The sequence below is a fragment of the Solanum pennellii genome, chromosome 2, assembly GCF_001406875.1.
Source record: "Solanum pennellii chromosome 2, SPENNV200".
In the NCBI taxonomy this organism is placed as follows: Eukaryota; Viridiplantae; Streptophyta; class Magnoliopsida; order Solanales; family Solanaceae; genus Solanum; species Solanum pennellii.
This window is the reverse complement of record NC_028638.1, coordinates 44,829,773-44,901,861: the sequence shown is the minus strand read 5'-3', so window position 1 is coordinate 44,901,861 and position 72,089 is coordinate 44,829,773. Positions and strand designations below refer to the sequence as shown.

The following is a 72,089-nucleotide window of genomic DNA, read 5'->3' as shown; positions in this document are numbered from 1 at the left end:
TTTTGTTGGAATTGATTTAATAGCAAAATACATGAAACTTGAAGCTAAGCCACTTGCACATAGAAATAATGTGGCAATTAGGATCCAGATCTTAAGTTAGACTAGATAACTTGCAGATCTTGGATGTGCCAGCTTGAAATGATTGTTTTGTACAGTCATTTTGTTCTATTGTTAACTCCCATGTGAATCTACTTTATCAATATGCATAGAAACTATGATATATATAGCAATGAGGTAAAAGACCAAATGTTTCTTGGCACAAATGGTCTCTGTTGATTTATATCATTGTTAGGTGAAAGGTCATTTACGACCTCAAAAGTTACAAGTTATTGTTCCTGTGTTATTAATAGTATATTTTTGAATTAACACACTTATTATAAAATTAATATTTGACATACTAATTTTTATCATTTTATCCCTATTAATTATGAAATTGATGAATTAAAAAGTAAATATTTTCAAAAAGTTATACATTTTCAAAGTAATTAATTAAGAATATATTGAGTTAAAAAAATTGTATAATTTGTCAAAATATGGACAATTAATTAGAGAGAGGGGAAGTAATATATAGATGATTTAATTTGTCATAATTTGATGCTATATAAATACGGAGTAACTTTAATGAATTACATGGTGTGGATGATATTTAAATACATTTAAGAATAAGAAACAAATAAAGAACAATATCAATATTTTCTTTTATCTCATTTTATTAATGAGGACCACTCTCCTAATCGAAGACATTAATAACTAATTTTCATAGGAAAAGTAAAGTCCTATGATTCAACATCCAGAGAATTAAAAAAATTAAAACATTTCCACCAAGAAGGGAACTTAACATATATAGGAATCATTAACCTTCGAAAACTCACAGTAAGAAAAAGAGCATAATTAGCAAAATAGTACTCCTATGTCGGATTACTAATTAGTTTTTAAAATTTGTAAGCAAATTTCTTTTACGTTTGAACTATTGTTTGTTCTAATTAAACACCTCGATATATGATAAAACGTTTTTATTAGACAATTTTGAATAAACTTTGAAAAAATATTGTGTGAGTTCTTAACAATGTAAAATATTTCATTATCTTCAATTATATGCTTTAACCTCAATTAAAAAACAAGAGGATTCTTACAATTCATTTTAAGAAAATTTTATACAATTAAAAGAAATGACATATTTTACATAATCAACTTAACTGTTCAATAAACTCTTAAAAATAAACACTAAAGTTGAATTTAAACCTATACTAATTAAAATTCTTTATCATAAATTGAGACCTTGAATAGAAACATGTTATAATTCGAGCACGATAGACTACTCACCAAACACATAAGGGTACATTGATATATATCGTAATAAGGAGCGAAGCTACATTGACAGAAGGGGGTTCACCTTTGGTGAAAAAATAAATTATTTATACATGGTTAAAATAAGTTTATATGTATATATAGTAGATGTCTAACCTCTTCGGCTATCTAAATCTACATATTTTAAACCCTCTTATTAAAAATTATAGATCCGCCTCTGTTCGTAACACACCTCGATTTACGAATAATGTTACCTACGTTGACTTTTATTGAAAATTCTAGATCCGCCTCTCATCGTAACACACCTCGATTTACAAATAATGCTACCCACGTCGACTTTTCTCTTTTTCCCTCTCCATTATTGCATACATCACGTCCATATCATGCATTCCTTTTAATAATATTCTTCTCTAATAAATCTCGTCTCCTTTTTCTCTCTTTTATTTTTTTTTCAATTAAAAAAATAAATATGCCCACCATATCTGAAATCTCATCTTCATCTTCTCCAAATTCATGGCAATTAGATGAAGACGAACCTATAATTTCTTCTTCATTGAAAATTCAATTAGTTTCCAAGTCAGTATCAGAGAGACTGCTCTCTAAATTCTCCGATTTAACTGAATTTGGTTTTGATTACTCTAAAAGTGGATTGTGGTCTCCTCCAATAGAAAGATGCCACGTGTTCTCCGGCTCACCCACCGGGGAAATCCTTTCACACAGACAAATGGCTGATAAATTGAATAAAGTATTGAAGAGACATCAGAGAAGAAGACGTTGCTTCAATGTATGACTCTTTTTCCCTCTTTTATTAAATTCACGTATTTTAAATAGTTTAGATGTATTTTTGATCGTTTTTTTTTAATTTTTATTTTTTAATATGCAGCCATGTTTATGTTCTCCAAAGAGATTCTGATCTCAAGCTACACTGAGAGACTAAGAAAATATGCAGGAAAGATATTTTGTTTATAATTATTAGTATTATTTATTATTATCTAATTCAAAATGTACATGTTTTTTTTTTATGTAATTACTATTAATTTAATTATATAGAGGAAAGGATAATTGCTTGATTTATTTTTTGTATTTTCTTGGAAATGGGAATTACAACTCTCCATGAAAGCTTTAATAAAGAACAAAAAGATAAAAGCTGGAAATTAGGACCATTTTTAACGTATATTCCCGTTGTTTGCTTTTACTTTTTTAATATTAAATTAGCATATGAAGACAAATATATATTTTGTTTTTTGTTTTTTAATATTTCATTACTTATTCTTCAAATTATTTTTCAAAAATTTAAAATAATATATCATTTACTAAAATATTTGCATCAGTCATTAGGATGTATCATGACAATAAAAATAACTTTTAGCAATAAAAATATATACACAGATATTAGAAGTGTCATTAGATTTGATACAGTTAAATGTATTAGAAAAATATACAACAAAAAAAAGTTAATTACCGTTAAAATTATATATTTAACGATAAATAAGTTATTATTATTAACTAATTGTTGTTAAAGATAGTGTAACTAAAAAGAAGAAAGGATTCTTGCCATTACTAGTAAATTAAACAACTTGTTAAATCCACATGCAATATAGAGTACTACTATACAAAAATAATTAATAGAGCTAGCATAATATAATGTTGTGGTCTTGAAATTAAATGTCTTCACCAAGGGAGAGACAAACAAGTGCTGCTGTACTTGATATAACGCCAACATCGCAATTCATGTCTAATGTCTTGTTAGCAAATTTCCAAAATTTTGCAGATAAAAGCTCTATTTCATTTGTTGAAAGACATATAAAAGTTAAAAATAAGACAATCTTTATTTTGCCAATGGTTGTCATGTCTTGAAGAAATTAATTAAAGTTGTAGTAGTAATGCTATGCAATCATTCGATTTTCCAATTTACTTGTTTTAATTTTCAACTCAACCTTTGTTTTTTTCCTACTCATATAGTGTAGTGTCTTAATTTCACAACTCATGCATGTGACAACTCAATCTACTTTTGAATCTTTTTTTCTACTCAAAATTGTGATGTATTTTACCCCTTTATCAAAATTAAATGTGAAGAATGTTTATCACATAATTAACCGTCTTATTTCAAAATTATTGTAGTGTCAAGCCTCAAGTAAATTAATGAGTTTGAAACCTCAATGACATGAAATAAAAACTAAATTGACCAAACTTATGACATGAACTAAATGGAAAGCTACATTGACTGTAATAATTGTTAGACGTGATTCATTCAGTTGATCCTATTGTCTTAATAGTGCACTGAATAAGTGTGTTAAATGATAGATTTTGAAAACCTAGTATTCAACTTCTATCTATCTAGTCTCTTTTTTTTTTCACTTCATTTATATTTGAGCTCCCTATTAAACCTTTTTATCTATAATACTATTACTTTTGTTGGTATTTGAAACTTGTTTTTCAAGCTTATCAATCCAACTATTCAGACCAAAATTCAAAATTTTCAATAGGAGAATTCTGCACGCTCATTTTCAACTTAATTTCAAATACTTTTTTTTCTAAGGCTCAACTAATCGACACTACAATAAAAATTATTCTTAGTGACAATAAATATAGACATTAGTAAAGAGTGCCAAAATTTTTATCGGTATTACTGAATTGTCATTAGAATCAAGGTCACTAAATACTTTAGAAATATATATGAAAAAGACGGTTAATAGCGTAAAAAATACATATTTAACGGCAATTAAACTATTACTATTAATTAATTGTCATTAATGATTATTTTTAATGTGGTGCGATTTCCAACCACCTATTTCGTGATTTCACGTCAATTTATTTTGAGAGTTGTGACAATATTGAGAAACTCTTTCTGCACTAAGTTGTACTTTTCACTTTTCTTAGGAAAGAATATAAAAAGAAAAAAAGGAGATCCCTGTTTGTAAGGTAAACTGATAAAAGTGAAAAAAGTCGCTAAAAAAAAAGACATATTTTTCTAACCTAGATTACGTAGCTCATAAAAGAGTTGTCTTTTTCTCACTCACAGCTTTGAATATTGAATTTATCACTGCCTCTGTGCATCCTCTAATTTTGCCTTCTACTTCACACAACTGCCCTCATATCTAAAGACTAAAGGTAGTACTTACTAATTTTTTTGTTTTTTCAAATCATTTTCACCAACAAAACATATGTATCTACTTTTGGTAAGACAGGTAATTCTTGTTTCACTTTTTGTTGCACCCTCAATATAAATTTGTATGGCTTTTATCTGTAGGTTTGGTTCAATTTTGAACTTTATATTCTTTCGTTTATTAAATATCACTATGTAGATACGTTAAATCGTTATAAAAATAGAACACCTTTAGATATTGACTTAGGAATTTCGATTTATTGGTTATTGATCGTTTTAAATGTTATTGATTAACACAAAAAAAAATCATTAAAGATCACTTAGAAACAAGCTGGAAATAAACAAAATGAACCATGCTCATGAGTTTGACAAATCTTTGCTAAAAAACAAACACGGGCATATTGTAGAATGATCGAGATTTTGAGACACCTAGAAATGAAAGTATAAAACTAAATACTAAGTTAATAATTTTATATACCGGAAGTGTATAAATATAATTTATTTATTTTCTATCAGATCATCTATTCAAGAAAACATGTGAAATAGTAGTGTCTCATTTATTATAGTTCCTGCATATATAGTTCAATTGAAGATACTTACTCAACTCACAAATTAAAATATGATTTTGATTTCGAAAAAGAAAAATGTGTCACCAAACAGCTCCCACCATTAAACTTATAGAAAATGCCACTGCAATATTCATCAATTTTACTCCACAAGCTTTTTTTTAGTGAGATAAGTTCAATAGATACGTCGCTATCATAATTTCTGTCCAAACCAATCTTAAGGATCTTATAGTCATTTGTAGTTGAGTCATATCCCATTCCACACATACGAAATTTCTCGTTGGACGAAATTCGGGATTGGGAAGTAGTATTGATTCTCTTGTGAAGGGCTTCGATGATAGAAAAAATACAACATTTTTTTTATTATAATTACTAAGCCCCATAATACACAAGCCATCTAAACAGCAATAGATTTTGACATGCCGTGGTATAAAGTCTGACGGGCAATCAAGTTTTTGTACAGACTCAACTATTTGAGTTGACGATAAAGAAGAGCAATAGTAGGAGAGTACACCATCCTAAGGGTACGGTTGGCAACTACGAAATCTTTAAAAATTTTGATCATTTTTGGCATGATTTAGATGTTTCCAAATAAAATAAGGCATGAAGATTAATTTCTTCCATGATTTTGAAACACATTTGAATCGAAGAAGAGACTGTACATGTAATCTGCTAAGTATGTGTGAATATCCATTTCCTAAATAAGACAGGCAAGTGAAGGTGTTAATAGTTTCAAGAAATGCAAGATCAAATATGAAAAAAGAAAGGTACATAGAGAACAAAAGGTTTTCAAGTACAACATGTACACCATACCTTGATTTGATCGAGGAGACCAAAGATTTCTTTAAGTGTTGTTTCAAATAAGGAATACTAGTTGAACGTAGAGTTTTGCATTGCTTTACTAGTAAGTACTACTACAATTATTATTTGTAACTTAGTTAAAGGACACAAAGAATCTCTAGTAGTAAAAATAAAATTTGATTATAAAAAGCAAAAGTTTGGAATTCAATATATATAACTAAGTTTGTTTTATTCGTAGAAGGACAAATTCAAATCAAACTTTTTTTTGACATATTTGAGATTTTCTCGTGATTTGAAATCATAAGATAATTTTGCACATCCAAATGATGATTTCATCTCATATTTTCAAATTACAAGACAAAATCGCATGTCTAAAGCACCTATTTAATAGTCTATGTTTATCAAAGACACGGCTTTTATATGATATTGCAAAAGAAATTTGTAACGAACTCAAGTTATCACATAAATAATCACCGAGAATACAAAATACAATTGAGAAATGAAAACAACAAGCAAGTAGCAACTACCGATCATTAAAATGAAACTAAGAATGTAAGCAGAGGGGAAGAAAATTAGAAATTACAGAGCTAGATAAAAGGGGATGAGAAACTTAGACTAAGAACGGAGATGAGAAGATTCGACTTTCTCCCTAACAATTTGCATAATCTCTAAATCACATATCATGACCCTTTTTTATGGAACAGTTCTCATGCCAACTTATCAGCCCATATCCCAAATTAACCTAGCAATGTTGCTTGTTCTCGGCCCAACAACTCTTATCAGCCCAATGACTACTTGTGACACCTTGATATCCACATTGAGCTGGACTTGATTCATAACAAAGTTATTGCAAGAAGGAGATTATTTTGAAAAACGGAAAATTGTGAATGTTAATATCATTAAAGATCATTACATTTTACAGAAAAACCTTATTTGGAAAGAACATGTATGTTCATCTCCTATAGAACATATTTTATTTATATTCTTTGTATTGCATAACATAATTTAAGATCAAGTTAATTCCATGGTACATAATACCATTTCACAAGTCTTTTTGTATTAATAACAAAAACAAATTCAAAGTTTTCAATTAACACCCCTTTCCAATCGTCAGGGGTATTTTTTTTTTTTTTGCTACTGATTGAAATTTACCACTTCTCTTAAAAGTTTCAATCAAATTTAGCTACTTGTTGAAATTTTGTTATTGTTTGACGTTAGCCTCCTTTTCCTCTCTTTGGGAAGGATAAGTCTTTAACCTTGTGTTGTATTGTCTTCTGATATATATAACATCTTCGATAATTTGGGATAAATTTATATATTTTTAAAAAACTAATAGAGATCATGCGGATTTTAACATATGTAAAATAAAAATTCAAGACATAATTAACAATTTCATTATAATTTTAGTGGAAAACCTCACAACCCAAACTTCAGCCCTTGTTCTTGCTTTTCCCTCCCACAATGAAAAATGAATGTGTTAGTATTTAGTTTGTAGGTGAGTTATGTGCAGGGGTGTTAAAAAATTAGATCGAAAAAATATTATTAATTTTTAGCGGTTATATTGATCAATAATTTCTGCATCCCTTTTTTGAATACGTGAAAACTGAAAATTAAATATATGTATGAAATAATGTTGACCTACACGAAGCTCCGAATTCAATCAGGCTTTTCTGAACATGTGAAAATAGAAAATTAAACATATGTATGAAATAATATTGACCTATTTTTATTTTGTGACAGTGAAAATAGAATATTTAAAATGGATGCATGAGTAATATAACCACAAAATTTATAAAAGACATCTTTAGTTTTTTCAATAATTATTTTATATACATATATATTTATTCTCATAATTTCATAAAAATATATAGTAACTAAATATGATTTGATAAATAACTTCTTTATTTCAATTTTTCTTGTATTGTTTCATAAGACATGAATAAATATTTATAAATTATTGTATGTTACGTAATACAACAAATGTTAATATTTTAGATAAATTCTTATTGATTATAGTGTTTAAATTATTTTTCAATTGAATTAATTGTTACACAAACTATTAAAATTATTCTAGAAGTTTTTAAAAATAGAACTAGACTTTGAGTATACCAATTCATTTTTCATTTTTTGCTTGTATAATATTTCACAGTACATTTAATTACAAAAAATAGATTTAAATCTATCATCATTATAGGGATTGCTATGTTTTAGAAGACATTCAAAGTATAATGTATTTTTAATATTTAATTATTAAAGATAATCTAATTAGTTTTGAGTTTGAAATGTCTAAAAAAGACCTCGCAAAGAATTAAACACAGTCTTATAAAGTCAATATTAAAGCATGATTGATTTTAATTGAGATGATTACACGAATTAAAAAGTAGAAACGAACTACAAATTTTGATTGCCTACAATTTTTATCTATAGCTAAATCAATCATATTTTTTTAATTTTTTCTTTTGATAAATATATGCATAATATTTAATAAAAGATTAACCGTAATTATCTTGAAGTCTTATTTAGTGGGTTTAGGCTTAAGCCGCTCTTGTGATACATAGGTTGTTAATGTCTTTGATTGTGTCCTTTATGTGTGTACCGTTTTATATAAGTCAAACTTGCTCATGAGCAAATGTTGGGTGTTTTTTTTTTCTTTTTTTCAAATACATCGGTGATGGAGGGGTTAATTGCTACAAAAAGTTTACGCTTACAAAAGAAAGAGAATTGAGAGTGATATTTGTCTCCAAGCCCCGTTGAGTTACATGGATGATTAGATTTCCTCTTTGTTAAGTCGGAAGTAGGGTTTTGGACAAAGAGTAACTCTCAAGTAGAATTCGTTGCTACACTGTTCCGAAGGACTAGCAAAATCGAAATAGCAAAATTCTTAGGTCATCTCAACGGGTTCAGAAATCACACATTTCTTGGGATCATCATAGCGTACTTCCACGTATCCATTCAAAGGAAGGTCTTTTCGTAATGGATCACACACACACGCACACGCGCACGGACACACACGCACGTACCCACACGCGCGCACACACACAAAAATAATAATAATAAATAAATAAATAAAAGAAAGGAAAATAATAAAAGGAAAAATTCTTCCTAAAAATATTCTCACACACAAAATAAAAGAAAGGAAAACAATAAAACGAAAAGTTCTTCCTAAAAATATTCTTAAATCTCTTTAGAATTTCTTCGTAAAACTAAAAATATACAATTCACCTCTCTCCCGCTCTCTGCCCTTTCCTGCTCGCCTCTCTCCTCCCTCTCCCAATTTCGTTTGCCATTTATACAAATGTATATTGTATAATATATAGTTATATACATATACAAATCGCCTCTCTCTCACTCTTTGTCCTTTCTCGCGCCTCTCTCCTCCCTCTCCCTGTCTATCTTGCCATATATACAAATACATATGTATAATATACAATTATTTAACCAATATACATATACAATTCACCTTTCTCCCACTCTTTTCCCCGTCTCTCTTGCCTCTCCCTCTCTCTCCCAGTCTCGCTCGACTCTCTCCTCCATATAACATTTAACTACAAATTGTAACTATCAAACTATAGCTAGGGATGGTAATTAATTTTTTTTAAGTGGCTATATGTAAAAGTTTCCCTAATATTTAAGTGAAAAACATATTATTATTATTATTATTGAATTTTCTTTCTTGTACAATTAAAAAATAATATTAAAACCAAACTTTCAATTTATTTTATTAAATAAAACAACACAATTATTGTATTTTATGAGTTACGATGAAATTTTAATTGTGAAAATGACGCAATAAAGCAAGCTTATACTATTTAATTACTCATTATAGCTATAGTTTGCTATAACTACCACTCGTGATTAACATTATACATTAACTATAATTACCACTCGCGACTAACATTATACATTAATTACGTGGGCTGACTTCGATTTTGTATAATTAGTCACGTTTGTATATGTATAATTCGTCAGAATATATAAATACATATGTATAATATATAATTATTTAACCTATATACATATACAATTCACCTCGCTCTCACTCTCTCCCTTCTCTTGCTCGCCTCTCTCCTCCCTCTCCCAATCTCGCTTGCGCTATATACAAATGTATATGTATAATATACAATTGTATAAAATACGATTCACTTTTCTCCCACTCTCTGCCCTCTCTCTCGCCTCTCTCCTCCCTCTCTCGATCTTGCTCGCCTCTCTCCTCCCTCTCTCGATCTTGCTCGCCTCTCTCCTCCCTCTCTCGATCTTGCTCGCCTCTCTCCTCCCTCTCTCGATCTTGCTCGCCTCTCTCCTCCCTCTCTCGATCTTGCTCGCCTCTCTCCTCCCTCTCTCGATCTTGCTCGCCTCTCTCCTCCCTCTCTCGATCTTGCTCGCCTCTCTCCTCCCTCTCTCGATCTTGCTCGCCTCTCTCCTCCCTCTCTCGATCTTGCTCGCCTCTCTCCTCCCTCTCCCAGTCCCACTCGCCTCTCTTCTCCCTCTCCCCATCTCTCTTGCCATATATAGTAATACATATGTATAATATATAATTATTTAACCAATATACATATAAAATTCACCTTTCATCCACTTTCCCCCCCCCCCTCTCCTCTCTCCCAGTCTCGTTCGCCTCTCTCCTCCATATAACATGTAGCTACAAATTGTAATTATCAAACTATAGCTATGGAGAGTAATTAATTATTTTTAAGCGGCTACATGTGAAACTTTTCGATTTTAATTAGGGGATCAAAATTTCAATATTTTAACATTTAATAGGACTTATTGTCAATACTTTTAATATTTAGTAAAAATTTCAACTTTTTAATTTATTATGTATCTTATTTAAGTTTTTATTATTTATTTTAATTTAAAGAAGATAATTGTTAAATAACAGAAAGGGAGAAATTTAAGGGAGATAAATTTTTTAAAAAGGAACAATTGCTTAAAAGCCTCATTAGTTACAAAAATTCAAAACTAAATACAAATTCAAAAAGAAATAAAAAACAGAAGTCAACCCACTTGTTCATCAAATTTATAGTATCGATTTTTAACTCTTCATTGAAAATACTCAATTTCTGTTGAAATGAATTTGATTAAATCACTTTTTTATTTTATATCCAACCACGATTTTAATGGATCAGATTTTAGTGCCAAAACCGACTTTGGTGAAGAAGAAGAAGAAGAAGAAAAAAGATAGAATCGGAGAAGAAGGTTGCAAAGAAAGAGCAAAATGAGAAAAATGTAAATTGTATTCATATTAATTTTTGTTTGTCAATTGTTTTTCTTTTACTCAACATTTATATTTTTATTAAGAACATTGTATTTTTCTTTAGTTTGTAGTCATTCCAATAGGTATGCCAAATTGATTTGTATTTCTTAAACATAGATGTATCCTATTTCTTTCACAGTATATTTATATTTTTTTTCAGAATCTTGTATCTTTCTTTAATTGTATTCATATATAATGATTAGATTATATTGTGATACAATGAGTAATATTTTTGTAATACGAATAAAAGAAAAAGATATTTGGCGGTTATGTAATACAATTTTGATCAATGTGATAAATTTTTTTATTTTCATTATGAAAGTAAAATATCAATTTTAATTTGATTGGTAAAGTGATCACATAAAATACAAAAGTTGTTGATATATACAATTATGATGAAAACATGTAATAAAAAAGAAATACAAACCTGTTGTCATTGAAATTGAGACTGAAATACGAAATGAGCACAATAAATATTCACATCAATTGAAATACAAAATTAACTTTGTTGGTATGTCATTATGATGAACACAAAAAAAAAAAAAAACTTTTCTGAATACAATGTGGGAGTTAAATACAAAATAATCTTAGTAAAATACGCAACACAATATGATATTCAATTTTAATTTGAATGGTAAAGTGAACACATAAAATATAAAAGTTGTTGGTATACAATTATGATGAAAACATAATAAAAAAGAAATATAGACTTGTTGTCATTTAAAATTGAGATCGAAATATAAAATGAGCACAATAAATACCATTAATGATGAATACAAAATTAAAAAAAGTAGAACTTATTTTGTATATAAAGTGATATTGAAGTACAAATCAAGCAAATTAAAATATAAAATTGTCGTCATTTGTGTTCTAAGTAGAAAATTGTGATATTGAAAAATAGAAAATTATTGATTAAGTTTGATACCTATAGTAATTCTCTTAGATTCTACCATTGGAGAGTGATTTAGAGTTTATCAAAGTCTAACAGTGATTTCAACTATAGACAACAATTTTAAACGATTTAAACAAAAATAACATCATATAATAAATTTTAAAAGACGGATAAAGATGCATACCTTAATAAAAGGGATTGTGTGAATATCTTTATAAAATTGTTTTTCATTTTTTGGAAAAACAAAAAAGAAAGAAGAGAGATGCGGGTTTTGAAATGATGAGGAATGGGAAGATGAAAATATGTTGCAAAAAAAGAAAAGAAGAAGAAGAAGAAAATATGAGAGATAAAATATTCCTTTTATTTTAAACATGTGATATAAGATTAATTGGAAAATGTGTAATTAAGGTGAGCTAAAATAGGAAGTAAATTAGGATACAAAATCTTTTCTAAAATAATGATATTTTGATATTTTTACTAAAATTTTAAGTATGGAGGTTTTTACTAATTAAATTAGGTTTTTTGATTACTTTGCTAATTTTTACTTTTAATTATATGAATCTAAATGGTAAAATATCTAGGGAAAGGGTTAAAAATGCCTTAAAGTATGTGAAAGGAATAAAAATGTCCTTCGTTTATAGTTTGGCTGAAAAAATATCCTTATCGTCAATACTTTGGCCCAAACATGTCCTAGAAGTTAATACTTTGGTCCAGAAATGCCCCTATAGTTACAAAATGGCTCAAAAATGCCCTTTTCGAATAAATATATTATTTTTTTTCTTTTTAAACACATCTTCTTTCTAATTAAACAATTATTAAGAAACACTATTCTTATTTTCTTTCTTCTAAATCACTTTAACAAATAAAAATGTAGAAAATATTTTTTCCCTTCTTAATCTAATTTAATCAATTAAAATAGAATAATTTCATGTACCCTTTGAATAGATAATATGTCATAAATATAACATCATAGTATGCTATCATTAATTTATATTTATATAACAATAAAAAATATTGATGGAAAAATAGAAAAAATTATTTTCATTTTTTATTTTTTTTCTGAATTAAAGTAAGATGAATATTTGCTTATTTTTTTTAAACAGAATTAATTGGAAAAAATGTGTCACAAAGAAAGTAATAATATATTTATTTGGAAAATGAGCTTTTCTGATCCATTTAATAACAATAAGAGTATTTTTGGATCAAAATATTGATGGCAAGAGTATTTTTGGATCAAACTACAAACATGAGCATTTTTGTTTCTTTCACATAATTTAAGGGCATTTTTGAACCAAAATATTGACGATAAGGATAGTTTTGAGCCAAATTATAAGCGGGGGCATTTTTGTTCCTTTCAGATAATCTCTTTTCAAGAAAAAATGTGAAATAGTAGTCCATTTTTATAGTTCAACAATATTGCGCATTAGGATTTACTCAACTCAGAATACATGAAATAATAACATGATTTTAAAATTGTGTTTCATAGAAAAGAAACACACATCTCAAACATAAATAAATACTATATAAATAATTTTAGAGAGATCAAACTTTCCGTTTAAACAAATTGCGCTTAGTTATACAAATGTTGAGACCATAATCCAACTGGTCCATTTGATGTCATGAATACAACCCTACTTTTACTGTCTATGCAGCGGAGAAAAACTTTACCAAGTTTTGGTATGGCTGAAAAAAAGTCTATAATCTTGTATAGCAACTAATTCGGTTCAAGACATTTTGACAATAGTTTTTCATTATTCATAACTTGAAATTTCCCCATTCAACAATAAAACATCAAATATAATTTTCAACTGCATTTATTGAGGCAATGATATCTCTTCATATACCACATATGAAATATTAAATGAAATCACATTATACTTTTGTGAACGCGTATTTTGTATTATGAATTTAAAAATTCACAAAACAGCCAATGTTTGTTCCACATCATCATAATTGATCAATGCCATAAGAGTAAATTAATTGGAGGAAAAAACTGAAGATTTTAAGGGAAGCAATTGGGTTATTGATGGTTAAACTGAATAATTTGGAAAAAATGAAAATCCAATTTACCCCTACTATCGATGATAATGAAGATGTGAAAGGGACAATTAAGGACACTTCGACGACAACTATGATAATGAAAATCCAATAATAAAGAATACCCAGAGGATTCATACACCCAAGAATAAAAAATATGTACAAGTAGAGTTTGAACAGGTAGTGGTTGATGAAGACTTAGTCGATGATGGAAGTCGATATAGATAATTAGCTTCTACCATTTGGAATATGGTTCATGTTTGTTGTCTGTTAGTCTTAAGAACTAATACTAATATGAGGTTTTTTTATTGAAATAATTTTATAACATATTGAAAAATATCTTTTTTCATGAGCCAACAATTATGAGAAAAAGTCATTATATTAATTTGGTTGTACAACATCCAAAAGAAATATAAACAATTAGTTATTGTCTTCGATCATCAAAGAGGGTGTGCTATCAAGAATCGTATAATTAAATATTATATGTCTGATTATTTAATAGTTTTATTCATATACCTATTCTTATAATTTCTTAAAATGTATAGAAGCTAATTATAATTTGATAAACATTATAACATTTCTTGTTTGATAATACATGAATAGATATTTATAAATCATTGTATGGTACATAATATAACAAATGTTTAGAGATTAATATGTTCTTATGTATTTGATTGTAGTTTTGAAAATCTTTTTCAATTGAATTAATAGTTACACAAACTATCAAAATTATTCTAGAATTTTTTAAAAATAAAATTAGACTTTTTGAGTATACCAAATCAATTATCATTTTTTGCTTGAATAATATTTCATAATACATTTAATAGAAAAAAAAAGATATAAATCATCATTATTATAGGAATTGCAATGCCTTAATTAGAAGGCATTCAAAGTTAAAATATTTTTTTTATATTTAATTATTAAAAATAATCTAATTAGTTTGAACTTAAAATGTCTAAAAAAACCTCTCAAAGAATTGAACATAGTTCTTACAAAATCAATAAAGCATGACTGATTCAAATTAAGATAAACTACACGAATAAAGAAGTAGAAAGGAACTACATATCTGCTTGCCTACAATTTTAATTTATAATCAAATCAATCATATTTTTTTAATTTTTTTTTAAAAAAATGTGCATAAGGAATAATAAAACACGTGTTTTATTAATATACTAAACACGTGTTATAGTTAAACATGATCAAAGAGCATTTTCGTTTGAGTCTTAATCCAGAAGGTTAGGTGGTGATGGAGGCAATTCTCTAATTTAGCGCTGATTATTATCTATGATTTATGTAGTCTAATTTTATTTTATTTTGGCCAAATACATAAATAGATATTTAAGAGGTGTTTTAGTTATGCTATTTTTCTATTGAACTTTATTCTTTAAACATCGTTGGTTGGTGTTGAATTAGATTTTATAAGGGGTATTGATAGAGAATACATACGTTGTTTCAAAATTCATTAGTCCAATTGATAGTGAAAATTTTCAAGAATAATTGTGTTTTACTTCAAGTCATTTGAACACATTAGAATACAAATGACACTAACACACAATTTATCTTCATTCCTTTGATCAGAATCATTAGAATATAAACACAATTGAAGGCATTAACAATAGAAAAATCGATCAAAATCAGCGTACAACGTTTAAAAGAAACAAATCATAAGTGTCTCAATGATTCAATAGAAAAATGACATAATTAAGATACATGAAAGGAAAAATCCAATAAATTTAGATCTATTTATGATTCGGCCTTTCCATTTCTAATGATACATCGAGCTGCTGGACCAGAATTAGGATGAAGCCTTAATTACGGTGTGGATGGACTTTATTTTTAATTTATGAATCAAGTCATAATTTAAAATTCTTAACAATAACTTTTGGCTTATATTTAACGTTTTAGCCTGAAATTAAGTACTTTTAAGCACTTTCTTCACTTACCCAAATTCTCTGAAAATAATACTTAAAAAGCTATTTTAGCTCAAAAATTACTTTTAAAATAAGTCAATCCAGAGTTCTCTTTTCTACTTTTGATGTAAAGATAATCTTATAGGGGATTTGATAATTCACATTGAAAAATTCTAATCTTTACGTTTATAACTCGTGGTATTTTCATATTTATATGAAAAATTACAACATAAAATATCTACCTTGTATATTAAAACAAAACTTCAACTTTTAAACAGAACTTATAGTATCAGCGCTTTGACACAAAGTAGATAATACGTGGTAAGTAAGATGCCAATATATTCATTTCATATTCATGGTAGTTGGTAGACATTCTATTATTTATTTCAATATGAGACTGAACTTATGAAAGCTAAAAATTACCTCTTTTCTGCCTTTTGGACCATGAAGATCAGATTACCTTAGTTTCTTACTTTTAGGGGGAGTTGGGAATGAACCACACAACACACCTCAATCTGAGTCTTAATTTCTAGGTTCAGGTCACAAAACCCCAAAGCACGACCTTCTTCTGTTAATAATGTCGTTGCAGCCTGCTAACATATGCATATCAATATCAACTAGTGAGCAATAAATCGTTACGTTGAAATGTGCTTAGATAAGTAACATACCATGCTAGGTCTTTATACAGAGATGGGTGTCTTCTCTAGGCTTTCTTTCCCAGTGATGCCATCTTTCAGAGTCTTGAAGAATTCATCGTAATCCTTCTCTGGAGGAGGGTTTTCTGGATCCACCGTGTACGGCTCACTAAATGGAATGACACTTTTAACCTGACCAGAAGAAGTAGTGAGATGTTAGTAACTTAGTACACACTCATTCCTATATATATATATATGTCTATTTTCCTTCTACGGGAAAACCTTTGTGAGGACTTCAAACACATCGCAGGAAACTGTCGTTACTTTCACGGAAGCTATTTCAGTGTTTGTGTATCAATTTGCAGCCACAGATGCAGCATTAATTTTTCGTTACAGTGTTGACACCAACAGAAGAAGAAGATAGAATAAACTATGCAAGAATCTAATGAAATTCTCGTAGCAGTTCATTCTCTCTAAATTGGAGTTAATAGTATAACATGAAGTGATATGTACACAGTTCTGAAGATTGCTACTATTTGTCAGTGCTTCCAGACCCTTTAAAAAAAATTTCTGCCTCTTATCCAAATAGATTTAGATGCATGAGTCTGAAAAGCTGAAAATCCAAAATATCTATCTAAATTAATGGCGATCCAGACAAACATACCTTAAAAATAGAATATGCATATACCTCTTTCCATCTAGCCAATGGATCGAACATTAGAGGCAATACAAACACAAGATGCAATAAGTGTGGTTTAAAGCTACTCAGGATCAATAGAGTAGTCATACAACATGTTTCTCGTCAGACAAATATAACTTTGCAGAGTACGGGAACATCAGAAAAAAACACATATTTGTCATATTGTAAGGAAAAAGCACCACCTCAAATGTCTTGTCACATGCATAGGGGCTTTTCAGAGCTGCCACACATATTCGAGCAACTTCTTCACGGGATATCTTCCCCTGTACATACCAGATACAAATGTTCGCATGAGAAAAATAGAAAGAAATCTCAACACCGTCAACATTATGCGAAAAGTGATCTTCAGCTAGACTTTATGGAGGACATAAAAAGAATTATACAGACTCCACAAGACTTAATAAATAAGAAAACAACTCTCTAATTCTGAGCACATACCACGAAATTATACAAGGCTTTATAAATCAGAAGATAAATTTCTAATTCCTGAGAAAATACCGTGATATTGTCGCCTTGATCGAAAATGAGATCAGCTCCTGCAGGCTCCTCAGTTAAGGCACAAGGCCTGACTATTGTATACGGTATCCCAGATTCTCGAATCTCATCCTCCCCCTGGCACAAAACTTTACCAGTGTGAGAATAGGGATCTCAAATAGTAAAACACTCAAGATAGAAAGAGCTCAACGTCCTTTTTCCAGTCGATACTAATTGCAGAATGCTCATTGTAAACCGAGATGTAAGCTGTTATCAAATGGGATGTGTAGGTAGCAACACATGCCAAGAAGAAGACTTCTATCTCCTACAATTTTCAGAGAGAGATAATTGCAAAGGGCCCTATCTCCTACTTAATTATAACTATTATCTACTTTGTATATGGTCAAAAAATTTATGACAACTTCCAACAGGGTTAACACTTGACAAAACCACCAGCTTAACAGACATGCAACTTTGGTTAATTTCGGAAATGTTGCAAGCTAACCATTTATGTTCAATGGTGACAAAATCTCTCTTAATGAGTCCCTGTCGCTGCAATGGGAACATCATCGATCCATCTCAATGACCATTTATCATTTTTAAATAATAAGACATTTTACTTAAAAGATCACAATCCCATTTTACTATACTCCACTGCAAGGTCTAGATTTGGGGCTCCACCCAGACCATTATAAGCATTTCTTTTGGTGGATAAGTATCCTAACCATTAATCATTTAACAAGGCATTTATCCTCGTTGTGAAAGATGTAGGAAAACTCAAGGTACAAACCTTTAACTTGAATGTCAGGATGAAGCCCAATTCCTTGTTCAATCGCACAGCTGGAGGCTGTTTGCTTAAATCAATTCCTGGTCTTTCTGGTCTAGTTACACCAGCAGAACTCACATGTACAAACCTGCAGGACAGTAGAATTAGTACAAAACCGAAAAATCAAGGAAGAATGCTGCACCAGTTCAAGTTTATATACAAACCAAAAAAAAAGAAATAAGGAAGAAAAATTCACTGCTTCAAGTTTAAACTAACAATATAAAAGTGGGATCTAGATTCAAACCTGGGAGTTATGGGATCTTTAAGATAAGCTCGAATGCATGATACAGGAAGTTCAAAAGGACCTTCTTTGAATGTTGGATTCAGTTTACCATCAGATTCGAATTTGCTGAACATAAGCTGCAAATTTACAGGAAAAAGAAAAAGTAAAAATGCAGAAAGCTGGGAAAGAGTGTGCAAAGATGAACAAAGGTAAGCTGCTGACATAAAATACCTGTAATGATGTGATTTGACTGGGGTCAAAAGGTGGTGCATCTAGTACGGTTCGTGCACGGAATATAGGCCTCAAAGAAGAAAAGGGCAAACGGACCTGGAAATGATGCACTTAGGATAAAATTTAGATTTGAGGAAAATAAGCAAATTGCTGAAATTCACAAGAAACTAACCGATTGCCAACCCTCGACGGTATCGAAGATTGCTGTATAACCCACAGTATCCCAATCACTGCTAGTGCGAACAATAAGCTTATAACGACGGCCATCACCTTTAAGGCGCAACTCTAGGCCATCATAAGCAGAAAGGTCTTCGGGTTCAGAAAAGTTCTGCAACACAGGGACAAGAGAGTCAAAAAGTACAATTAGCTCTTGGCTAAGATGCTACTCGAGCTTCACTCATGAAAATTATATCTCACATGCAACTGCAATTTTGTGTAAAATTAACAGCCATACACCCATAGTGAACACTTACTGGTTAAGTCACTTATTAGGAAATATGATCTTATTCTTGGATAACACCATCATGCTAATTGGGGCAAAAATAGGAATGGTGTAAGGAGGGTGGAATCATCTTCCATGTAAGATAAAGAAGTAAACGATAGCAGGAGGCTGGATTCCGTCCATGTTGGATATTTCTAGCTCCTCTAATATGGGTAGTTAGGAGTGATAAAAAGTCAATGATGAATACTCCAAATCTCCAACTAAGGAGGTAAGTCAATAAATGTCTCTCAAGTCTAAATGTTAAAATTTTAGTCAAATAGTAGCTCCCTGCAGAATATAATAGCTAAAATGTCTTTTTTTGGTCAAATGGCTGAAATAACAGGATAGTAACAGACCAAACACAGAAATTAAATACAAGTACAGGTATGGTACTGGACCTTTATAGCTTACTGGTTATGAGCGGGATTCGAGTAATGATTAAAAACTCAAAAAAGAATTATAAACAAAAAGAGAGAGACAATAATTTCTTGGGCTAACGATACATAAACACATCAATCTGATATAAGTGAAAAGTTAAGCCTCAGGCATGTCAACAACTTCAAAACCAAACATGATTTAGAAAGAAAGAAAAACAAACAGAAAACCAACTTAATGATTTTTCATTTTTTTTACCTTTGTCCTAATACTGGCAAACCCCCCATTATTAGCCGTGGTAACAACACCTGAACACACACGAAACAAAAGTTAAAATTGATGCTTTAAGAATTAGAGATCACCACGAATCGACGGACTTCTAACAATGTATCACCCGGAACATTTTATCTATCAAGAAAGGTAACCTTTGAAAAGTCCTGTTGGTCCACCATTCTCCCCACCAGTTAGATCTATCTGGAATGTACTTTGACTCACTCCACCCATCACAACATCATCCAAAGCACCCCAAGGAAGTTCTTTAAATGAATTACCTGCATGGAAGTACCGAACAAAGTCAATCTATATACGAAACTAAACAACCTCATTTTCCAATTTGTTATAATGTTGGTATCTGATTTTAAGAGCCAAATTTAACACTTCAACAATGGATTCTTCATTCTGCAATAGCATACCTTCATATCCAAATAGTAGTTTTCCTGTGCGAATGCCAAGATTTTCTTTAACAGCATTTATTAAATTCTTCATTCCAACGTACTCCACCATTTCAGGTGAGTCACCTTTAATCTGTTCTGCCAGGTAAACAAGGATGCTTAGTGAACTGGTGCCTCAACACCAAAGTTGGCTTATATAATTGGAAGGGAAACAGTACAATATGACTCCAAGGATAGGCAATCAGTTGGCCACCTCGGGTTCAAAGAACTTGATTCCCTGCAGATTCGCATAAAGAGTATAAGCATAAGCAAGAAGTAATATTATGTTAAAGCTAAAAGATGAAACCAATGAACTCATACATGGACTACAAAGAAAAACAAGTGATTGTAGTTTTAGTCAAAGAAGGACCGAGAGTTGAATTTATGGCCTAGCAACAGAGTGATGTAAAGAATACACAACAGAAGTTTATCAAAAGTTACAGCTTATTTACCTGACTGTATTTTTCCCTGTCAGGGGTATCCCCTTCCTTCGGGCCAACAATGACAGAAACAGCATTAATTACGCTTGTTATCCCTTTGAAGTACTCAGGAAGCAGAGTGCTTGCTTTGGTAACATCTCCAACAACCTAAGATTTTAGTAAGAGAAAGCACAAGTTCATTTGGTTGAATATGTCAGTGTATGTATTGTAACAACTGTGCGTTAGTCCTGATATTAATTTTCTGTGTTGCAGATATATTAATGAAAAGAATAACAGAAGGAAGTTCATGAAAAGGAATATGAATTTGGCAGGAACAGTTGAATTTTCGATGAAATAATATAGGAAACGTCAACTGCCATAATAGGGCTTCTCAGCTGTAATTAGAGCCTAGAGGAGAAGAATCAACTTCTGAGTCTCAAACTATATCAGCAAAGATAAACCATGCCTGGATATCAGAGTAGAGAAAGTGAGAATAACATGAAAAAGGATACTCACCAGGTCAGCATCTTCACCAAGCATTCTTCTTGCCTTCTCTTCATTTCTGACCTAAAGTATTTAAGAATGTCACGAAGAAGGGAATTTTAGTTAAAATAGAGGGAGTGAACATTATTCTTTTCTACTCAAATAACATGTTTTTCCATTTAGTAAGCAAAATAAAGAGTTATACAAATCTTAGAAAGGAAACAACAAAGGTAGAAAAGATCAGAAGAACATACGAGTACTCGGACAGACAATTTCTTGTTGCGTAATACGTCCACCACTCTTCTCCCAACACCACCAGTGGCTCCAGTTACCAGGGTAATTCCAGAAGAATCCATCGAGTTAACTGGTTTACTAGGCGATGGACCAGTTAGTTTCTCAATCAGTGATTCAAAGAACTTTAAGAAAAAGATAAATCGGTTAGAAGTAATGAAGCGCTACAAAAGAGTCTTATGCCACTTGCCAGAAAGGGAAAAGAAAGGCCAACCTTTGCAGGGGAAGGAGGGCCATTAAAAAAATATAATGTCTTTATAAATCTGCCAAAATCCCAACCTTGTTTTCCAGCTTCTGCCAATATGGGTCCCTTAAACGTCTTCCGCCTATAAACAAAATTTTGACTTTTCTTATTAGGTCCAGATAATGGCCAGGAAAGATGAGATGGGGCACCTAAGGATTTCTGAGACGATCTTCCACCAAGAGATGAAACACCCTGCAATGTATTACCAGATACAACGTATAAATGGTAAAAGTTAGAAATTGCAAGAATGGAGGAGGAAATACAGAAAAGGAAAATGAAGCAATGCAGTCGTCCACAGATGAACCTGAAGTCCAATTTACACTTCAAATGAATTGCAAGTCTAAGCATTTTTTCAGTGGTTAAAACAATTCCATATTATACTCTATTTTTTGGAACTATGATATCATCAAATGCATCCAAAACCGGAAATACGTCACAAAGCTTCATGGTGTGTTTAGTGGCAGAGAATTTGATAAACAAAGTCCTAAAGCTATTCTCATGGTAGTAACTACTGACAGGTTGATAAATTCATGTAAATAACCAAGTATTTCGCATCAACATCAAGTAAGAAAACACACAAAACCGCCCCAGCAAAAAACCCTCAAGAAAAAATCATAGTTTTCATTCACCTCTAATACTTTCTTCCAACTAAAATTCCATGTATACCTCTGTTTCATGTAGACTAAGACTACTACATTATGGTTTTAACTATTGCTTCTCTACAAAAACTGGGTTATGGACACTTTGCACAGTTTTATGAAATAAATTATGAGTGATCGATGACTCTAAGCCACCTATACATAATCAGAATCCAACAACTACGAGTCAAAAAAAGAAAACCGCTTTTCAAATATAGTGCTATACAGGAATGTAGATAACTAACAGAATTTGGTTATATCTCCTCCAGGCAGTATGGGCAGACATACTAACTAGTAAATACATCTTTTGGTCTAGTCAGTGGAACTAGTGAACCACTCGAGCTGGTTAGATGTGTTTAGGCAGAGGGCTCGTAGCACCTTTTAACAACAAATATTGGAATATAACAGTAACTTAGTAGAAACAATTACTGAACTACCTTAAGAGTACATATGCCATTTATTATCCATTTAACCCGGAAAACAAAAAAGGATTCATCAATATGTCCTTACAAGTATTTCAATCACCAACTTAAGGCAAACTCTTGCACACAAAGCCTCACCCTCTCGAAGGATCAATTTTTTAACTGCACCTAACTAAGAAAATAATAACAATAAATAACTATGTTTTGTCTCCCTTTACACGCTAAAGTTTCCCATAACACAACTACCATTTTGCTATTAGCTATTTCACCCAGTGATCAAATGTAAAAATTGAAATGCATAATCAGATAAGTATAATACATACAAAAAGACACAAATATTTAAAAATGTAACAATTATTAAAGGACATGTTAGAAAAGTTGTACCTGAAAATTCAGAATAGTTGAAGATGATGATGATGGCTTTGTTACAGAGAAATAACAAGATTCCATCTTCCCAAAAGCCAACTTATTTTTGAGTGCAAAACTTAAAATTAAAGAATATGTGGTTCATAAAGTGACAATGGAAATTTTGTAAGAATTAATTTACACCACATACATGTTACAGAGTAGTACATGAGATTTCTGGAAGAAAATGTGGGTCAACCCATTTACTGGACAATTTGGCCCATATTTGATTTGATGCTAAACATTTGGACTTTGGACTAGTGCACATCAAAAATGGGTTACTCACTTAAAAGCCCAAAAGCAAAAACTCGCCCAAGTGCAGTTATTAGCTTGTTGATTCTGCATAGAAACTTACATGTTTTAAAATGTAATGTACAATCACTCATGGAATTTGTGAAACTATTTTATAAATAATACTCTATACACTTATTAGTATTTTTAGATTTAATCAAGAAATGAATATTTCTTGGCATTAGATACATTTTCTTTTGCTTAAAATAATAGCATTATTGAACAGGACATTGACGTAACTAGATAGTTATTGTCATGTGATCAAGAGTTCATAGAAAAACAAATTAACCAAATGAAAGTATAAAAGAATTAAAGGCAAAATGTTAAAGTAAAAAAATAATTCTCATTCGATGGCAAGTGATACCCAGTGCCAATGTGTAGGCCGACGAAGAATGTCGGAGTCGGAGTCGAGTGAGGCGAGGAAGGTAGGATTGGAGAGAGGATTTGGGTAGCAATTTGTGGGAGCAAGAGAGGAAAGTGATGATTGTTTGAACTAGTTGTCACGGCTTTAACCGAGGATTTGGGTTAATTTGAGAGAATGGGTAAAAGGGTAATGGTTATATTTAGAGGGTCGGGGCATTGGGTTTAAAATGGGAAATGGGTCATTTTTAAAGTTCGAGTTAATTTGATCAATTTGGGGATTTCGGTCAATTAAGGGATACAAATGATGAAATTGGTAACGATATGGGTAAAAATAACTTTGTTTTAACGGTAAGAATATAGTCAACTAATAAACTGAAATCGATGGATATTTTTGACCCTTTCTCTATTTTTCATGTATATTCCTCGCATATGAATAGAAAATTCAGAGGTTTTAGTCTTTTAGACAAATATATATTACTCATGAAACTCCAAGATTATTTTTTTCTAGTTTTTCCATTAAAATATTTTAGAAACAATTTCTCTAGAAATAAGTTCATCATACATAACAAAATTACTTATAATGTGTGGGATTTGGAAAGGGCCGTTAACAAAATTACTTATGATGTGTGGGATTTAGAAAGGGCCGTTTCTTAAATAGAGAAAAGAGAGAGCATTAAAATCTAAATTAGAAATGTATACATACGATGAAAATAAGGAAAACAAGTTTCTTAACTAGTACGTATTTACATTGATTGTCCACCTCAATCACTTTTGAACCTCACCTCAAGGTCCCAACCCCGACCATTGAACCCCCTCGACCTCGACCCTAAGTCTCCAACCGCACCCCAACTCCTATCATCCCGCCACAAGCCCAACCCATCTTATTTGTCTGTGCTATATATAAATGCTTTTCAAACAACACAATTTTTACTACTTTTCAAACGTTAGAAAATAAATATCGATTTATCAAAAAAATATTTTTTCGTGATATTAAAAATATACATCTGAAATGTTACTTTTAGTTATTCGACAATAACATAATAAGTCTCCTCCATTAATCTCAATCTATACTAATTAATTCATATTTAAAAGGAAGAACTATTGACTCAATTATATAGAATTATACGTATTTAACTCATGATGTATTACTTAATTAAAGTAGAGGCATGGTATGCATGTTGTTTTCTTGACTTCTACGAAATCATAAAAATTATACTTCATTTTCATAGAATACTACCTATGGATTATTATAAATCTAATTATTAGAAGTGGTGGATTTCGTCAAGGAATTAACAAAATTCTCAGGTTAAATCTCTGACGATCCTAAGATTCCTTAATTATTTAATTAGTAGTTATTTAACAACTCAATTATATTCTTTATATTATTGTGTTGTATGATGTATCTAACCTATGGAAATAAAAATAAATAAATTAAAGGATATCGTGCCTCACATGAATAGTAATTAAATGTTTAATTAGTAATATGAAGAAGAATTTATGTTATAATTATGGAAGCTAGAAAGCCCCTCTTTTCTTCTTCTTCTTTTGGAGTTTCAATCAGAACGTAATATATACATAAAAACTAAATTTTTTTAAAAAAAATCTAACAGAAAAATGGCAAGTTGGCTAGATCGATCCTATTAAAAAAATGTATATAAAACATAGCTAGTTGTGTCCTTTGTTTAAACAAACAATTAATTAAATAAGAAAAAGTATAACAAGTTACTTATTAATTACCATAATCTAAATGATAAGAATGTCATCTAACTTGAAGACTTCAAGTGATTTGAAATAAATGTAATATAATATAGTAGTACTATGAAATAACGTAAAATGTGAAGCAACATTTGGACACATTTTGAGGCAACAAGTTAGCATACTTTCTCCGAAATTTTAACTTGATATATTTAATTTGTTAAGAAAATAATATTTAATATATTAAATTTATTCCAAATTTATTTATTTAATGTATTTTTAAAAATCAATAAAACTAAATTAAAGATATATAGAAAAAAATTATCCTTCAATAATTAGTAAAAAAAAATCAAATTTAAAAATATTAGACAAGTAACTAAAAACTGTATATGAGAAGCAATATTAGATACCTCTTAAAGACAAATTAATTAATATCATGCTGCCAACTCCTAATTCCTATATATGCCAAAGCATTTTTAGTGGCTATTCACTAGCTACAATAAATTAGTGATTACAGCTAATTAAAAGATAAAATTGCCCCGGCCCATCAATTTAGGTTTTTTGTTTAATTCCTTAATTAATTAAAGGATATACTTTCTTTTAATATATCCTTGAGAGACGTGATAAGTATTTGAAAAAACATTTATACTTTAAGTAAATTATTAATTTTGTCTTTAAATTATTAATGTCTTAAAACATTTTTTTACGTAATTAACTGAACTTATGTATGCCCTCAATTTATACATGACATAGTAAATGATCTCAAACTGTTATAAGATCATGAGGCTAGCTCATAATAAAAAGTTAAGAGAAGTGTTGAAAACACCCCTAAACATGGCGAAAATTTAAAAACGTGTTTTGCTCATGTTGCTAATTTGAAAGTGTACTCCAATTCAGTTAACCAAGTAAAATTTCTTTTAAGACTGCTAATAATATAAAAATAAAACTTTAGTCAATAATCAAGTAAAATTTCTTTTAAGACTGCTAATAATATAAAAATAAAAATTTAGTCGATACAAAAATAGTTAACCATGTAACTATGTAAATGCAACAACAAAAGAGCACATGGAGTAAACACAAAAAGGTGTAGGATGGTTGAAAAGTGTAGCAATCCAATCATGCATATTCATACTCAAATTTTAAGACAGACAAAACCCATTGATAGTAAGAATAGCCGGAAAAATTAATTGTTGTGCCCATAAAGAAACACCAAATGAGTGGACAAGGGGCCAACTGTACAATTTTTGCCTAGCAATACCGACAATTCACCACATTTTAAGACAACACAAACAAAAAAAACATTTGAAAAAAATGTGTGTATGTGTTTTGCCCCTCCCCTTCCATTTTGACAATCTTGTATTTTGACAGAGTATAAGATTTCTTCTATAATTATAATCGATCATTCAGAACTTAATTCATTCATATTTATATCATGTAAGATCGATAAAATGGAAAAAGTGTTCTTTAAGAAACTTTTCGTTTACATATGATAGTCATGTTAATGAACGAGATGAGCTGAATTTAAGTATGTCAAAATGAATTTGAACATCAACTTATTCAAAAGTTATTTAAGCTGAAATAAGTTGGATCAAATAATAAAGACGAGGCCACCTATGTTGTTTTATAGTCCTATTTATTATTAATTTTACTAGGGCCATAAAATTCTTTGTTAATTTTATGTTTGTTGTGGCATGGTCGGTCCTTATTGGACAATTGGGGCACAAATTATGGAGTAATGAAGGTAGGTTTATGTGAAATTATTTTGTGGGTTGATTTGAAGCATGTTATATGTACGTAACGTTAGGTACATTATGCAGATGAACAGTAAAGCTTCAAAATTAAGTTCATATAGAAACATTTTAAAGGAAAAATAGGGAGTTGACTTAATTAATATCTAAACATAATTATGTACTATAATTTCTAAATAATAGACTATAGTTTAAGGTAACTTGGTTAATAAAGTTATTGTAATTTTCTGTTTTCAACTCTCTTTAATTGCATATGCTATTAATTATAACTAGTTTAGTTCGAGTAAGCGTTGAATGAGCCCTAAAAAGAGAATTCATGCTAAATTAACTCAAATCCATATTATACTTGTTTCCCTTATTTATATTCTTCGATTATATGTATACTGGAAAAACAATTGAATCGTGTGTGGCGTAGCTATATATAGCTTAAAGATTGTACTATTATATATAGAAAAAATTGTATGAAGTTATAGGTTAAAATCTTTTTCATACATATATATTAAATCTCGAATTTTGTTAACAGAATTTTCAACTTCACTTTTGCGTCTGACGTACTAAACATGATTTGCTTGCACACTTAGGTGATTCTAATTTCTAAACACAACTAAACCAACCTGTGTTGATTTTGCCTGCCATCTAGCTCGAAAAGACAAAAATAAATAGGTAAACTAATGAAAATTAATTAATTAAAACATTATTATACAGTGGAAACAGTACTCTTGGGAATATGACAGTTAATTAAATAAAATAAAATAACTAAGCAACGCATATGGGTTGTCACTTAAAGTGGCAGCCACTGTGACTATTTTAGAGAGTTTGTCTTTTATTATGGATAAATAATTATTATTTAAACTTTGCAAAAGATTTAGATCAAGGATTATCGTTGACTTTTTAATTTTAAATAACATAGAAATACCCTTTAAAATGCTAAGAATGTATAAAATAAATAGCTTGATCACTTGGGACCATACAAGTTAGCATGGCAAAAATATTATACTTTTCCTTATAAAACTTATTACGTGAGTGTAACTACTAGATGATTGCTTGCAAAAGATAATAACAATATATGTGATTTGTTTATTTCATTTTTCAGTCTGAAAAATTCAAATGTGTAATCCAAACTCAAGTTTAGCTAGGTAGATTTACTTAATCTAATCGCGTGCAATCTATGTATGATATATAAATAATGGTAGGTACTTATTAGAATATTTTTTAGCACTAGATCAAGGAAATTATACCTAATTGACCATTTAATGTTTAAAAAAAGACGCGTGCTTAGTATTTTTTTCTGTTGATTATTATTATTATTTTGCATATCCTATCTACTTCCTAACAGAAAATGTACTTCTGTTTTAATTTGTTTATTATCGATAATGATAAATATTACAAGAAGATTAATTCAAGCATGCTTCCAAACATCTCATGTGCTCAATCAAAAAACAAGATTAGAATGAGTCTCGTAGTAATTAATTATATATATATATATATATATATATATATATATATATATATATGAAAATCAATAATCAAGATGAGTAAGTACATACATATATTGTCACGATGCAAGCTTATGACATATATTGTCTGCTTTGGCATATCAATTTTTAGATACTGTCCGCCTTGGATTACGCCATCATTGAGCTAAAAACATGCGTACAATATGAACTTATGTTACGACTTATCACTTATGTATATCTTCACTTTCCTCTTCCATTTTGATATGAGATTCGCAAAAGATATCATGTGGCTCTTTTTCAAATTGTCTACCTAGAATTATGTCAGTCCTACTCTACGATCCAACATTATTGCCCCCACCCTTATTTTAAGGGCTCCACGTTCTCGTTGAAATTCTCCCCTACTATTGCACTACGAAAGTGTTTAACTCTGATGTCATATTTATCATGATTCAAACTCATAACACGTATTGTGCATTTTGACCTAATAACCGGCCTCATGTATTTTTCTTTTAGGTTTTGCCATAATCCAGCTCCAAATAAGTGTACCATGTACTGTGTACTAATTAACATATGATATGCTCAATGATTTCTTATATTTGGAAGGATGCTGTAAATTACAAGAGTAATTATTAACTTTGAAACTTCAAAAGCAAATAAAGTAAATGGTCCATATTTTCTAAAATAATTGTAAAGCCAGTTGTTGATTTATGTGCCTGCCGGCTTTAGAGAGGAAGTAAAATTTAAGGGTGAAATTTGTCCAAAATCTAATTAAGCTTTGAATAGTTCTCTAGCTAGTACGTACTACACTATATTTTGTTGTCTATGTGCCCCCAAATAGAAGTACTATTCTGACGCATTTATTAAGAATTCATTTGATAGGACTAATCATAAAGTTAATTTGACTAAATTATGCGTACGTATATAATATCTTCCTTTAATGAATTAATTGATGAGCATATGCCTTCTTAGAGAAGTCTTAAATACTTTGGTAGATGTTCTTAATAAATTTTAAATATGTGTTAGTGATATATTCTTCGAATTAACGATAACTTGAATTGATCTCTTTATAAATATTTTAAATGTTTATAAGATATTCGAGATGATTTTTTTAAGAAAATATACTACTACATAAATTACTATTTATGTAGGCATGAGGCAGGAATAAGATAGAGTAATCTAGCCCCATGAATCCCAAGAGGAATCGAACACGTGGTATCCCACAAAATTTCAATAAATTTCGCAAAGAAAACTAATTATGACTTATTAGTTCAACAAATAAAAGGTCTCCAAATAAGTAGTAGTAATTAAAAGCACAAAGAAAGTTGCGATAATTTTTAATATTACACTAAAAAAATGCAAATTGTAACCAGTTTATTAGATGCTAATGGCATGGCGACTACAGCAACAAAACAAAGCCCAAGTTTTTGGGTAAATAAATCCTTTTAGTTTTGTGGTGTCCTGGCGGGACTAATCTTGTTTAATTAACTTAATATTTAATTATAATGATATGATACGAAAAGTATATAATAATAAGTTAATTAACTGCACGCGTTAAGTGGACGGACTATAACTTTTGATTTTTTATTTATTTTTTTCTATATTCGTTAATCTCACTTAAAGTTGGAAAAATGGAGTTTAAGGAATTTTAGTCAGCATCAAAATCCAAGTTAAATGACTTACGATAATTTCAAAATTGACTAAACGTACTTTGCATAGGACAACATGAAAAATGTTAAAATGTTTATTCTTTGACGAATTTATTTCGGCTATATATCGTCGGGTGGACAATAAATCTTGCACATACACGTAAGGTTACACGTGTGGTGTGGACAAGAATTAAAATTTTTAACTACTTGAAAGTTGAATGAAAATCATTCGTTGAAATTCTACCAACTTTGTATTTCATTTATCATATTTCGCTTTCTCAAAAATTAATTTGCATCAACTTTAGTCATACTAAATTAATATGAAAAAAATGATAATGTATAGTATTTTTATATAATTTTTAAATATATAATAAATTTAAAATATTAGATTCATGTTAATTAATTTATCACTGTAAATTAGTTAAATTGACTCAAATAAAATAAAATGAGTCGAGTAAAAATAAAAGAGAGAGCATGTTGTTTTTTTGGGTCTCCCTCCCGATACTCAATATCTATAGTATATATAAAGCCCTAAATTCGAATTTACGCTGAAAAATTATAGGTAAAACGTTCTCTTTGTAAGGCAACTTTGATCCGTGAACGGGAGGATATTTTCAAAGCTTAGTTTTTAAGCTAGTGAAAACTTATGTACTTACCTAACAACTTTGATTTGAACTACATTACCTGGATTCAATTAGCTTTTTTTCTTGGTCAATAAGTTTTCTTAATCACAACTAATGTTTGACTACTCCCATTCTTTTTGTCCTTTAATTATTTGTCGCGAAATCATAACAAAAAATTTTAATCGATCGATATATACTGAGATAATTAATTTTGATTCACGCAAAAATACAAATATCTATTATATAATGAATTGTCATTCTGAAGGCTTTTATTACTAGCTATAAAATCTGTATTTTCAAGAATAAACTTGGAAGAAACGTGTCATAGTTTTTTGTTATGATAGGTTGTGAATTTGTCTGGTGATAATGAGGAAATTGTTGAATTTGAGTATTACTTCCAAGCAAATTAGGCAAAGGCAAGATCTTCGAAAAAGGGAAATTGGAAAAAGTGTTATGAGCCCCTTAATTTTCGAAGAAATTTCAGTATAAACCTTAAAAGTCAATATGAAGATCAAATAAAAAAACAAGATAGAAATTAAAGTGATGAGGCTTTGACTATAAAGGATTTGGAGCATGTTGTTGACATTCATACTGGAACATACCCATGTGATGGTTGAAATTTTGACAATAATAATGTACGTACAAAGCAACTATACTATAAAAATTGGGACATTATTTTGAGTGTTGATGGTAAGGTAAAAATTTTAATATAGGATAAATCGGAAAGAAAATATTTTTCTCATTTTTTTTCAATTTCAAAAAGAAAAGTGATTTGAAAGAATTTATATTGACTGTGAAGGATAAAATAATTAGTGTGGAATGTCATATATAGAACGAGTTTTTTTATTTTTGTGAGGAAAATTATTTTCTTGATTTTTTAAAAATATTTTTACCAAGAAAACGTGAAAATTTTGGACAACATTCCTTGGTACCAAAATTCAAATATACACACTAGAGTCACTGCTTGACAATATGTAAATGTCTAATAATTAAGTTTGGAGCATGAAAATAATAGCGTAGCTAGGTTGTAGTATGTAATAGTATCTATTTTGTAGCTAAATGTGTACATGAAAACAGATTAACACTTCCAAAATTAATTAATTCAATTTTCAAGTGACTTGGGCAAATACTATTTCATAATATGAACGAATAATATGAGACGAGATGAGTATCATTTTTTTCATTAAGAGAAACTGCATTTTTAGTCACATAACTTGATATATGTTGTTCCATGCCCTAATCAATTTATCTAATCAATACCTAATTCATAAATCATGGGTAATAGGTAAATTTATTTATTTTTCTATATGAAATATGACTTGATACTTTTCTACCTTTAGAATATAATTACTTTTATAACTTGGGTCATTAATATTGCGTGGGGGGTTCAACAAAAACAAAAGTTTTATCTCTTATTAATTGTTTTCTTCAATGCACTTTGCAAAAGCAAATTAAATAAATCTTTCTTTTTTGTGTTGATTATGGGCCATAACGATCAATGTGATGAAGATCACTATTTCATTTAGTGTTAGGTAATATCTAGACCCTACCCTACAATTTCACGTATATTTTGATGCATTAACGTTGCTCTTTTAAAGCAGCAAATTAAAATCCATCTATTTTAGAGGTTTTAATCTGGAAAAAAATAATAACTGAAAACATAGCACAAGATCCCAACTTGATACGTTGTAATCTTATGAAGTTAATAGAATTACACCAACCTGGACCCTAGGGTAAGATTTATTTATTATTTTCTCCATTCATTTTTATTTATCATGATTGAACCTGACATAATTCATTAAAAATAATTTGACGTGATTATTATACCACACTATTCTTATTAATTGATATTAGCCCTATTAGGCCTTGAAAAGTAAGTAATTAATGTTAGATACAAAGCATGAGGAAAAAAAAAATAACCATCCTTTTTTGATAGGTTAAAAATAACAAATAAAAATATATTTCTAAAATAAAATAAATAAGGATATTGTTTTTAAAGAAAGGAAGGTCAAGCAGTAAATAGTACTTTTTAGGATTTTAAGACCGACAAAATTAATTTCGGTGGTCACAATTTTAAAATTAAAGTGAGATTGTGGATTTTTAGTGCAGGACAATGCCTACTTGATTATATTACTAGTACTTTCGTTTAAAGTCAGAATTATGACACGTTTTAGTTTTCTTATTTGTAAAATTACATAAATTATATCTAAAAATAGAAAAATAATTCTATTCTTTTCATTTTAATTTATTTATCCCATGTTATTAAATTAAAATGTGTTACACATATATTTTAATTTTTCTGAATTTAAATCTACGATATGGAAAATTAGAATGAAAAGATTGCTAGAAAATAATAATTTTAAAATGGAGAAAAAAAAATGTGAGAGGCAAATTAGCATGAGGAGAATAAGGGAAAAGGGGATTAAAGATACGACAAATAAAAGGGCGGTAGCCTCCGGTGTAATAGCCGGTCGTTGAATTTTGACCAATTTAGTTTTCTTTGATTTTTTTAAAAATAGTAGATTATTTTTATTTTAATTGGTACGAAGTTTAACAAATAAAAAAGATTAATATTATTATTTTAAATTAAAAATATGTATTATATAGCAAAATGTTACTTTACTATTTATAAGTTATAATCTTAAATATATCAGCTAAAAAGTTAAAATTTAAAAATTATATATAAAAAAAAGATATATTCTTTCTATAATAAAATAAAAATTTAACATGTTTAAAAGAAATTAAAATCGAGAAAATATCGGAATAGTAATTTTATCATCAAACATCATTAAAAACTATATTGAAAATGGAATATATGTAGCTTAATTAATTAGCTAGTTGAGTTAACCTTATAATTCCTTCCCCTTTTTCCTAGCCAATTTGTAGAAGATAAAGTGTGTAACTATTGTGTATCGAGAGTGTATTAAGATTGAGTTAACCTATAATGAGATGATTGTGTGTAATAAATTAAACACTATATTTATAATTGACTAGATTTTGTATATTACTATTGAAAATTAGCTTGTGGATGACCTCACTCTTCACCTAATTACTTTTTTACGTGGCTCTTTTATATTCCTATTTTATTAAAGAAAAAAAAAATTTTACGACTTAATTTTCAGAATAAATTTAATTTCTACTTATATAAAAAGTCAGAACAAATTAAAATCTAAACTTTATTGCTACAATCTTTATTATATTCTATTGAATCAAGTCGCAACTACTTTTTATGAAAAAATAGATAAATGATTACCGTAAATAATTTTCAGAAATAAGCTAAATTTTTTAAACAAAAAAAAAAAGAAAAAAGAGCGCTTATTTCTAATTTTTTCTAGTACCTGTTTTAAACCATGATCTTAATAAACTCGTTGAGGAATTATCGTTGAATAACTGGTTTAGAGATCTTATGGTATTTGGGTTCCCTTTTATTCTTTTTAAATTATTTATTGTATCTCTTTTTTATATTTTTCGAAAAAATATTAATCAGGAGGAATTTTTAAAATCATTTTATATTTATTCATGTCTCATTTCAACGTGTTTGCAGTATTGCTATCAAAGATGAAATGATTTTTTTTAATTTTAAACTTCAAAAATATCAAATAATTAACATGACTAATTTTAAAAATCACAAGGAATAATTAAAAGAAGAGAAAAAATCAACGGGAACCAAAAAGGAAAAAAAATGCAACAATGAAATTCTTCTCTAATAAGAAAGCATCAAGAGCTTAGTAAATTAACATCGCTAAGTCATGACTTGATTTGTATTTTCTTTTTTATTCATTCGATATTTTGTAATTATTATTTTAGTTAATTTAAATTCACATTGAATAAGCTCAATAAAAAATAAAGGCATAATACATGGATTCTAAACTTAGCTTCAAATTTTAACTTTGACCTCAAACTTTCATAGTGCATAAGTAGGCACTTTAACTATCCCATCTTTCAATAAATAAACACGCGATTCCTACCTGGCAAAATGCATGAAATGCACGCATTCTGCGCGAGTGAGAAATAATTTTCGAGGCCCACAAAGGAAAAAAATGCTGAAATGACAATTTTAATGAATTTCTTTTATATTAATTAAAATTCATTTTAATTTTTCTTTTTAGTTTCAAAATGACATGTAAGATATTTTTTTTAAAAAAAGACATGTAAAATGTTTAGTTAGTTGGCAGCCACTAATTGGCTCACTAATACACGTGGGAGCGTTTGCATTTTACGCACTTTGGCTCCAAAAATCACGTGTTTATTTATTGAAAGATAGGATAGTTAAAGTGCCTATTTATGCACTATGAAAGCTTGAGGTCAAAATTAAAATTTGAAGCCAAATTTAGGATCTAATATATGTATTATGCCAAAAATAAAATCTAATATTAAAAAATCCTTCATTTTTAAACGATCAACACAAGTCACAATATTAAACCTATTCACAAAAATTCACGTTCTTTATTAAGGGCGGGATGAAATGTCCACCCTACCTCCTCGTTAGGAAAAAGGGTGGACTAAACGCTACATTCCGCCCCCTTGATACCAAAAGAAAATTATACACCCAAAAAGAAGTAGAAATTGCATCAATTTCGGAAAGAAAATAAAATTTTCATTTTGACTTAGCCCAACTAACTTCTTCTCCACGCACTCCCTCTTCCTCTCTTCTCCCAAACCGTCACGCGTTCTTTTTTTCAATAAATATATACACTTCCATATATATATATATATATACATATATACTTCAACCTACCCATTTCTCAATCCTCTCAAAACACACAACTTTTCACATCATCAAAACACAGAGTATTCAAAAATACACCTTTTCCTCAAAAAAAAAAAAAATATAAAATGGCTCTTTCAAGGATTTCTACATCTATTTTATTGATGTTTGTATTGATCTTAGCATCATTTTCATCATCAATGGAAGCGAGAAAGTTATTAAACTCTCACGAAGCGAAAAAAGTATCAAATTTAAAGTCTCTGTATCTAAATGCTCTGCCTAAAGGCAGAGTACCAGCTTCTACACCAAGCAAAAAAGGTCACTCTTATACAACAGATGAAAAGCTTATCGCCCGTCATCTCGCAGCTGTCGATCGGATTCTCCGGTCAGTTCCCAGCCCCGGAGTTGGCCATTAATTTTAATAACAGGCACGCGGTCAGAGCCTTGACTCTGTCCAACTCATGTAAACATTTTTTTTTTTATGTTACAGTTTTGGATTCATTTTCTTGGAGGGAATTAAATTAGGTCACGATTTGTAAACGTTAGTATAATTGGGGAAAATTGTACAGCTGGGAGAGTGATGATATAGAATTTTTTTTAAAAAAAATTATTTTATGGAGTTGTATACTACTTATACTTTTAATTTTTGTTTTTGTTGTTCTTGTTAGGGATCATTTGATTTGATGATTATTGGTTCTATTATTTCTAAATTGAATCATGATTCATGAGTCTGTATTTATTTATTTCTTTTCACTTTTTATTACTATTTGTTGAACTATTTTATTTCATTTTCTCTTTCAATAGTCTTATTAGGTGTGCTGGCAGTGACAATATTTTCAAGAAAATGGAAAATTGAAAACAAAATTAATAATGGGTCATTAACTCATTATAAAGGCTTTAATTGGGTGATTGTACATGTGTGGTTGATGTACCAATCAAAGTATACGTGGCTTTGGTGTAGAAAATTTGACTACTGCCACTGCTTTTTTATTAAGCTTTAATTTGCACATGTTACTCTTTTGATCTTATATGAAATTATTAATCCAAAGGGATTTTCAGAAAAAAATTTGTGAATATTCTTCCACAACAAAAAAGCCAAAAAAGGGGAAATAAAAACGCGTTAGGAGACTTCTTGTTCTTTTTCTTTTTTTTTCCTTGCCTTTTTCCTAATTACTTTTTATAAAGTATTTTGGTTATAATCTAAGTTTTTTGTTATATAAATTTTGCATTTTGAAGGGCCATATAGCCCATATGACCATGACATTACATAACAATTAAGATCTAGATAGATGCTTCAAGAATCTTGTTTCCAGTTTCGACGGCCCATTTTTTCCCCTCTCTTGGTGGATTTTGCTTTTTGTTTTTCGATTCTTGCTTCTTATATCACATATTTGAAAAAAAAAAAATTAAAAAAAGAGAGATACTTGAATATAGAATTTGACTATCGTGCCCCGACTTGTAGTATCTTTTCAAAATCTGATAAAAGCAAAAGACCTCCTAACATAATTCCAATGGAGGCTGACCACTCAGCTCACTCGCAGGCCGGGGCCCTGTGGTTGCGAGCTAGAGTTGCCATAGCTTATGCCTTATAGCTATAGCAATGGGAGGGCCCGAAAGAAAAGTCAGGATAATGAGGACTAATAGTCTAATTTAATAATTTTAAAATTGTAACCTCAAAAATTCAGTAATATTATTTGTTAAAGACAGTTGAATTACATCAAGGCTAGTTTTGTATAAGTATGTAGTTTCTGTTTTGAGTTAATCAAGGGTGTATATCATATGAATTTGTTTAGGAAAGCTTTTCACTTTTTCTCACTTTCTAACATGAGATATGCTTAAGATATTATATGCATTTTTTTTCTCGAAAGTTTGTTAACTAGAATTCTATCAAGTTTCTTTGTATTGCCATTGTCAATCTATTATCTATCATAATCATTACAAAAATAACTTTTAGCGACAATAAATACAGTAACATTAATAAAAAATATTAAAATCTTTACCGCCATTAGTTAACTGTCATTAAACCATGTCGTTAAAGGCTTTAAAAATATATATAAAGAGTGTTATACATATTTAATGACAATTAGCCTCTAATAATCATTTTTTATATAGTGAATGGCTCTCATGAATTTGAATTAAACAAGCTCAGTATAAATGATATTACAAATTTAACACCACTGAGCAAAGAAGAATAACAATTATAATTCATAATAACAAAGGAATTTTGTTTTTTTAAAGTAAAATTGGAAAGGAACGATGACTAGCAAAAAAGAAATATAATTGGTTGATCTTTAATTTTGAAATTTCTACAAGGTATTTTTTAATTTAAGGGCGTTGGACGGTAGAATTTTTATTTTTATTTTATTTCACAGTAGAGTGTGATAGGTGTGGAATCAAGTTTTTGAAAGGCCATGAATGAGCTGCCTAAAAGTTGGGAAAAATTGATTCCAACACTAATCTAATATTCTTCCTACTAAAGAATGGTTCAAAATATAGCTTAAATTTTATCTTAACATTGGCTTTATTTGGTCTATTCCATTAAAAAATATTTTAGTGGGATATGCACATTATTTAAATTGAACTAATTGGAAAGCATGATAAGAACTTTTAACTAATTTTAGAACGTAGAAAAAGGAACAAAAAGAAGAGAAGAAAATATTTATTCAAATTTGACCTCTAATGTTTCACTTCCTTTTTCTCCTTCGATTTTCTTGTGTTGTTAATCATTGCAAAATTAGAGACTTTGTTTGATTGGTAAATATGAAAAAATTATATACCAACTTTTTGTAAATAATTCATTAAATTTAAGTAATCTTCCATATAAAAATAATTCAGTTGATTTAATACCGTAAACTGAAAGTAGAATGACCATTCATAAATATATTTTTGAATTATTCTCAAACATTATGAATCTTGTAACTTATCTCATATTTTTTTTAAAAAAAAATCTGAAAATAGATTTGTTCTAACTTTAGGTAATGACTAGAAAATATGTTTTTAAAGAATTTTTCCTAAGGTTCCTATTAGCTTTTAATCAAATTGTAGGACCAAACAAATGTAAAGAAAAATTCAATGGGGACGAAATTGATGGATTTGTGACATGTGAGATGAACCAAAGTGTCACATGCACTTGGGCTGCAAAATGTGTAAAGTGTAAACAACAACTTTTGAGGGACTTCTTTTCTATATACTTCAACTATCATAAAGTACTAATTAATACACTTTAGTATCCATACTAGGCGATGATTCCTTTTTAGCCACTCAAATTATAATTATTGGTCAAATGTTAGAAAATAATTTTTTTTTCAATTTTTTATTGAGCGACTCTCGCCGGGAACAAATTATTTTAGGATTATTTAACAAACACATTTAGGGACATTATAATTAACATAATGCAATCTAAATATGTAAATAAGTGAAGATTTAAGTAAATAACAACGTATAGACAGTGAAATTTTATTGACAAATTCATATTAAATTATGGATTAGTCTATAAAGTCATGATATATTGATCAAGTCGAATTACTGGTTAATAAAGTGAGATTAATATTTAAGTTGAAATATATAACTTAAATAAAGTCCAAATTACATTTTGGGTCAGTGAACCTAACTCATGCTCTTCAAGCCCAAGCTTCTCTAAAATTACTTGAAGACTGAAATATCCTCAAAAACCCTATCTAACAACTATATAAAGGGGCACTCATAAGACCAAAAAAAGAAAGCATAAAAAGAAGATCACACACATAAATACATAGATAATTCTCGATCTTCAGTCTTTCACATATAAAGAAGTTTTCCCAACAAGTATTCCATTAAATCAAGACAGTAGTGAAAAGAAAAATCGGGGATTACATATATTTTCTTAAAGATTTCAAAAAAATTGTAACTTTCGCATAAATAGAAATACAAATATTATTGTTTGCTTGCTATTTTCCTTCATGTTTTGCTGTGAAACTTCAAACGTATGCACAATACTAATAGACAAAAAAGTCTTTTTATATTACGTTACTAAGGAGGAAATCTGTCAATATATGTATAATAACAACAATTAGTTCCAATCTATGTTGTACGGACTTTTCAAAAATGTCAACGGGTGCAAGTTGAATTTGCCAAAAATAGTATATTTTTAGAGAATACGAGACGAATACGGCATTAAAAGTGGAGAGTCCTCGCAACTAAGATTCCAGACCAAATGAGTCCTTCGTTTCCGAGAAACAATATGCTATAGGTACAATTTGGGTCAAAATGGAGTTGTTAGTGGTTGAGGAGTCAACTTAATTAACTAGTGCATGGATAATTAAAACATAAGTGACGTTATATAAACAACAGATTAGTCACTTAATCATGGGTTGGTGAGAATTTTTCACTTGACTGTCACATTATTAATTAGTACTCAATCTGTTAAGGAACCGAAAGAAAGATCCTTAATTGTCTATTTAGACAAGTGTTGAAATGACTAATCATCATTCACGTTGACCACAAGTAGAAGATATAAAGTACTAACCACACAAATTTATGTTTTCTAAAATCTAGTCTACTAGAGCTAAAATTAATCCACAAAAATATGACGCGATCAATTCATTTAAATTTTATATCTATTAATTGAACTCGTGTTGATTCTTAAAAAATCGTTAATATCTGATTATTATATTGGATAAAATTTTTAAAAAGAAACTAAAATAGTAAAAGAAATCGCAGAAAAAAGAGTAAAACAAAGTTGTCCGCATTATTATTACTTTGGGATTATTTTTTTAAAAGAAAAAGCTTTTAATTTATAAATTATGGAGCATATATAAATGAGTTACAAATGCAAAAGAAAACACGTAAGCCATATTCCCGCGAAAGGTACAAACTGAAAGACACATTACATAAACTTATTGCAATTCAAGGGACATGCCACACCTACATTGTCGAGCCCCTTTAAATATTCTGATCGCGCTTTTCATTTTTACTTGTACACTACAAAACGTTGCAAGCCTCTGAAGATATAATAATTAATAAGAATATTTCACTACAATACTCAATTGCAATTCTATACTTTTCTCCCAATTTTTTCTGCATTCAAATTTGAATAGGTTCTTCAGTCACAATTTTTTTCATAATACGTGTTACTTATGAGATTATATCTATATTTTTAATAAAAAAAGGACCATTTTTTGGATTGTTAATCCAAGAAAAATGAGTACTAATTGTTGTAAGTGCATTAATATCTTTAGGAAATAAGAGATGGAGTGCACGTGTGAACAGAAAATTACGTATTTACGAGTTTCACGAGCTTGTAACGAAGTAAATTGTACTATGATTTTTTTCAAAGATAGAAATTCAAATTTAGACAGCTTTTCTTCTTCTTGATCTTCTTTGACTGGAATTTTAGTAGCAAATAATATAAATTGAAAGTGACCTATAATGCCCTCATTCCATGGAAATATGAATACTGCATTCAAACTTATTCATTAATGCAATAAATGTGGATACTCATATAAAGTAATTAATTAACAAGGCATATATAGATAGATATATGTTACACGTACGTTTTCACTATTATCTCGTGACTATCATTTCAAACTCCCTATACCCTTAATTTTTTTTTGTAGTTTTGGCCCACCAATGCGATATTCGGTGACAATAGATTTTTCTTTTTGACGTTACTAACATTTATTATTATAAAAATATTTATCCACAATTAAATTAGTGTCATTACATTCAAACTTACTACCGTCTCTACCGACATTCATATATAGTATTTATAATAAATAACCATATTTATTATTGCCTCTAAAAAAATTATCTTAAAATTCTTTATTTGGTGTAGTGTGTATGTAAATTTGGAAATTTTATCAGTCCACTATTATAAAGATGGAAAAGCCCATTACCAGTCCATAATAAAAGTTTGGGAAGCCCATTATCAAAAGACCAAGAACTAATTGGATCTTTACGTAGTTTCGATTTTGTAAAAATGAGTAATCCTTTCCTTATTTATTTTTTTAAAAAAAACATTCTTTTTTAAAGCTTGTTCATTTTCACCTCACGTTATGATTTTCCATTCTTTTATCTTTTAATTGTTAATTATTGGTTAAAAAATAAAGGAATATATATAGATCAATAAATGATGATGAGTGATTGACGTAATATGTTTTCAGCATTATCTCGTGACCTTAGCTTAAATGTCTGCATTTTTTCCCCATCTTATTTATTGCTTCTTCTTTCAGTGATGGAAGACGCCCTCAAAACAAGGGGAAATAACATGAGGGTAAAAATATTAAAGTAACTAACAAGGCAAAGCCTCAACAAAGTAATATACATAATATTCGTGGAGAATTATATCGTATAAATAAATAAAAAATTATTATTGCATAAATAAAAAAAATTTAATAATTCAATTGATTGACTATTAAAATTTTATCGTACTAATAAAGTTCTATTCTCAATCCTGTATTCTTATTCCTCATTTTCACTTCCCTTAAATATCTCTGTGTCCAAGCGTCTTTTTTTTTTTTTTTGTTTTAAATGTAGTTAGTACATTTAAAAAATATAGTGTCTTTTTCTTCTTTCCTTTTTTCACACTGTTAATTGAAATGACTCAACTCTGCAGTAGTCTACTGAAGGTCAATCTTTAAGCAATTTGCTTATCCCACGGGATAGGGCTCTATAATTTAAGGGGGGGGGAAAGGGTAATGGGTAATTTTTTAAAATCAAAAAAACTACTGCCACTACTTAATTACAAGACATTTTTACCACATTTACTAATTTCCTCTGTAGATTGAAATAATTTTATATTAATTAATAATTTATTAACAGATCTCAAGTATGCTATTTTTAAATATGTGTCTTTTTTTATATCAGATACACTCTGAAATACAAATACATAACGAGAGAGTCAATCGGGAGAGGAAGGAAGTGAGTGAGAGAGTCTATGTACATGTGAATCATGCTAGATACATGTACCAAATACCTTCTAGATATATTTTGGAATACATATACATGAGGAGAAAAGTGAGCGAGAGCGGAGAGAAACTCAATGTATCTGAAATACAAGTGAATCAACTTAGATTCAGTGTATCTGAAACAAATTATACTTAATTTTGATCTCATGCATCTGAGATACAGGTATCAGGACGCGCTAGATATATATATTTGGAAACTGAAATCTGACAAAAATGATAATTTAAAAAAAAACTCACGAAAAAAATATAATTAAGCCTTACATTAGTTGGGATTTTTTTTATTTTTCTCGTAAAAAAATAAAAATAAACTTTCATTTCCCCCTTTAACGACAATGAAGTAAGATGGGAAATGAATATCAAATTATTTTCTCCAAAAGAAAGGAGACTAATTGATAAGGCCATGCTAGATTAACTTTTGAATAATCTCTTCCTATTTGTTTTTAAAAAAAAATAGTCACACAAACATGTTTTATGTACCATTGGTCAAAAAGTTACCAATTAGTAACATACATAGTAGTAAAATTTTCCTCTTAATGTCAAACCACAATGTTTGCTTTTTAGAAGCTTTACATATATTTGGTACTAGAAGAACATATAATATCATATAATACTCAAAACAATTTAAAAGTCTAACACTCAATGGTGAAAAGGTAAACCAACCACATCCAAAACAGTTAGCAAAAAACATTACAATGCTCATGAAAGGTATATAGGAGACACTAGTCAAGATTTCCTTATAACTAATCTACTATATATATATATATATATATATCCACCACAAAAATTAATCATTAATTTTAGAACTACATCACTTTCATATATCTAATTAACTTTAATTTCCAATCCCACCCCTCAAAGAAAAAGAAGACAAAATCACCTTAGTGTAAAGATCATATAAAATGTTACAAATGTGCTAATCATGCAATAGGAAAAACTTTTCGATGACCTCTTCTGCTTGGACCAGAGGATGGCACTCTGCGTTTCACCAAACTAACATGTTGATTATTACTATTAGTAGTACTCCTCATTCCTCCACTTGTTGTCGTCGTCGTTGTTTCGATTGGCAGTAATAATCTGTGACATGTTGTTGAAGATGCAACCATTAATATTACCATAATCACAAAAATGGAGAAAGATGGACAAGGTCTATGAACTAAGTTGCCCATGCAATTAATTTATGAACTAGATCTATATATGAAAATGTGTTAAGAGAGAAAATGTTTGATGATGATGATGAGTGTATTTTTGTCTTTGTTTGTGTGGAGGGAAAGCATTTATATGTAGTAGTGTTTAATTAATTTGATTAATAAAAAAGTTTTGGAAAAAGATTTATGTGATATCATCAAATAGTGTAATATTTTCACCAATCTATGTCCCACCTCCCCAATTCAATGTTCTCTCTTTCCCCTAGAAAAAGAAAATAAAAACCATATATTATACAAAAAATGAAGAAGAAAAAAAAGCAAATCAAAAACAGTAAAGCACTACAAATTGACGGATTTTAGTGATGAAACATTTTTTTTGTCATTTAAGTAAAGATGGACAGTTACTTAGCGATGATAATAATAGATTTGAATATTAATAATTAACATTCTCTATAAATGCCGTTGAAGACTTAGCAACTCTATACTGTTATAAATATAATTGCGCTGAATATTTTTGTGGCAATAGAAAAATCTATTGTCACTGAGTGTCTCTTTTATTGAAGTGTATTATCATTTGATTATAATTTTATGCATCTTTTATTGAAGTGGTATATCATTTGATTATAATTTTATGCAAATGAATATTATTATTGGATAGTTCTTTAAGCTCTTCCCTGTTTTTTTTTTCTGTTAAATCGTTTTTACTTAACCATTTGCTATAACATCTGTTTACTTTTTCTCTCAATCTTTTGGTAATTCATCTTTTTTCCCAAATTAAAGAAATGATTTTCCATAAATTATATTATATTCTTAGATTATGAATGTAAATCTTTTGACCTTTTCAACGATTTGATGCAAGTCTTTGTAGGGACAAAAGAAGAAAACTAGTTGATCACATGTTTGTACATATCCCCTCATACAAAACCCTAATTTAATTAGAGGTACTCCCTTCGATTTAAATAAATAATAATTTAGTCGATTTGACATAAACTTTAAGAAAATAAATAAGACTTTTTAATTTTACGATTTTAAATTAAAGTTATGTCAAATATATCAAAATATTCATTCAAAATATTCTTTAATATAATATCTTTAAATATGTCATATGAAAAATTAAAATTAAAGTATTATAAAAAAAATTGATCATTCATTTAAAAACGATAAAAAAGTAGATCATTCTTTTTAAACGAGAACATGGAGTACTAAATTTTGGAGACCTTCCACAAAGGAATTGGGGGTAGGTCAAGTAGTTAAAGGCTTTGACTAATGTCTTTTCCATAAATGTATATCAAAATCTCAAAATTAGAGGATTTTTGTCAAAAGTCAAATTAATTTCTTTAATACTAACAATAGGCTCACATAGCTAAATTCTAAAAGCAGCCCATTTTCTATTTCTGAGTAACTTCCAAAAGAAAGAAAAATAATTTGCAAATCCTCTTATAATTAATTTGATTGAGTCATCATGAGAATGAATATAATGAAAATGAACTTTATTTTTGAGTGCTAGTAGTTGTTATTGTGTTTATCATTTAATATACTACTCACTCTGTTTAATTATACTCGTTTCATATATTAAAAACACAAAGTCTATTTTAATAAATTACAAGAGCTTTTTTTTGTATAATTTTAAGTTTTAAATAGTATTTAAATTTAGAATCCAAAAATATCATTAATAAGTAAATATATATCTAATAAATTTTCTTGATAATTGTATCAATTGACAAGTCAATATGAATCAAGTAAAATGAAACAGAAGGATATATATATATATATATATATAAAAACATTGAATGTGGCTCATCTTTTGTATCAAGGATGACTATAATTTGCATTAGTCCAACAATTAACGGCTGAAACATGTGTCAACTTATTGGGTTCATGAACATAATTGCATAATTTTTTCTACTTTATTTCCCTTTACGTTTTTCTTCAGAGTAAAGAAAAGGAAAAAATGCTTTCTCTTTTAGATGTCAACAACATAAATAGTGCTGCCTTGCAGTTTCATTAAGTTTAGTTAGATTCGGAAATAAGTTATTCGTATATTAATAATATTCAAAAAATAATGCATATAGTGTAATACGTGTAGTATAATGTTTGAAATATATTTTGTCGGGAGTTTGATTTGTCAAACTAATATAATTCCAAATAGGTGTTTACTCGTTAAATAAAACAAACCATTGTTTACTATACGAGGGTTACATATTAAATCTCGTGCATAACTTCTGCAAGTATTAGTTATTGATAAAAAAAAAATGAACCAAAAGTTATATGAACAATTCTATAGCCTATATGTTACGTGCAAGTATTAATTTCTCCTAGTGCAATCAACCGTCATCTAAGAGCGCACACTATACAAATATTATATTAAAGTGTTACCTTTCAAGACAAACAAATTTAGACGTTGAATCATTTTCGACTAAAAGCAAACACGTCAACAGAGATGATGGGCTAACCTTCTTTAATATCCAACAAAAATGAAATTCAAGATATATGGGCCTTCTGGTGATGTGGCCCATGTAACCTATGGGCTATCCTAACCCAATCTAACCCATAAAGACTGTGTTGGCCTGTTGGGTTGAGCTTTTAGTTACTTGCCATCACTTGCTTAAAATGGGGGTAATTTATAGTCTAAACTTTTGAACATGTGAATTCGTACTCTTTCGATAAAACTAGATATTTTACGTATGCATTTGACTAAATGTTGAATTATTTACCTAGATCATTCTTTTGAATTTTTTAAATTTCATGAATTATCAGCTCTGGTCTAATAACTAGTCCAACTTTCTTGTATCTGAAAGCGATGACAGGATGTTAGGTTTAGTAAGGAGACTCGTTCTGTCGTCTCATTTCAGCTTTCAACCGCATTTCCACCACGATTTTTCTCCAAACGGAGACTCTTCAAAATGCTAGATCACAAAAAACCCTTGATTTCTCAGAGCATTCTCGTATAACAACATTTCTGCTTTTAACATTTTCTTAAAATCTGATTATAACAACATATACTACAGTACAACTAACTAGTATAGTAATCGTCTCTTAGTTCATTTTTACTTGTTCAGTATACATTCAATATCTCTGCTTCCTCCATTTAAAAAACCCAAAGATATTACCATCTTATATCTGTTTTATCATTCCCAAACATTAGACTACTTACAAAAATTCAAGATGATATAATAAAATTTATCATTTTATAATCATGAACAAGTAAACGTAGACAGAGAGAATTGTAGCGGTTAAATAAATAGTTAGTTGTAAATGGTTGATACAGGGTCAAACATGAACAGACTGGAGCCAGCTATCCCCTATCTGTTGTATGTATAGTAATAGCAAAGACAATTCCAACAAAATGAGGGAGGCACAGCACCAGAAATCCAGCTACTTTGGGTATTTCAATGTTATTTATAGTGATACATCTCTTTGGGTACACTTACTTATTTAATTACTAATTTGTCAACAATATGTCTTCATAACCTAATCCTATTCAGCCTACAATTACAATAGCCACATATATTTATGTTATGTATATTCATTATATCTCATATAATTTTGGAAATTTACCTTATTAAAGAAGAGAAATAATACTATATTATTCTAAGGAGATATTGTTGATCAGAGACCCTTATAGCTGCTTGTTGTAGCATATTTTATAGACTAGTAGTATTCGTTAATTGAGATTTTTCAATTAAAAACATTTTTATCACCATTAAAAAAAACTAAAAATAGTCCGTTCGTATGGGTTGATTTTAGGTGTTTTTAAGTAAAAAAAATAATATAATTTGTAAACATTTCAATAAACTATAAGTTTAACAACTTATGTTATTGAGAAGTGGTAATAAGTTCACAACTTGCATTTTTAGTCAAAGAAGTAAAAAAAGAAGCTTAGTGGAAAATAAAAAGAGATCTAAGATTTCGTATTCGAATCCTAAAAATAAAAAATTTCAAAGTAGGAAGCATTTATCCTAAGTAGGTACTGATATAATGTTGGGTTAATCGTCTTAGTAGTAGGATTCGGCCATCAAATTATTTTTAAAACATTGAGAACCATTTTTAATATTACAACCTAACTTTGAAATCCCTACTTTCTAAAGTTTTCTACTCTTAGACAGATAAATTTAAAATTTTATCAAATTTTAAAACTAGATTGAATTTTATAGTATCATTTTTCACAAAAACAAAAATAACTTTTAACAGCAATAAATATTAACATTAATAAAAAGTGTTAAAGTATTTATCGACATTAGTTAATGCCATTAAAATCCAGTGTCGCTAAAGGCTCTAGGAACAATACAAAGAATTCTAATTACTGTTAAAAATATATATTTAACTATAATTAAGAATTTATCACTGCTAATTATATATATATTTTTTTAGTGTTCTTAATAGGAATCTGTGTATTATTATTGTAAATAAAAATATTACACCTAATTACTCCAACTGACCAAAAGAGTCCAATGTCTCATGCACAAGTCAATTTTAGGAAGCTGCTCTCCTAACAAACACCTACCACAAAATTTAGCAAGAAAAAATAACTAAGATGTGAAAAATATACTCCATTTTTACACTTCATGTGAAGGAGCATTTGTCTTGTTCTCATTTATATAACTATTTTTCAAATCTACAAGTTTTTTTTTAAAAAAAATTATTTATAACTACAACTTTCTGAATTCCAACACCTTCAACAATATTAATATAATCTAGGTACCTCATCATACTTTTGAGCATAAAAAAATCGAGAATGTAACAGTTAGGGTATATATGAGTCACTTTTAAATTACTTACCATATGGTGTTTGATACATAGACACAATGGCCTAACTAAATTAAAATTCACACCGATTAGCCAAATTCATATTTGCGTTTCCTAACAAATGTGATTGCATACTAAAAGTTTGAACCAAAGACCCTATAATTAGACGTATAAAAATATTATTTGTACTTGCTACTCCATTATAATTCTTATCGATAAAAAAAAATCACATTGTTTGCAAATATCCATGAATTTGACTAAAGATGATTGGTTAGAAACAGTCTGGAGCCAGCCAACAACAAGGACAATTACAAGAAAAAGACGCAGAAAACAATAACTCCAGCTGCAAAGGATATGCCAGTTACAAAAACAGGTGATATATGGCAACTGTTTTTACAGCCAATTTAATTTTATTACTAGTTCAACTATACGTTATAGTAATAACTTAATGTACTCACCCATATGCATGTCAGTAAAATATATCACTATATAACTTCTAAGTTCTATGTATCTGATTAACAAAGAAAGTTCAAAAGTTTAAAATAATAAGAAGTTGTTTAGTGTGAGTTATAAGATATAATATATAATTTCAAGATAAAATGTAGGAATATTTTATCTCACTTTTAATTTGAGGTATTAGGTATCCTATCATTTTTATCATAGTGATTGAATATGTTATCTCATATACATTATGAAATAACTTATCGCGATTAATTATCTCTGAATAACTTGTTTCCGACCAAAAACGATACTTAAATATTATTCTCAAGGAATTGTCGATTGGATGAACGTGGACAGCTCAAGCTATTAAATATTAATTTACTCGCTTAGTAGTTGGATTATATTAATTCTTTCTATTAAAAAAATAAAAACACTCATGTGTTATGTACTGTTATAGCGTCAAAAAAAAGGGGGGTGGGGGGGAATAGTTACATTTTGTTTCTCAAAGAATAAAGATATAAATAATGTAAATTGAAATTAAATTCACTTTTACATTTAACTTTGCATAAATTTATATTATTTAAAGGACAACTAAATTAAGGTATTTGAACAATTGTTAAAAGCTTTTAATTAAAAAAAAATAATTAAATCGCTCTGACGTACTTTGACCACATTGACCAAGATGAATAGAAATAGTAGTCGGCATATATATTTCTTTTGTTTTAGTATATACTATAATTCAAAACTTGAAGGACATATATATATATCGTTAATGAAAGTTTCACTAGTGATAATAATGTTATGGGGGATAAATTGAAGCCTTTTGGTATTGTAGTTGTAGAAGTTTGTTTAAAACAAAATTGGATTTGGAATAGTATCATATCATATATATTATGATAAGATGCCAATGGATGATTTGGAGTATGCCAAAGAATGTGCAAAATATGAAGAGTTATTTTCCCAATAGAAAATTACAAGTACATCCTAAAGTACATTAGGCATATCCTCATCCTCTTTTGGAGTTTTGGTTTTAGACCAAACCTACCCACTATTAAGAGGCATCTTGCCTGCACATGCTACACTCAATCTTATACCTAATAATAATAACACCAATAAATAATAGTGATGTAATAATCATGAAAATGTTTTTTAGTTAAATAATAATTTTAACTTGTTTAGGCTTTTTTTTTAAAAAAAATAATATTTTAGTCATTCAATATTTGAAATTTATTGACCTATCTAATTTAAATTTGCATTGAATATCATATCGACTTAAAAGATGAAACATATTTTATCAGAATTTTTTTTTTTACTGATTTAAAAGTCCACTTTTGAATTAAAGCCAGAGTGGTTTTCACAATTAATTTTGATCAAACAAGGTTATTATTTAACAAAATTTATTAATTGAAACATTAAATCCTAGCAAGTTAAATTAAAGACGTAATTATTTGGGTGAAGTATTGCCACAAGAAAATTGTTAGAAGGTTATCTGATCGGAGGCTTGAGTTTAAAGATTCATTTAATATTTAAAATTTATTCATCTGTCTAATTTAAATTCGCATTGAATATCGACTTAAAAGATGAAACATATTCTATGAGAAAGTTTTTTTTTTTTTGCTGATTTTAAAAGTCAAATTTTAGTTAAAGCCAGAGGAATTTCGACATTTTCACTGTCCCTAGATATTTGTATTGGTGGGTGTACATTAATTTTGATCAAACAAGGTTATTATTTAACAAAATTGATAAAGTGAAACATTTTAAACCTAGCAAGTTAAATTAAAGACATAAGTGTTGCCACAAGAAAATTGTATGAAGATTGCCTCTTATCGGAGGCTTGAGTTTGAAGATTCATTTCGTAGTGAGAGATGTCTTGATTGTTAATATCGAAATTGAGGAATTATTTCACCATGCAATAACAAAAGTAAATTTTGGCACAATTCAAAGAGGAAAGCAAGCAAAAATTCTACTCAATCTTGATTGATAAAATTCTTCGATATTTATATTGATAAAACATAACAAATATCCGATAAAAAATAAGTTGATCACCACTTCCATTAAAAGGTGATAAAACAATTGTTTTCCATCGTTGAACCTAAATAGGCAAAGAAAAAGGAGATAATAGAATAAAAATTAATCACATGGCAAGTTGAAACAATTCTATGTCAAAGCAAAATGAAGATTTTTTATTTTTTATTTATAAAAAGGGAAAGAAAGATAAAGCAACAACACCAATTTAATAAAAATAGGCACATGCTAAAGTCATTTGGCATTTAAAGAATATTCCTACGAATTTAAAGGAAAATAAATAAAAACAATGTGTACCAAGATCTAAACTATAATCTTTGCATTAATTACGCTAACGGGATTATCCAGCTTCGCCTACCTCATTTAAATAAAACACATGCTAAAAACATTTTATGTCACTATTTGCTTTTTCTTTTTTCTCGTAGGAACATTCGATATTTATATTGAAAATTTTAAATTTATGTTGCGTAAAATTTATTCAAAAAATACTACTATTCATTAACAAAATCGTTTTTAATTAATGATATAAGGATATACTCATTCAATAACATAGTCATATATAACTCACGATGGTAAGTTAGACACCATTTATCAAAAAAATTTAGACACCATTCATCAAAAAATAATACCATATATATAAAAAATTATACAAAATATAATTATTTTTTTCATACGTATATAGTAAACTTTGCAAATAATCTTTTGATTTCTTCAGGTAAATCATTTCGTCATAATCCCAATGGGTCATGACATTATTTGCCATTGTACAAAAAATAACTAAAATAAAATTAGGGATTGAATTTTGTATGTATAGTTTTTTTGAATGAGACATTATTTGCCATTGTACAAAAAATACCTAAAATAAAATTAGGGATTGAATTTTGTATGTATAGTTTTTTTGAATGAGTAATAAATAAATAATTATATTTTAAGGGAACTTGTGATATATTTGAGGAGACAAATTTGACCAAAACACTAACCATTTTTCTTTGTTGAAAAAATAGGAGAAAAGAGGTGGAAATTTTATTAATTTACGTAACAAAAAGGAGAAAAAAAAAAGAGACAAAGTTTGACGAAAAATGACGGAGCCCACTAAGTTTATTAAATAATAATAATTATATTGTACATAAAATATAGGGATTGTTCCACAAATAAAGAGAGTTTTGTCTCCACAACTCAAACCACCATAAATATTTGACAACTCAGAAAATGAGTCAAAAAACTTTTATGACTTATCCACCCAACTCAACTATTTCTCTTTGAATCACCTAATTCCCTATCTTACTTCTTTTATTCCCAAAATATCCTTTTGTCTTTTGCATTTTTTAAATTTTATTTCATAAAAAATAGAAACCTTTTTGGATTTTGATTGGCTCAAGAGGGGTGCTTGTCATTCCATTTAAATTGGTTTTTTAAATTATTTGTTTGAATTTCCATTACCATCTTCTTCTTTTTTTTGATTTTTCACCTTTTTTCGGAGCCCATATTTAGAGCTCCAACTAAATTTGAATCGCAAGCTAGCTCAAAGGGAGAAGGATTGCCTAAGCCTTATAAGGAGTTCACCCATCTCATCAACCACCGATGTGGGACTTTTGTCATTGTTTAACACCCCACCTCACGCCCATTGCTTAGCATCTGGTGCGTGGACAATTTTGATCTTGAGGGTCCAATATCGCATGAGACAAACCCTGCTATGATACCACGTGAAATTCGGTCTTAGGCCTAACTCACACCCCAAAAGCTAGCTCAAAGGGAGGAGGATTGCTCAAACCTTATAAGGAGTCCACCCATCTCATCAACCACCGATGTGGACTTTTGTCATTTTTTAACATGATCAGGGGTTCATCCGAACCTCTCTCGGGGTTAGACACGATTAAAATAATTTTTTTAGGTATACAATAGATGTCCGAAATTACATTATGTATCTATTTTTATAGATTTTGAATCCCCTTATTTAAAAGTTTAACTTTGTCCCTATTTGTCAACATAATTTTTTTCATACTTAAAATTCAAATTAAAAGGTTCAAAACCTTTTATTACGAATGAAACATTTCACCGATGCACCACAACACCTTCGTTGGGTCCATTTTTATCTTAAACACCCTTTATTATTAGGGATAAGAGAAAAAGGGCAAAATAGAAATTAATACGCCCACCACCTCACCAAACTCCCTGACCTCAAACAAAAATTGCCGGCAACGTGTAGCCAAGTCGACATGCTGACGTCACCCATGACGCGTCTCCTTTGCCAGGTCATCTCTCAAGCCTTATCCGCTAATCTACACCCTGGAAACGCCACGTGGAATAAACCCCTGGCCCCACCTTAATTCCTATGCTTCTCATCCCCACACTAAATCATCACTTCTCTCCATTCATATTCAACCACGTGTCACATTCTTACTCTAAACACAGCGAATAATCATTTCCTTTAATTTAACTTCCGATAACATATTTCTAACTTTCACACATATATATATAAATAAACATTTCAATTTATATTCATAAGATACACACATTCTATGTGATATACGCTCACAAGACCATTGTATATAATATAAGAGAAAAAAAAATTAGCGCGTGACATAAAAGACAACTAAGCCTGCCATTTGTCCTGGCAAAGAGGAAAAAAATAAAAATAAATTCCAGTTGGCATAAATACGCGTCTGCTGGCCGACCTTATCCTCTTTTTATTTTTTCCCCCATATTTTGGTTTATAGTTTATAGTTTTTAATGAAATGAAAAGTTAATGAACATTGATAGAAAGAGTATGAATAAGATATATATACATATAACATTTATAGAGAGAGAAACAAAGAGTAAGAGAGACTAAACCCTAGATTTCATTCTGACTGAAAGCAGAGTATTTTGTATTTTGACCAACAAAGAGCTGTGTTTACATCTAATTTTTTTTCCGTCATTATTCATAAAGGTAAGTGATTAAAGTTTTTATTTTTTGAACACTTTATTAGTGTTAATGTTGTTTTATGTAATAAAATGTTATGTGAAAAGAAAAAAGATATTGCTAATGGAGTTGTTTATATGTATGGTGATTATTAGGTATAGGTTGGATTTGATCTTGTTTTTTTTTAAAGATTGAAGTTTTTAACTTTATTTTGTGAATGGGTTTCTGTTTTATTGCTTGGATCATGTTTTTTTTTTACTCTTTTGCTTGAAGTTTAATGAGTTAATTTTGATTCTTGGATTATACTCATTTTTTCAGATCTTTTTGAAATGTACTCAGTTTGATAAACAAGAAGAGGCTGTTGGGGTTTGGTTGGTGGGTGTGATTCAGTCTGAGGAAGTTGTTTTGATGTATGTGGATTGAGTTTTTTGAAGAGAAAAAATAAAAGTTTCTGTTTGGTCTGTTTTCTAATTTGAGGATCTGCTGAAGGAGTTTTTGCAAATAAAGGGCTTGTAAAGATGATGTCCAAATCTTATACCAACTTGCTAGATCTAGCATCTGGGAATTTCCCGGTGATGGGGCGGGAAAAGAAGCGGCTGCCACGGGTAATGACAGTTGCTGGAGTTATTTCTGAGCTTGATGATGATCAAGCTAATAGTGTTACATCAGATGTTCCATCATCAATTATTGTAGATCGAATAATTATAGTGGCTAATCAGCTCCCTGTAAAAGCTAAGCGTAGGTCGGATAATAAAGGATGGAATTTTAGTTGGGATGAGGATTCGTTGTTGTTGCACATAAAAGATGGGTTGCCAGATGATATGGAAGTTCTCTATGTTGGTTCTTTAAAGGTTGAGGTCGATTCAAGTGAACAGGATGATGTTTCACAGTTGCTGCTGGATAGGTTTAAATGTGTTCCTGCTTTTCTCCCTCCAGACATTTTATCTAAATATTATCACGGTTTTTGCAAACAGCATTTATGGCCTCTTTTCCATTATATGCTTCCCTACTCTGCTAGTCATGGCAGTCGATTTGATCGGTCGTGGTGGGAGGCATATGTTGCAGCAAACAAGATATTTTCCCAGAAGGTTATTGAGGTGATAAATCCCGAGGATGACTATGTCTGGATCCATGATTATCATTTGATGGTTTTACCTACATTCTTGCGTAGGCGTTTCAATCGGCTGCGAATGGGGTTCTTTCTGCATAGCCCTTTCCCTTCATCAGAGATATATAGGACGCTTCCAGTGAGAGAGGAGATTCTCAAGGCCCTACTGAATTCTGACCTGATTGGTTTCCATACGTTCGATTATGCACGGCATTTCCTATCCTGTTGTAGTCGCATGTTGGGATTAGAGTATCAGTCAAAGAGGGGTTACATTGGACTTGAATACTTCGGACGGACAGTGGGAATCAAGATTATGCCAGTTGGGATTCACATGAGGCAGATTGAAAATGTGCTTCAACTAGCAGATAAAGAGTCGAGAGTTGCAGAACTTAAGCAACAATTTGAAGGTAAAACTGTTTTACTTGGTGTTGATGATATGGACATTTTCAAAGGTGTCGATTTGAAACTTCTGGCATTGGAGGAAATGTTAAAACAACATCCTAAGTGGCAAGGAAGAGCAGTGCTGGTCCAGATTGCTAATCCAGCTCGAGGAAAAGGAAAAGACATTGAGGAAATACAAGAAGAAATTCAAACAAGCGTCAAGAGAATCAATGACAAGTTTAGACAGCCTGGTTATGAACCCATCGTGTTCATTGATCGCCCAGTTTCTCTTCGTGAACGGACTGCCTATTACTCTGTTGCTGAGTGTGTAGTTGTAACTGCAGTAAGAGATGGCATGAACCTTACACCATATGAATACGTTGTGTGTAGGCAGGGCATCCCTGGTTCAGAGTGCACTGCAGAGTCCAATGGTCTGAAAAGCAGCATGCTGGTAGTGTCTGAGTTCATTGGCTGTTCTCCTTCTCTAAGTGGTGCTATACGTGTTAACCCATGGAATGTGGAAGCAACTGCAGAAGCACTGAATGAGGCAATTTCAATGGCTGATGGTGAGAAGGTGTTGCGCCATGAGAAGCATTACAAGTATGTAAGCACACATGACGTAGCTTATTGGTCAAGAAGCTTCTTCCAGGATCTGGAGAGAAGTTGCAGAGACCATTTCAGGCGACGTTGCTGGGGTATAGGCCTGAGCTTCGGTTTTAGGGTTGTAGCACTTGATCCTAATTTTAAAAAGCTATCCATTGACACTATTGTTTCTGCTTACTCAAGAGCCAAAAATCGGGCAATATTGTTGGATTATGATGGCACTCTCATGCCTCAAACAGCCATCAATAAGGTCCCTAGTCCCGAAGTTATTTCAATTATTAACTCACTTTGTGGGGATGAAAGAAATACTGTGTTTCTCGTGAGTGGACGAGGAAGGGATAGTTTAGGCCAGTGGTTTTCTCCGTGTGAGAAACTTGGTATTGCTGCGGAACACGGATACTTCTTAAGGTATTCTTGGAACAAGCTTGTTATCATTTCGTGTCTATTTGTCATCTCCCGTATATCAGTATGAACTTATTGTCTTTAATTACCAGGTGGTCTGCAGATAAAGAATGGGAAGTAGTAGGGCAGAACAATGATTTCCAGTGGATGCAGATAGCTGAACCTGTTATGAAACAGTATACAGAAGCTACAGATGGGTCTTCCATTGAAACAAAAGAGAGTGCTGTTGTTTGGCATTATCGAGATGCAGATCTTGGTTTTGGGTCTTGCCAAGCAAAAGAGATGTTAGACCATCTTGAGAGTGTTCTTGCAAATGAGCCTGTTGCTGTGAAGAGTGGGCAGTTCATTGTTGAAGTTAAGCCTCAGGTGTGGCATCTCTTAACCTTTGCATTTGACTCTTGTTTTTTGGATGAACATTATTCTATTTCACATATAATCTCCATTCATCCATTGGACCTGCTCTAATCTCCAGCTATATACTGAGTCGTTGATTTGTCTTCTATCTTGACATGCTTTATAATTCTTTTATGTATGGGTGCTATATACTGAGTAGCTGTATTTTCTTATCACACCAGGGAATGATCAGACTGTTTGTGAAAAGTCTTTAGTGATTCTAGATTAATGCAGACATTAAAAGCTGCTTCAATCAAATATACGCAATTTTTTCAAATCTGTCATATTTCATGGAAGTAATTAAAGGTGATGGTTGAAATATTTTTTGGAGTTTGGTGTTTAATCTATGAAGATTTTTGATACTGTCAGCCAAGATAGTGCAACTGTCAGTTTGGACTAAGTCAAACAGATGATAATCACTCAGATGGTGCATGTTAAAATATCTTAATCACTTGCAAGGAGTTTTAGAACAGAAGAAAGTAGACACCTTCTTGCCCTTTTTGGTTCTGTTTGTCATATTGAAGCCATGCATGAGATTTTGCCAAGTTACTGTTGGTTTGATTCATGATTTCTGATGAATTATTATTACAAACAACTGCAGCAAATAACTTTTTTATTTGCTAGATTTATGCCTTGATTAAATAACTAAGTAATTCCAGCATAATGCCAAACAGGTAGGGAATATATTACTCATTTCTTAATAACAAGAACAGAAACAACTACTTTCCTAATACATGTACTTTTCAGTTCTCAACAGAATGTGAGCAGCCAGAAAATTTTAGTTAAATATATTGTTGAATAGGATGGCTCGTATGCTTTCCTAAATAGTCTTCTTGTTATAGCTGTATTCTCTTTTCTACCTGTTTTATCTCATACACATCCATGTGGCCTTTTTTGTTTTCTTTTGCCGCCTCGAGTTTATTTTTAACTTTGTTTTTTGTATCAATTCCAGGGAGTTAGTAAAGGTCTAGTTGCGGAGAAAATTTTTGCAACAATGGCTGAGAGTGGCCGGCAGGCTGATTTTGTGCTGTGCGTAGGTGATGATAGGTCTGACGAGGACATGTTTGAGATTATTGGAAATGCAATAAATAGTGGTATACTTTCTTCAAGCACGGAAGTGTATGCTTGCACAGTGGGACAAAAGCCAAGTAAAGCCACATATTATCTTGATGACACCGCAGAAGTTAGAACCATGCTTCATGCTCTTGCCGAGGAATCCATTCCTCCTCCTTCATCAGAAATTGTATCATGAAGCTCTGTTTGGAGTACATCCTTTTCTGTTACTTCTCTGAGTGCACACCACAATGACTCAACCCTTTGAAGTTGTGCAAAGAAAATATCATTAGAGCTTGGACTAATGCATGATGCATATTTCATTATTACTCTCAGAAAATGGAAGGAGAGATATTGTACAGAATTCTTTGTCAGATGGTCAGTCCGAGCATCATCAAGCTAAAATTAGCCTTCTCTTCTTCGAAAGACCTTTAACTCCTGGGGTTGACATTTAACTGATCCCAAATGTTCTAATACCGAGAAGCATTGCTCGGCCAACTGGTTACATGTGTGAAGTTGACACTGAAGGGGAGAGCAGTGCCAAATGGTAATCTTCGTAGCCTTCAGAAAATATATACGCAAGAGACTCATAGAATGGCAGAGGCAAATAGAGCTTTTGCACATTTTCGCTAATCCATGAACAGGATCTATACATCTGTGCTGCCCTTGTTGAATACATACTCTTATTCAAGTTCTTTTACGAAGGCCACACCTCAGTTTCTTATCTTGCATATGACGAGATGGAGCAACAATTGTCAAAGACTCATAACCTGCATTGTTAGATCAACTGTAAACAGGTGTTTTTTCTTCTCTTTTGCTTCATTTATTTAAGGATTCCTTCTTTTGCATCTAGGAGTGAGGTTATTATTGTTGTTTGGATACACCAATTTGTTGGATTCTCATAATTGTAAATGCTATAGAATTTTACCTTCTCTTTTCTTCCTTATGATAGAGTTCCTAAACTAAATTTCGTAAGCTAGAACATGACAAAACAAGCCTGGTGATTGTTAATAGTGACATCAATTATTTTTGGTCTTTCAAGTGTTAGTTTGCAGAACAAACGATTCCTAATCTTTGTAATATAAAGACGGGAAGTTTTTATCTAGCTTTGTGAGCATCAAGCTGCTTTTTAATTCTTTCTTAAACCAGTCCATATGTATGTGGTCTATTCTCTCTGTGTCTCAACTCATAGTGAAATGGATTCCGCGGTGAGCTTTACCTTCTCTATGGTAGTATTGCGAAAACTGAGTTTACTTGTCCTACTTGCATAAAGTAGCTCGTTATGCAGAGACCTCTTGTTAGCTTTGGCTATGTGTAATGATTTTATGAATACTTCATTTTGATGTTAATTATTTGAATGTGCATATCAACAATATACTAAAATTAAATAGAAATTCTGGCATCCGAGTGATGTTTTATTTAAAATATAGCAGTACCTTTAAACTCATAAATTTTAAGGTAGTTTAGTAGAAACGGTTAACTTAAACTTGTGAATACGCTCACTAATGCTAAACTTAATTAAAGAAATCAAGTTTAAAACATAGGGGCTTAAAACTTAGAGAAAATTGTATATAATAGCAAATTATTAATTCAAATTAAATGCTATACATATACTTTGATTTAATTGTACTCTTTAGCGACTATTTTCGCCTCTCTGTGGCGCTTTTATACAAACACAAATATATAAAATGCGTTTGTGTTTGTATAAAACGAGAAAAAATTTTGTGTGTGTGTGTATATATATATATATATATATATATATATACATGTATATATATATATATAATATTTGTTCCTTTATCCAGATCTCGGTTTTCACCCTTGCCTCTCTCGTTTATACAAACAGAAACGAAATATATAAATTGCATAATTGTTTGCCCAATTTTCTTTTGTCTTTCTCTCTTTCTCGTTTTATACATATATAAATTATACAATTGAGCTTTTGTATACAACTGCTTTTTTTTATACATGTATAGCGAATTGTACAACTAGTCCTTGTATATGTATAACGAATTATACAAATATTTTTTTTGTATATGTATAGCGAAATATACATGTTTATATTTGCTATGGAGCGCAATTATGCAAACTATAACTATTACATTTTTATGTTTGTTATATATGAAAGTTACTCTTGTTCAATCATTTCGATCTATTTAAATGAGTAATATAGGAGAGAAGCGATCAAGAGAAACAGAGTATTTCTAATATATATGAATCACGCTTGTATATTGCATTTAATTTGGTCCACATATGTTTGAGATACATATATTATATATTTGAGTGTAGCATATATATATATATATATACACATATATATATACACACACACACACACACACACACACACATATATATATATATATATATATATATATGCGAGGTAATGAGTTATGGAAAATAATTTCAAAAACTAAAAGAAGGCACATAATTAGATCCTATACTAATAAGTTTTGTGTTAGTTTTGCCCTTTAACAATTATATATGAAGCCCAAATCAAGCATAGTTGATCCAAATGTAGATATTCTATCATTTGTTTCTAATAATAAAGAAATTGGAAAACCAAAAACTGAATATAAAAAAAAAAAATAAAAAAAAATGAGAAAAGCACCCGTGAATATGTTTTGTATTTGTATACATATGACATTTCCTTTTCACAGTGTCTGTCCCCTTTGCCTCAAAAATTACAACCAAAATATTTCTGACAATTTACTTCAATCATTTTTGTATGAATATGCATCATGCACATTACACTACTATTCTATTTTGCACATCTTGTTGGCAACCGTGTTAGGAATTTTACTAATCAAAATTCTTGCTCATAACATGTGCATATATTTATTTTTAACCTCTCTTTATATAATGTAATTTTTTTTAACGTATTACTATCCATTCACTATTTTTATAGAGGTGTATTAAAGCCAAATCATGTGTCCAACTTAAATCATTGTTTTTTGCTGCACACACCATGTAAAGTTAAAAGATATATCATCAAAATATATAATTTTTTTCATTTCATTTTGAACTTTACTAATTTTATCTCGTTCAAAAAACAAAAAAACTATATCCTTGAAAAATTACCTTGGAATGTGAGATCCCAAGGGAGGTAGGCGGCTTGATATTGTTAGATTCAAATTAATATATTTTTATATAATATATCTAAGATGCTCATTTTAGACAGATCTATAAACTCCTTTTGCCTTGCAAAAAGATTGAACTAAGTGTACATTACACACTTCACTTTTTTCTTTTATTTCACACTCGTAATCAAAATGGACTTAGCTAAATTCAAATTTTGCACATTGCAAAACTCATTTCTGAATCGACTCTAGAAGTTAAAATATTCATTTGCGAATAAATATTTTATTTAATTTTTATTCGATACGAAACACATATTAGAGCATCAACTAAAAAATCATGCATTGACCCATTCAAGTGTGACACTTCTTATAAAATAATCTTCGTACCCACAATTTAAATCCTAAACTTCTTATTAAAGATAAAGACATTCTCATCACTACACTACGAGTCATATTGATCATTTGTAAAATAAGTTTTCATTCAGAGCAGAGAAAAATAGGAAATAAAAAATCCATTCAGAGCAGAGAAAAATAGGAAATAAAAAATCATGTGCAAGAACCTAGATCCAAAATTCAAAGCGAAGATACCATGCACAATGCTAATATTCATTATATATACTATGTATATATTAAGTAATAGTTTAGCTAATTGTTTATACACATTATATAATCTGATATGCAAGTTGCAGGCATATTGTCTGTCATTCTTTAAGGTACAATTTGAGGAATAAACAACATTTTTAGCTTCTTCTTTTTTTTTTTTTAATGCAGATATAAAAGGGTCCCTCTTTCTACTTTTGTGATATACCAAAGAAAAACAAAGACGTATGCCTTATTGGGCCCACTACCTGACTGAGCCTACTTTGCCTTTTGTCTTCACCGCCCAATCTTTTCTTCACTATACTCCAAATCATCCACTTCACAGCCCTGAACCACTTTCACTATGTGGGCCCAAAAGCCCACTTAATACTTTTGGACCAAGGCCCATCACATTCTCAAAACATATAATCCGTACCGCGTATACCTCACGCGCCACCGTGATCTGTTTTCTGATGAGCTCATCTTATTGAAGGAAGTTTGATAACCATGTACATGCTGCGGCCGGAGAGAGGAGATCTACCACTGTGATTGAGGCGGCGCGTGGTGATTCTAAGCGAGTGGGGATGTGATTTTCTACTTGATTTCCCATTAGTGCTTGGACGGAGGAGTGACCGGAGATAAGTATACCTGACTTTGGACTACTGTTTGACCGATTTTAAAACCGGGAACCACCGTGAACGCCACCTTGAATTCGCCGCCGGCGAAGGAGAATATCTCGTCTGTGATGCTTTCCATGTAGACCTCTGAGAATCTGGAGTTTTTCCGAACTTGAAAAATGCTAACTTGTTGATCGAAAGAGAATGCTAAGCAATGTAAAAGCCACACGCGCCGACCCATCTCGCTGAAAACTTTGAAGAACTCTGTTTCCGGGAACTCGCCGGAGTTTACAAGTTTCCTCTGGTTTAAGTTCCCGGAAAAGGAAAACTCCATTTTTGGATGAACTAAATGAAGGTATTTGGCTTTCAAGAATTTCCCAAACAGAGAAGAAGGGTTCTGCTTGAGAAAAGGAGTAACATTCACAGATTTCAACTTCTTGAACTGATCGAAGAAGAAATTCCGGCGTTGGATCACGCCGGCAAATAAAGAATCGTCATTCTGAACAGAAAAAGTTGGCTCATTAAACCCACTGAAAATCTCTCTGCAAACAAAAGACTCAAACGCAAAAGCCCTATGATTACTCTTGTGGAAAGTGACACCATTTTGAATAGATTTCGTAGCAGCATCAATGTCCCAATTTGCAGACTCCATTTCCCGAATCAAGAACTTGACAAAATTTCGGATAGATCTCATGGCGTAGTGTAAAACCATGATGAAATCTTTAGGATTTACATCTGAAAATTTGACATTGTCAAGAATGGAGAATGATCCACTGGCGTTGAGCTTTCTTTCGAGTGATCTATTGTTGTGAATGGTTTCTTGTAGCTCCTTTTGTAGAGAAGATATGTTGTACCCTTTAGATTCAATTTCTCCCTGCATTTTCTTCATGGTGATTTCATAAGTTTTCATGACAGATTGCTGTTCTTGAATCTCAGCAAGCATTAAAGTTACATGGGGTGGTGAAGAATCAATTTGTTTTTTGATATAACTATGTTTAAGCTCAGACAAAGCTTTGAGTTCATCCACCACAGCTTGATCTGCAACTTGAATAGCTTCACTATCATAAGGGAACTGAGCCAGCTGAAGCTCAGCATACGCAGCTTTAACAGAAGAAATTGTAGCAAAAAGCTTAGCAACAAAAGCCTCCATAACAGCTCTGTTTTTGGTATGTTCTTTACACTCTTCAATTTCTTCTTTATCAAAGTGCTGCGACTCACAACACCTAAGCTTTTCTTGAGGTATGAGTAGGCAAAACCCATTACTGGAAAATGGTTTTGAAGAGTTTTTCCGATGGATTACTCTCTGAAATGTCTTAGCTAACCTGCTTTTACTAGGAGCCGGAGCTGGTCTCACAGATTCCATTTTGATATTGCTGAAACAGAGTAGGCAAGCAAAATCAGTGATTTTTTAGGACATGAAAAATATGGAGTCTTGAGAAGTGTGAACTGAAGGTAGAAAGCAAAAGGGTGTGCTGAGAAAGTGGAAAAAAAGAGAGAAAAAAATGGACAGAGAAGAAAAGGAGGGAAAAGCAGAGTCCCTCTTGTTTGATTCAAGGTTGAAGATAAAAGGAAAAAAATGGAAGTTGGGTAGTAAAAGCCAAGATTTGGCGCGAGAGAGAAAAAAAAAGACCAGTCATTGTTGTCTATTATATGGAGAAACTTAAATAAGCTTTTTTCTTTTACTATTTGATTGATGATTGTATTTGTATTATAGTTCGACTAATATAAATTTGAATTAGATAAATTTTTTTTGAAAATTATCATTTTTTAATTTTAAAAAATAATAAAATTTTGAATTTGAGATCGTTGATCAAGGAAGAACGGTCATGTTAACGGCAGCACATTCTTTCTTAGGTGGTAAAAGAAAATTAAATTCATCCAACTACCATGGAAATAATTTGCTGGTCATTTAAGTGACAGAAATTGAAGAGTGTATATTAAAAGCAAAGATTTCTAAAATCATGATATTACTTTCTCTTTCATGGATTCTTCTTCACCACAAGTCTCACCTATGATCTAATGATTTTGCATGAATGTTCTGACGATTTGCTATTTTTAAAACATTTTTAGTGATAATCTTTTATTCATTTGTTTAGTCGTTTATCTTAATTGGTAGTGAAATTACATAATTGAGAATTGATTTATTGGGTAAAATATGAATTAATTTTACTATTTTCTTCGTTATTTTTTTATATATTATTTTTTTATTTTGTATTTATATTAAAAAATAATATAACTTTATCTTTTATCTTTATTTAGTATTTTCTTAAGTTAATTTTAATGAATGATAAAATTAATTAATTACTTTATCAAGAGTATAATATGTAAAATATAATAATTTATGCATAAATTTTATAAAATAAACAATATTATGATCTAGCTATTTATGAAAAAAAATTACATATATAAAAAAACAAAAAAAAGTACTATTTTATACAAAACTTAAAAAGTTATTTATGAAAAGACTTTCTGTACAAATCGAGCAAATTCAAATTAAAATCAAAAGCCCAATAATTGATTGTGGAACTTATGATCATTTATTTCTCCAAATTTATTTTAACCTGCCTAAATTAACTCAACCTACCGTTATATAATAGTACTAGTACATTTTGTTGTGATTTTCTCTTTTTACTGTGAGAATGCGTTAGGATAATATTTTGCCTATTATTATAAGTGAAGGTGTAAAGTAGGTGGTAGACACTGTTTAATAATTTGGGGCCCACTTAATGAATCCAGCCCTAAATACCCCAAAAGAAAAAACACTACTCCTTCCTTTTTCATATTTTATCCACTTTATTATTAAATAATTTTAAATAAATAAATAATTATTATAAAATATAAGGGATCGTTAAATAGAAAATAAGTCTCTCACAAAATCAATTATGTCGGGATCAGTTAGAATATCATGTGTATGAGATAACTTATCTCATTGAATGATTATTTGATTGAAACAAGTTATCTCAAAATAATTATTTCATCACTAATATATAAATTGTGAGATAAATAATAACAGCACATAAATTGATATCTCTAATTAAATATAAAATAAAATAATTTTATATTTATTTATAAAATTATTAACGTTTTATCTCACACCAAACGACTCTAAGCCTCCCGCGTACTATAATACGGACCTTGTTTGACTTGAGGCGTGAGAGAGGGGCCTTCAAGTTAGTTGGTGGGGGTACTTAAGAATCTATTATTCATGTCCTTCTGTATGTCAAACTGGCAACAACTATCTCTCATCAAATCACTCTACTTTCATTAGATGTTTTAAGACTAGTAATTAACCTAAATTAGAAATTTAAGTTGTATACTTCCTCTGTTTTAATTCATAGAATATTATTCGAGTTCATATGAAGTTCTAAAAGAAATTGTAAAGTTTTAAAGATAAGATAGATTTTATTATATTATGAAATAACATTCTTTTTCAATAATAATAAAAAAAAGATGTCATATATATTAAGGGGTCGTTTGGTCAAAGATTTATAATGCATAAATTAGTAATACAGGGATAAGTAGTGTAGGAATTAGTAATGCATGGTTTATTTTTATCAAGTGTTTAGTTTATTTTTTTCCACCTCATATTTTTGTGTTTGAATTATAGCTCTATAAAAAGTTTCTTTCTAATTATACGCTTGAATTATCATGTAATTGGATCAAGGTAGATAATTGTCGGACAATATTATTTTTTATAACCTTCTAACTTGATATGGGAAGAACAGTTTAGTTGTCTTGTTTGTTATTTTTTTTACTTGAATTATTTGAGGATAAATAATTGTATTCTTAATAAATTGATCACTCACAAAAGATCTTTTTCAATTAATAAAAGATAAACCATTTATTTTTAAAATTGAAAAAACGGTCAACAATGGTTAAATTGATAAATCATCTACATGTACACATAAAATTGCAAGTTTTAGTTTTAATATGTATGTAAATTTTTTAAATTGTTTAAGTACAAATAATTAGAAAACCAAGCAAACATATATATATATATATATAAATATATAGACACACACACATTCAATTTAGATCACAAACTTCATATACAACTATACAATTCACATTTCAAATTTGTATTGATTTGTATTGGATTTATTTGTAACAAACAACTCTCTCTGCATAATTTTTAAGTTAATTTATTTAAATAAACTTACTAGTACAAATATAAATCATGAAATCAAGAAATACACAAAATAATTAAACTGATTTGAAGGAATACTTTTGTCTTTAGATAACTTATCTCATAGTATTATATCCTATGTATTACTAATACCTTCCAACCTCCAAATGGAAGGTATTAATAATACATCCTATAACACCATGTTGGAGGTATAACCAATTTATAGATTAATTATACATAGACTCAAATTCTTATTAAATATGATACTAAATAATATCTTATATAATTTATGGACTATTTCTTATAATGCATCCTATACCAAAACAACCCTAAAAGTAATACTTAAAAGTATAGTCAACTATACAAGTTATAAATTACTGATTAATAATACATTGCCATTATTCTGAGTTTTAATGAAACTGCGCCATGCAATGCGGCGGTGGCAAACATTTTATTCCTTATTCTATAGTTGTTTGAACCATTTGATACGACTCGTGTTATTGTTTTAATGATACTTACCACAATATAATTAATTTGTATATTGCCGTTTTCTCGGAAACACATCTTTGATGTTGAGAGTATAATAATACACCCAAAAAATTGTTTTGCAATAGATGTATTATTTTCGTTTTATTTTATATGTCACCTTTCAGATTTCAAGAGTTAAATAAATTTATCTTTAACCGTAAATTTTTTATAGATTTTTTAAACATTTTAAATTATCAATTATTGTGACTCATTGTATTTTTTATGTAGTTTACAAATATATAAATTTTATTTCAAAAAAATTGAAGATTTCATGCGCAATTTTTCGATTAAACTTAAATTGTTTAATTATCAAAATATAAAAAGTCTCATATAAATTGGGACAAAAAACCTAGTTGTTTTTTTCTTAATTAGAAATCTCAATTTTAAATATTTAAAATTTAAAAAAAAATTAGTACCGAACAGTACTTTCGAACAGGCCTTATTAAATACTAATTCAAATTAATCCAATTTTAGTATAAATAATTGAATTTTCAACAGAAATAATTAAGTGACAAATACTATTTTCTATAGTAGTTCTTTATATTAATACTTTGAAAAGAGAAATTTTGATGTATGATATTAATTGTTGAGTGAGTTATAATGCAGCATTATTATACCTAAAACGTATATCCAGCGCATGCTTGAAAAGCACAGCTCCCAAAAGATAGCGATGATTATGCCTAACAATATTGTTCTACATTCACAAATATTATTATTATTATTATTATTATTATAATATCAAAATAACGTATATTTGCCTACACAAAGGTTCCTTAATTACCTCAAAAGGTCCTTATGAGATTCTGAAGGAAAATAAAATAATTAAAGCAATAATATATGCGTAAGTACCGAAAGATTAAAAATGATTTTATGGAATAAATCTATTAATCTACGAAAAAGAAGTAGGAGACCTATTTTCAACATTTTAACTTTAAATCAAATCTCATGACGTATTTTCTTCTTCTTTTTCTTCTTTTCCTCATAAAAATTTTTGCGATTAAATTATCAACAGAAAAAAGTGATTATATATCTTGAAACAGTGTCAAACACTCTAAAGAATTAATTGGTACGAGGCTTTATTCAATAATCTTAAAACTGTTGTATCTCTCTACATTTAAAATATGTATAATACTAACAAACTAAATTAAAATAGAACTAAAAAACCTCCTTAACTAATAAAGAGAAAATTTTATAATTGGCATCCATAGGATAAACAATTACATGTTATAACATTTTACTAAATTTAAAAAGGATTCTAAAACAGTAAAAATCAATTAGTTTGAAAAAAATCCTAAAAAACATATTTGAATAAATATCATAAATAACAAAATTCTAAATTACTAATAAATTATATTTTAGGTTTATCTCCCACGTCGATTGAGTTTTTTCTTAAAAAAATAAATATCATTATTCTCAAAACATTCAAATTTTCAACCTAAATTTTCTTGCATTTAATTTCTACTTATGTCCTCTATTGCTCACGGAAATTTTTCGAGCCGGTCTAATAAATTATTTTCTATTTTTCCCATTCTCCAAATTGAAATACCTTTCAGATAAATGATTCACATAAAGATGCTTACACTCAATACTATATAATATAATTTAGAAAAAATGCACAAGTATCTCCTAGCATATGATGAAAATTTCAGATACACACCTTAATTAAATTAAGATTTTATTTCTGTTTGAATTTATTTTTTTTATAATTTTGTGCATTTTTTGTCTTATGTGGTACACTCCATAACTTCACACAATTAACGCACGTGAAAGATATTTGGATGTCACCTAAATCAAAAAGGTGCACAAAATTATCAAAAAAAATAGGCTCAAAAGGGTAGAAGACCTTAGTTTAGTTCTCTGAATTTCGATCATAATCTAAAGAGATACTTGTGCATTTTCCATATGATTTATATGGAAAAGGGCCTAAAATACCCTTAAAGTATTAGAAATAGTACAAAACTTACCCTCCATCCACCTATTGGCTCCAAAATCCCTTCTCATCTACCTATTGGCTCCAAAACACGCTTCTCATTCACCTTTGAATTCAAAATTGACCACTTATTTAACGATTTTAAATTTAAACTATTTAAATACTTATTAAAAATACATGACGCTCAATTATTTATTATAATTTAATTTATTAATATCATTTATAAAATGAACCACTATCCACTCACTAATAATCAAATCCCACCCAATTAATAAACCAATTATACTATCAAAATCGTTTTAAACATTACTAAAACAAGACGAAATTGTTCGAGTCCGAATCGAAGCCCAATCTAATTTAGGTTGTGCCGCATATTTAGGAAGACACTTTCGATAAGATTCTCTTTCAAGCTTGAATTCGAAATTTATGATTAAAGGTAAAGAAATAGTACATTTCAAATTAATTCATGCCTTTTTTTAAAAAAAATATTATTGTATAAATATTTATAATTTGTTTTAAATATTAAAACTTTAATATATTATTTTTTTAAAAAAAACTCTATTAAGTACCATCACATAATTGAGACAAAGAAATAATTAAGATGAACATAGTATTTAATTTAGTAATGAGTGGAAAGTAAATTTATTTATAAATTATATCAATAAGTTAAACTATAACAAATATTTGAGCGCCATGTATTTTTAAAAATATTTAAATAGTTTAAATTTAAAACCGTTAAATAAGTGGTTAATTTTGAACGCAAAGGTGGATGACAAAGGTATTTTGAAGTCAATAAATAAATGAAAAAAATATTTTGAAGCCAATAGGTGAATGAAGGATAGTTTTAATACTTCAAAAATATTTTAGACACTTTTCCATAATTTATATCATTAGCGTATAAACGATATACTTTTAAAAAGATAAAAAGGAGCCAAAGCTGTTCTTATTTTTTTTTTTCCCTTTCAAAATGTTATACAATGCTTTTCTTAGAATTTGATAATGATTTTTTCCACTTTTGTATTTTTCTTTTTAAGGAAATTGCTTTGATATATTTATAAGATTATATAATATTACTATTAAAGAACTCCAAAACCTTGAACAAACAAGATAAATAGATTAAATTAATTGGTAAAATAATGAAATACTCTATCAACTAATCCATCTAACATAAACTAATTGAACGGATCATAATTATTTTATTGCTTCGTAATTCTTAAATTCTAGGAAAATGGAATCTCTTAGATAAGGGTTTCTGCAGTTTGTTTGGTGGCTTCTTTATGGATCGACATGTTTTCTCTTTTTTCTCATTTCTGCTATCAATTTTCACACTATATTACCTTCCACTATTTTCCCTATTACAAGACAAAAACATGAATAACTTCACACCAAAATGAGTTCTCTCTCCGAATCTCGAGACAGGTACGAGAGGTTGGCTATACAAAATATGTAAAGAAATAGAGTTGAATCGAAGAAATATTAGAAAAATAAAATATAATTTTACTGAAGACGTGATTTTAGATTTAGAAAGGTGCATGAGAAATGTATTATAATAAAAGGTTAAGTCATTATTAATGTACTATTATTTTGATTAATGTTTGTAATTGTCATAGTATTATAGCTTTTATTTTCGATATATTCCATTATTTTACTATTTTATTGTTACAATGTTTTCATCATTATTATTGTATTTTATATATTTAAATTTGTTATACACTTAAATTAAGGATCATTCGAAAATATTATTTTTTTTACAAATTAATATAAAAATTGTATATATTTTACTTTTTCCTATGTACCTATGAAATTTATTAAATATATTATTCTGATATGAGATAAATAGAATAAAATCAAAAGATATACGAGATTAGTTCATATTATATTTGACTTTTGTATTCCAAATTGATGCTTTTGAGCATGCGGTGGTGTTAAATTTATCACACATTCAATGAAATATAAAATATTTGGTCTATTTAACGAGCTTGTCTAAATTTATCAGACATTTAATGAAATATAAATATTTGATCTACTTAATGAGCTTGTCTAAATTTATCAATGAAATATAAATATTTGATCTACATAACAAGCTTGTCTAAATTTATCACACATTCAATGAAATATAAATATTTGATCTGCTTAACGAATCTTATGAGCTAATTTTTGAAATTAAATAAATTCAAAGACCAGAATCGTTTTCTTATTTCACCGTGAGATGTTTTCAACGTAGAATGGTCCGGACAGAATGCGTTAATTTCTTGTTTCTAATGAGTGGTTGTTGATACTAAAAAGACTTGTCATAACATAAATAACTCCTAATATTAAATTATATATGAGATATAAGTGGTAAATTGACAAATTAATGTAGTAAAAATTTCAATATGATTAAGCTAAAAGAGATAATCTTCGTCAAATAACGGACACAACCTACTTTTAGTTGCCGTTCGCTATTCACAATGACAAGCAATTATATTAAAATCTATACATTTGATTCGATATTTACATTAACAAAAAACTTAATAAAAAATTCCATATACAAAATTTGAAATTGAGATAAAAAAAGATAGTCTCATCGCGTTATATTTCATATACAAAATTTGAAATTGAGATAAAAAAATAGTCTCATCGCTGCGCGACGTCATTTGTCATGGACACAACTGTTGTTGATGGTGATAGATGATGAAAAATGGGGCTTGCTGGTACGTATAGCATTATACAATGCATTCATTTCATTATTTGGAATGATTGGTGATATTAATTTAATGGAATATTATTTTAAAAATTTGAAATTTCAAAATTGTGTATATTATATGATCAATTTTCTGTTTTTTGTGGTCAGTCACCCTGGTTAATAATTTAGAGAATATATACTTTTTCTTGTCAATTTAGTCAGGGGTATACATGGTCCACAACACACATTACTCTCTACTGTTGTTTTCAAATGATATTCAAAATTAAATTACCACTCACAAGATACCAAAATGTCTCAAAACAATTTTAATGCGTCTACTCTTTGTTCCACTTTTTTTTTTTTGTAAAAAAAAAATCATTTAAAAATATTACATTTTAGTTGAAATTAATGAATTAATTAACTGAAACTACAAAACTAATAGCTTATCTTTACAGATTA

At 29.5% G+C, this 72,089-nt stretch overlaps 5 protein-coding genes across 10 annotated transcripts; 3 read left to right on the top strand and 2 right to left on the bottom strand.

Annotated features, from left to right (window-relative positions):
* Window positions 1-1,691: 1,691 nt before the first annotated feature.
* LOC107010478 lies at window positions 1,692-2,478 on the top strand. Its single transcript, XM_015209764.2, has 2 exons — window positions 1,692-2,092; window positions 2,192-2,478. The coding sequence occupies exons 1-2, from the start codon at window positions 1,778-1,780 to the stop codon at window positions 2,219-2,221; spliced, it is 345 nt and encodes a 114-aa protein (XP_015065250.1). The 5' UTR covers window positions 1,692-1,777; the 3' UTR covers window positions 2,222-2,478.
* Window positions 2,479-16,186: 13,708 nt separating this feature from the next.
* LOC107011291 lies at window positions 16,187-23,567 on the bottom strand. Of its 5 annotated transcripts, none has more exons than XM_015210713.2 (17): window positions 23,411-23,567; window positions 21,937-22,158; window positions 21,686-21,847; window positions 21,465-21,515; window positions 20,982-21,116; window positions 20,744-20,767; window positions 20,512-20,623; window positions 20,245-20,370; window positions 20,078-20,127; window positions 19,136-19,291; window positions 18,964-19,059; window positions 18,754-18,869; window positions 18,474-18,597; window positions 17,708-17,821; window positions 17,392-17,472; window positions 16,543-16,701; window positions 16,187-16,467 (listed from the first exon to the last, which is right to left on the bottom strand). In XM_015210713.2, the coding sequence occupies exons 1-16, from the start codon at window positions 23,474-23,476 to the stop codon at window positions 16,555-16,557; spliced, it is 1,782 nt and encodes a 593-aa protein (XP_015066199.1). In that variant the 5' UTR covers window positions 23,477-23,567; the 3' UTR covers window positions 16,187-16,467; window positions 16,543-16,554. The 5 variants fall into 5 exon arrangements, with proteins under 5 accessions (XP_015066199.1, XP_015066198.1, XP_015066200.1 ...); XM_015210712.2 differs by having other exon boundaries at window positions 16,187-16,464; XM_015210714.2 differs by having other exon boundaries at window positions 16,187-16,464; window positions 21,686-21,795; window positions 22,002-22,158.
* A 12,219-nt stretch (window positions 23,568-35,786) lies between these two features.
* LOC107010435 (precursor of CEP14) lies at window positions 35,787-36,705 on the top strand. The gene has a single exon (XM_015209719.2). It carries the CDS (start codon window positions 36,091-36,093, stop codon window positions 36,376-36,378), a length of 288 nt encoding a protein of 95 aa, XP_015065205.1. The 5' UTR covers window positions 35,787-36,090; the 3' UTR covers window positions 36,379-36,705.
* Window positions 36,706-53,983: 17,278 nt separating this feature from the next.
* Window positions 53,984-59,210, top strand: LOC107011280 (probable alpha,alpha-trehalose-phosphate synthase [UDP-forming] 7). 2 transcript variants are annotated; one of them, XM_015210701.2, is made up of 4 exons: window positions 53,984-54,192; window positions 54,505-56,665; window positions 56,752-57,025; window positions 58,005-59,210. In XM_015210701.2, the coding sequence occupies exons 2-4, from the start codon at window positions 54,684-54,686 to the stop codon at window positions 58,302-58,304; spliced, it is 2,556 nt and encodes an 851-aa protein (XP_015066187.1). In that variant the 5' UTR covers window positions 53,984-54,192; window positions 54,505-54,683; the 3' UTR covers window positions 58,305-59,210. The 2 variants fall into 2 exon arrangements, with proteins under 2 accessions (XP_015066187.1, XP_015066186.1); XM_015210700.2 differs by having other exon boundaries at window positions 54,484-56,665.
* A 2,547-nt stretch (window positions 59,211-61,757) lies between these two features.
* On the bottom strand, window positions 61,758-64,070 carry LOC107008775 (protein GRAVITROPIC IN THE LIGHT 1). Its single transcript, XM_015207937.2, has one exon. The coding sequence runs from the start codon at window positions 63,742-63,744 to the stop codon at window positions 62,374-62,376; it is 1,371 nt and encodes a 456-aa protein (XP_015063423.1). The 5' UTR covers window positions 63,745-64,070; the 3' UTR covers window positions 61,758-62,373.
* Between the last annotated feature and the right edge of the window lie 8,019 nt (window positions 64,071-72,089).

Coding starts and splice junctions, on each gene's coding strand:
- LOC107010478 (XM_015209764.2), top strand. CDS start 1,778: ATGCCCACCATATCTGAAATCTCATCTTCATCTTCTCCAAATTCATGG. Junction 2,093..2,191: donor GAAGAAGACGTTGCTTCAAT/GTATGACTCTTT, acceptor TTTAATATGCAG/CCATGTTTATGTTCTCCAAA.
- LOC107011291 (XM_015210713.2), bottom strand. CDS start 23,476: ATGGAATCTTGTTATTTCTCTGTAACAAAGCCATCATCATCATCTTCA. Junction 20,624..20,743: donor TCAAGTTCTTTGAACCCGAG/GTGGCCAACTGA, acceptor CTGGCAGAACAG/ATTAAAGGTGACTCACCTGA. Junction 17,473..17,707: donor ATCAAGGCGACAATATCACG/GTATTTTCTCAG, acceptor TGGTATGTACAG/GGGAAGATATCCCGTGAAGA.
- LOC107010435 (XM_015209719.2), top strand. CDS start 36,091: ATGGCTCTTTCAAGGATTTCTACATCTATTTTATTGATGTTTGTATTG.
- LOC107011280 (XM_015210701.2), top strand. CDS start 54,684: ATGATGTCCAAATCTTATACCAACTTGCTAGATCTAGCATCTGGGAAT. Junction 56,666..56,751: donor GAACACGGATACTTCTTAAG/GTATTCTTGGAA, acceptor TTTAATTACCAG/GTGGTCTGCAGATAAAGAAT. Junction 57,026..58,004: donor TTGTTGAAGTTAAGCCTCAG/GTGTGGCATCTC, acceptor TATCAATTCCAG/GGAGTTAGTAAAGGTCTAGT.
- LOC107008775 (XM_015207937.2), bottom strand. CDS start 63,744: ATGGAATCTGTGAGACCAGCTCCGGCTCCTAGTAAAAGCAGGTTAGCT.